This window comes from Chenopodium album, chromosome 8 (assembly GCF_948465745.1).
Source record: "Chenopodium album chromosome 8, dcCheAlbu1.1, whole genome shotgun sequence".
In the NCBI taxonomy this organism is placed as follows: domain Eukaryota; kingdom Viridiplantae; phylum Streptophyta; class Magnoliopsida; order Caryophyllales; family Amaranthaceae; genus Chenopodium; species Chenopodium album.
In genome coordinates this window covers 11,778,225-11,850,313 of record NC_137841.1, presented here as the reverse complement: position 1 = coordinate 11,850,313, position 72,089 = coordinate 11,778,225, and the positions used below count along the sequence as shown (strand labels likewise).

Here is a 72,089-nt window from a genome sequence, read left to right as displayed (position 1 = left end):
GTCTTATCCACGCATTAAATTTTCCCCATTTGGCGAGAATAAGTCGATTCCAAGATCCAAAGAAACAAAGAGTGACTAAGCATGCTTTGGCTTGTCTTAGCACTCAATCTCCCAAGGTAAGCAACGCTTTGCTAATGACTCTAAGCCACTCTTGGTTAAATAAATCGTCACATCTAATGCTCTCTCAATAATTTATCCACTTTGCCACAACATGTTAGGACTCCATCACTCATATCATTTAGTACAACCAAAACTAACTTGCATACCCGGTATGCCTTATGAGCCTAGGGAGTAGTAATGATGCCTCGCTTTGGCCTAAGTGTTGTTTTGGAATGACAATTTTACTCAATATTTAGGGACCTAAGGTTTCTATGTTGGTTGATTTAAGTGAACTTAATTAATCATCACAACATTTGAAATCCTTAAACATGCATCTAACATATAATTCATATATAAATAATCATGAATATGTAAAGCAAAAGCATTTGATGCATATTGGCAACTAGAATGACCCCTTGAATTCTTCAATTCTTCAAAAGGTCTTCTTTTGCAACTTCATGGCTTTGTCTTCCAAGAACTTTCATCTCCAAGACTTGACCATAATTATACAACACTAGTATCTACGACTAGGATTAATTTAAACATTAAGGTACAAAAATACTCTACGATACGTAGACCGTATTTAGATTTACAAAAAATACATCACGGCATACAGTCCGTATTTTCTATCCTAATCGGGTCCCACTAGTTCCCATTTTTATAAAACCTGTGAGAGAATATACATTTCATTCATCCATTCACTATATGTGAATGGACCATGCATTTTACAACAATAAACAAGTAATAATGCACTAAACACGCGCGCACACTAGTAATTAATATAGGTGGTTAATCTGATTAACACGCCTAATAAAAAATAATCAAAGTTGTTTAACCGATTATGTAATTGACGTAATAAATAATTGAAGCTCCGACTAAATTCCGCATCCATTTTAATTAATCCAATTAATTAAGCAGGTAGAACCCAATGTTTGTCAAAATAAATTTTTCCAATGCCGCTCAAAACCGAGGCCCAGCCTCAAAAAATATTTTTAATTAAAGTAAACAAAATTAAATAAAATAAATAAAACGGCAAACAAGAAAGCACAAAGGCAATCGCACTCAAGTGGTGCATGCCATATGAAATCCAAAGTCATCTAGTAACTCGGACAATGCGGCTTGGTGCATGTGCCTCGACCACGCTCCGTAGCACTAGCTAGGCTTACACCTAGTAGTGTTGCTACAAGTTGCCTGGTGCGAGGCACACGCATTAAGGCTGCTTGCCTCATCGCACCAAGCACCAAACCACACACCAAATGCTCGTGCACCACTACCGCACCATAGCCATACCATAACAGCTATGTGCTGCGCTACGTGCACACACACACGCGCGCGCACTCACACACGCACGCACACAGCTATGTGCTGCTGCTGTGCACGCACACACGCACGCACACAACCATGTGCTGCAGTTGTGCATGCACACACACACATGTGCTGCTGTCGTGGCTAGGTGCAATAGCCAAACACATGGCTGCAAAGACGTACGGGCAGCATCCTTGGTAGCCACATGCGGGGTGCTATGCAGCCCGACTAGCCAAGTGACGTTCTTGCCTCGTTTTGCGTGCCATAGCCTCGGGATTTCAATCCTAATTTAGCGTGACATATTATTAATTCTAAATTAATTTTAGAACTAATTCAATGAGCAAAATTAAAAATTTAAACAAGTCTAACTTAAATAAAATTTATCAAGGTGCATTCAACCAAAATAATTCCCAAGAACCATTTTTTAATTAAATTGGTTTTATTTGGTGCAACAAAATACATAAGGCAATTTCTCATTATTAGTTTAATCAATTTAAATTAATCTTGATATTTTGACAAAGTAAGCGGGAGTTGAAAAAATATTATAATGTTCAAATGAAAAACTCCAACTACTAACATTTGTGAATCCTTTAAAAATCATATCTTCCAATATGAAGATAAACAAATTTCTATCACAAAGTTTTAAACTTTATGTTTCTAATTAACCAAAAATGATTAAAACAACAAAGTTTAACATAAAATTCATAGAATTTAGTAGCTTTTAAAGTTTCAATCACTTAACACAATTAAAGATTGAATCTTTAGTGCTTTTGAAGCCTCAAAAACAAAATTTTCACACTTAATGCAATCAATTTGCAATTATGTGAAAATAAAATCAAGGTTTCAAACACAAATTACCACCAAATAATCATGCCTAAAGAGGTTTTAAATTGTATATAAAATATGTATTGAACCAATTACATAACCACCATAAATATGCAATTAATTTTCAATGTTAGAAAAACTTAAAATTTTTTGAAAAAACAAAAAATCCCTAAAAAAAACGCATTTTTGGTCATTTTTTGGCTAAAAACTAAGCCCTGAAAGGGTAAAAGGGTAAAACCATTTCCATAACGCCTTTTCCACCCATAATTCACTATTTTTGGGTCAAAATCTGGGTTCGGGAGCTGAAGTCAGCTCTAACACGAGGTTAAAATGGATAATACGAGCTAGTAATCTAATTAGCAACTTAAAACAGGAAAAATTAAGCCATAAAAATACCTTGAAAAATATGATAATTAAAAATAAATGAGCGGGCCTCCAATAGCGTTGTTGGGGTTTGGTGAGTCTCACTCACCGCGGAAAAAACCCGAGCCAAGGATCACGCTCGTAATAAATAATATCACTAATGCATAAATAAACACAAAAGAGCAAAATAGAAAATTTACCTTTGTCGAGTGCTTCGCCCCATCAATTGGGCTCTTAATTGAGAAGCTTAGCCCCAAAAATACGAGAACCTCCGACGGAGATCCACCCGCAAAAACAACAACCAAGGTCTGACAAAAACCCGAGTATTATGTGAGTTTAAGAGTTTTGCTAATGCAATGCTCTATTGATCTCCTACTCAAGAAAAGAATTCTCAAGCCATGCTTTGGCTATTTTTAAGGAAGGATAGCTTGTGAATTCCACTCATCTTTCAATGTGGGACTTTTTCACAAAAAGATCCCACCTGGAAAGATTTATGAATTCAACCCTAAGTTAAATAAACCAAGGAACAAGTAACAAGTGTCACATGGATAGGTGAGGACCACTTTCTCACTTGTTCCCCAAGGCATTTCACATGCATTGTGAACTAACCATGTGTCACCCAACCTTGAGCCACAAGTTGCTTCGGTTGGGCCATTTTCTTTTGGCCCGTGTCCATGACCCGTCACTCGGTCCACAACCCCTTTCCATACGTGCCGCCACCATGGCGCGCTGCCACGTGGCATGCTGCCAATGTGGATGATGAGTGTCATTTATGGTACTAATAGGGTATTCTTTTAGGATGATTTCATCCCTTTTCAATGTTTTCTTATCTTAGTTTTGGTCCTTTTTCCTTTAGTTCCTCTATTTCCTTCTTTCTTTGTGTTTTTCGTGTTTTCTTCGTGTTTTCCTTTTATTTGGCCTTTTTTTCCCTTTTATTCCTTTCCTTTGTTTGCTCTTGTAGGTACCTAGGAGTTGTCTTTGCAAAGGGGTCAAGATGAGATATGTTGACTAAGCAAAGAGGAAGCAATCTACTCAGAGAGGGCTTAGAGAGGGCTTAGAGAGGGCATGGAGGCATGGAGAGGCCGTGGACAGGGCATCAGCCTTTGTCAGGTTGCTGCGGGCGGTGGTTCTGAAGGCCACGGGCACGGGATGTGTTGCATCAAATTAGCCAAAATCGACCAGGAACTCTCCGCGGTCTGGCCGCGGGCTCCCCGTGTGCGCTTGTAGACTAGACAGAGCGCTCCAGATTAGAGAGACCGCGGGCCTCTGATTACTCTTTGGGAGCAGGGGATTCGTCGTGCCCTTGCCGCGGTCGCGGTGGCTTTTTTCGCGGGCGCAGGTGTTTCCTAGACAGCCTGCGGAGTTTGTTATGGGTTCCGTACCCATTTCCCCGTGGGCGCGGGATTTCTTTGAGAGGGCACGCGGATCTTGTTTTCCTTCTTTGCTTATAAATACACTTGTAATTCCTTTTTAAAAATTAACTTTTAGATAATTTTCATTAGCTTAGTTTTAGAGAGAGAAGTTTGTAGACACCTAAAAATGTCTCCCCAAAACCAAACCCGATGATAAATAACCTTTCACCGCCACTATTGGTCGGGTTTAGTATTTAATCTCGAGAGTGCTTAAAAAATCATATTTTATTAAATTCATAATTTTGAAAGGTCTATGGATCAGTCTTGATGTTTGGTAAAAGTATAGTTTTAATTCTAGCCCAAGCTTATTAATTAATTTTAAGCCCAAACCTTTTTTTATTTTATTATTTATTTTTGGCCCACACATTTTATTTTATTATTTTAGCCCGAAAAATAAAAGTCAGAAAAAAGCCCGAAATAATCAATCGGCACTTAAAAAGCCAAAAGAAATTAGGGTTAAAAATGAATTTAGACGGAAAAATGGACTGGAACTGACCGTGTCACGGTACAGCTTGACCGTGTCATGGGAACTCTTCCCGTCTGACGGTGGGACTTCCCGTGACACGGGAGGTCTGCCGTGACACGGGAAGTTCCGTGTCCTTTCCGCGTAAACCCTTAACGCGTTTTCCGTTCCGTTTTCTGAAAATTTCCCGCGTCACTCCAAAACTGACCGTGTCACGGGAACTTGTACCGTTTGATGGTACAGTCTAACCGTGTCACGGTACAGTCTGACCGTGTCACGGGATACTTTTTTAGGGTTTTTATCATTTTAGGGTTCCGTGTGCTCCCTCAGCACATTTCCCTATAAATACCCCCTCATTTCTGATGTACGGGGCAACAAGAATTCGATTATTCTTATTTTTCTCTCTTCTATGCTCTTAACCTAAACACTAGCCTACCCTTTTCACTTAAAAATTCCTTCTTCAAGCACTCAAAGGAGTCCATATTTTACTCGAGGTTCTGTCCTTAAACCAAGGCGTGAAAGGTAGAATCGTTTGAGGGTTTGGCCCCAAAATCAACCTTATTTTATTTAATTTAATTTAATTATTTTTTTATTATTTCCTTGAAGTTACTAACTCATTTATTATTTTGTAGCTGCAAACAAACAGATTCAAAGTAAGGATCATGCTCTTTTTATTATTGTTATTTTTTCTAATGATTTTTATGTTGTTAGAATTATGATTAAATTGGTTTTTATATTAATATTGATTCTATTATTTATTTTGATCACTATATTGCAAGTTTAAAGGGAATATGTAATTGAAAATCATGCCTAATAAGATAATTTGGACAACCGGTTTAGGATCCCTTTTAATCTTATTATTAGTTGAAGTGATCACCAAATTTTAAGAATTATGTGTGCATTAATTTTGAACCAATACGGGCGAATGTGACTCCATGACTCACTTGGTACCATCATCCCCGATCCTCCTTTCGTGGTTCCGAACCATATGGAGTTAGTAATCTCATGGATTATGAATGGGGTGTAACCTTCATGGGTCAATCGTTGTTGCCTATCGTGGTTGCCTTTTTATGATCCGTGAACGGTTTACAAGTTCCTTAAAAACTTGTTGGCGGCTCCCTACTTTCCTTGTCCCTAATCGTATTATGTCAATTCCCACTTCCTATGAGTGCCAAGCATATTCACAACATGCTTTCTACGTAGGCGCACTTCGAGCGACGCCTACAGTTTAGCGACTCCACTGGGGAGGATTCTTAATTATTTATCGATTTGAGTGATCGGTATTTAATTAAGATGAGTGGATGAGACTTGAAAGATTCTTGAAAAAATATTCCTGTGATTAATTTGGCATTTTTGCATCTGCATAGACGTTTTAACGTCGCATTCAGGTCTGTCCCGTAGGAAAAATTGGATAACTTGGTTGCGCGCAAAAGCAAACAGGGCACCAGTCAGATTTTCTAACTGCCGTGTCACGGCAGTCCTAAAATCAGTCCGGTGACCTATTTTCTTTTCCCACAGTCAACTTCCTTCGATTTTTCTGAAAAAACGTATGTGTTCTACATGCGTCTTAGCCCCGGGGAATTTAAGCTCTATCTACCCAAAAACGCTCATGGCAATAAGGGTTCATCCTAGTCATTAAATTCACCCAAACAATGGAGTCGAGTTCGATTTCATCACGAACTCGCGGAGCCGCCCGTTGACATACACCCTCAAGGGAGGCTGCCTTGCTAACGCGTCCAAACTCTTAACCATGGTACCCTTTTGACACCCAATACTTGACCAATAGTTGAACATACATCTTGACTTTAGGTTGCGAACTTTTTTACATCATCGTGCCTAAATGCTATGTGTTTGTTCGGTGCTAACCCTAATGTGTTTGCTCTTTTTGTTTGACCCATGACCGAGGGTTTTTATTCTCACATAGTAATTAGTACGGACTTAAAATCGATTAAAATCTGAAAAAAAAAATCACAAAACTAACCTGGAACTACGCACCGTGTCACGGTGAACAGTGCCGTGACACGATAAAGGCTACCGTCTGACGGTAGGCTTAACCGTGTCACGTCAGTCTGCACCGTGACACGGTGCCCAGGAAAGTGTCCCGTCAGTCTTTTTTCTCGATTTTTGTGTCCAGTATTGAGTCGTGTTTAGTTATACGGTCAAAACACGCGTCTATAACCTCACTTAATCACTCACATGTCGTGTTTACACACTTTTTTGCTTTAAGTCGTGCACCACTTTTTTGACAGTATTTTAGGGAAGTCTTGTTTTTGTGTCTTTTTTTTAAGTAAGTCGGATGGTATCCTCCCTTTAAAAATAAACAAGCAACGTTTCAAAACTTTTTTTGTTTGTTTTTTTTTTTTTTTTTTGCCGTGACACGGGAATTTATCTCGTCTGACGGGAGAAGTGTCCCGTGCCACGTCACCCCCTTTGAAAAAAAAAAATTTTTTTTTTTTTGCCGTGACACGGGAATTTATCCCGTCTGACAGGAGAAGTGTCCCGTGCCACGTCACCCCCTATAAAAAAAAATAAAATAAAAAATTTGCCGTGACACGGGAATTTATCCTGTCTGACGGGAGAAGTGTCCCGTGCCACGTCACCCCCTTTGAAAAAATTTTTTTTTTTTTTTTTTTTGCCGTGACACGGGAATTTATCCCGTCTGACGGGAGAAGTGTCCCGTGCCACGTCACCCCCTATAAATAAAAAATAAAAATAAAAAAAAAAATTGCCGTGACACGGGAATTTATCCCGTTTGACGGGAGAAGTGTCCCGTGCCACGTCACCCCCTATAAAAAAATAAAAAAAATAAAAAAAAATTTGTCGTGACACGGGAATTTATCCCGCCTGACGGGAGAAGTGTCCCGTGCCACGTCACCCCCTTTGAAAAAAAAAATAAAAAAAATAAAAAATTTTTGCCGTGACGTGGGAATTTATCCCATCTGACGGGAGAAGTGTCCCGTGCCACGTCACCCCCTATAAAAAAAAAAGCGTCAGTTTAGTCTTCCGTGTTAATTTGGTCCTCCCGTCAGTCATTTTGGTTATTGTTCACATGTCTAGCCATACGATCATACCACGAGTCTTATAACATCACTTGATCACTCACGAGTCAAGTATAGTCCACACACTTTCTTTATGTTCCGACTCGAGTCGTGCACCAGGTCGTTTATGATCGTATATTAGGTTCATGCACCCTTTTTTCGTCATAATAAAAAAAATGAGTGGAGTTTTCTCACCTGTTTTCAAATGTCTATTTTTTCCTTCCTTTCCTATCTTGAGCATTGAGTCAAACAATTAAGTGAATTGTTTTATTTCACAGTACTTGTTCAAGGAACAGAGATAGATCAATACGGTTCGAGCCATTACCGCAACAATCTCTCAGATCTAATTGGCGTTCAAAGAGAACTTTGTCATCTCCGTTACTCATCACCTTTCAATGGCCACTAAAGAAGACATTGAGAACATCAACAAATCCATTGAGGCACTGTCTTCCATGATGCAAACCCTTACCACTAGGGTCACTACCATGGAACAAAACAAGGTCACTGTTTCCACCCTTGACAAACTGAAGGAACAAATGAGTAAGATTTCTGAGGATTTCACTTATGTGGAACGGCCTCCCACTCCTTTGAATGTGAAGGACAGACTCCCTGAAAAGTTCTCCACTTCTGATATTCCAAAGTTCAAGCCTACTGACAATCCAATATTCCATTTGAAGGCGTTCTCTGCAACCATGGCTCTTAAGGGATTGGACGTAACACTCTTCCCTACGGTGTTCCCTCTCTCCTTAGAACATGCTTGCCAACAATGGTTCTATTCCCTAGATGCCAAGCGTACTGCGACTTGGCAAGATGTCACCGAAAATTTCATGAATCGTTACAAGTGTAACATTCAAACTAAAACTTCTGAACGTGAACTCTCCATTCTCAAACAGAAAGAGAATGAAGGCTTCACTGCTTACCTGAACAGGTGGAGGGAAACAGCTTCACTCTTGGTAGATCCCCCCAAAGAAAGAGAGATGGTTCGCCTCTTTATTCAAAATCTGACTCATAAATATAGGGAACATCTCAAATTTCTTCCACTGAACACTTTCGAAGCTGTATACGACATCGGCATCAATATCGAGGATGAGCTAATAAAGACTGCTGGTAGTAACAATAATAACACTTGGAAAAACAAGAAGAACGACCATCCTTCTTCTTCGTCTTCTAAGCACGAAAATACTACCAACAATATAAGCCAAGTTGATCTCAATGAAGTGTTAGACCTTGATACTTCATTGCCCAAGAAGAAAAGAACTTACACTCATTTAGGAATGACTTATGATGCGGTCTTTGATCGCCTTTACGGTCAAGGCTTGATCACGCCTATTGGACCATTTCCAGAGCCAAAACCTGAAGAAAGGAGCGCCAAATGGAATCCCAATGCCTATTGCAAGTACCATCAAGGAAGGGGCCACACTACAGAGCAATGTTGGAATTTGAAGGACGTCATTCAAGACTTGATGGATGCAAACAAACTTCCTGTCCCTCCAGGCGGCAAGAAGTAATAAATACAAGGCACGCAGATCCTTTGTGCAAGATTTCATGATTTCTTTCTTTATCATTCTTCTCCATTCCCCCATTCATGTCTAGCATAGGTTTTCCACTTTGAATTTTTTTTATATGTTTCATGTGTTTCGTTCACCTTTTCCATTTATAAAATGAGCAATTTTCCTTTACATCTCGATCATAGAATTTTTCATTCATTCATTCTCAATAAAAAAAAAAAAAAAAAAAAAAATTGCCGAACTAAACACAAGGTACACCAATGATTTGAGGCACCTTTGCAACCCTGTCATTCCCCATTAACCACTCAATCACATATCCAGTTCTTCATCAACCACTTTGAGCCTCGTCTAACGTTTGGCCTTCATTTCTTCAACCCACATTCACTCAACCCTGGGATTTGAAGATGTGTAATTGTATAACATTCAAAAAAGCAAGTAAAAAAAAAAGTAGCAAAGCAAAAATAAAACAATGTCTAAAGGCAAGTGTTCCAATGTCTTTGATATGAACACGTCTCAAATTGCGTCTCTCATCGAGTGCTCGGTACCGTGCCTGAGAAACATGAATGCTAAGTGAGTGATGGACCGCATGATCTGAGATTTCCTACATTGATTCAAAAGAATTAAAAAAAAAAAAAAAAGTTCAAAGCAAAAAAAATGTGTTGAAAATAAACTTGCAAAATTCAAAATTTTCAAATTCACAACTACACATCTTGGGGGCTTCTCTCGGGTCTTGAGCCTTTTACCCCTTTCTCCCTTAAACCATCAACTTAACCACATTACAACCCTTGAAAGACCTATTTGAGGTGTACATACACTTGTGCAAAGTTCGGTTAGAGCTACGTTGGCCTGATTCCTAACGGATACGTAGGCAACCTCACATCGAGGTGCGGCCACATTCATATTCATATCCATGCATGATCGAGTCAAAGAATATCCTATGCTTATCCCTACCCATTTAGAGCTAGACTTGGGGGCTTGAACCCAAATCACATTAGCTTACCCAGCCTGAAGAGTCACCATCTTTAACTCTTCTCACATCTCTTTCCATCGTTGTAACCCTTGCAGCCAGCCTTAGTATCACATTCACACACTTCACTCACACATCCATATCCATATCAATTATCCTTCCCTTTAAGAGCCCTTTATCATGAAATCTTGTTTCAACAATGTCCATGTTTCATCATATTTAAAGACAACATTCAGTAGAAGAAACATTGTATTCTTGCTTAGCTTCCTGAGCAATGTTCATTGTTTCGCATAATGTGCTAAGAAACATTTATATATCAATGATTTTTAATCATACAAAGCATATCGTGCTTAGATCCTTGACCTAAGCAACGTTCATTATGCAATAATCACTATACGTGCTTAGCTTCCAACCTAAGTGACGTTCATAATCGCTTCTTTACACCATATATGATGCTTAGCTCCATGACTTAAGTTCATTCATCTATCGTGTCACATGATGTACTTGTCCTTAGCCTCCTGGCCTAAGAACATGCATCATGCATACATTATTTTCAAGACAAACAATACGAATCATTTCGTCTTGAGCATATCATGCTTAGCTCCTTGACATAAGCAACGTTCATTATGCAATAATCACTATACGTGCTTAGCTTCCAGACCTAAGTGACGTTCATAATCGCTTCTTTACACCATATATGATGCTTAGCTCCATGACTTAAGTTCATTCATCTATCGTGTCACATGATGTAATTGTCCTTAGCCTCCTGGCCTAAGAACATGCATCATGCATACATTATTTTCAGGACAAACAATTCAATCCATACGAATCATTTCGTCTTGCTCAAGGAGGAAGTTCAAAACTTCTTTCATTTTTCATTATTTTATTTTGGGGAAGTTCAAAAACTTTTTCCAAGTTTTCATCGAAGGAAGTTCGAAAATAAAAGTTCAGTTTTCACATCTTTCTTTTTCGAGAGAAAGTCAGTACCCTCCACTCATGACAAAAATTGACGGAAAATTTTTGCTTTTGCATCTTCGTTTGCTTGTGTCTACATACACACATACACACACACACACACTCACAAGTCATATACATGTCATGTCACATCAAGTCAAACTTGGTCAAGTTAGTGGTCAAGTCAATCACAGTGTATACGAGTCCATTGGCAAATTTATTTTTGCAGGTCTTATCTACAGCCCACGTCCGGGGACAAACGGACCATTTACAGCCCACGTCCGGGGACAAGCGGACCATCTACAGCCCACGTCCGGGGACAAGCGGACCACCATCATTTCATGACACAAGGTTCTCGATACACAGAGACTTGCAATCTCATCATCTTTCGACTTTCCTCAAGCATGGAAAGTATTATCCGGTGGATTTTTCTTCAAGTATAGAAAACCGCCAAATCGGCTTTCCTCAAGCATGGAAGGCATTATCGGTGGAATTCTTCAAGCATAGAATGACACCATATTCATCAGTCGGCTTTCCTCAGGCTTGGAAAGCGTTATCGGTGGATTTTTCTTCAAGTATAGAAAACCGCCAAGTCGGCTTTCCTCAGGTATGGAAAGCATCATCAGTGGATTTTTCTTCAAGTATAGAAAACCACAAAATTCCTTTCTCGGCTTTCCTCAAGTATGGAAGGCATTATCGGTGGAATTCTTCAAGCATAGAATGACACCAAATTCGTTCGTCGACTTTCCTCAGGCATGGAAAGTATTATCCGGTAGCTTTCTTCAGGCTTAGAAAGCTACCAAACTCTTTAGTCGGCTTTCCTCAAGCATGGAAAGCGTTTCAACCAATGTCACTCGGTAGATTCCTTCAAGCATAGGAAAATACCAAACTCGTTTGTCACCGACACACTGGTGCCAGATATGTATTCTATCCCTTTACTCTTTTATCTGTGGAATTAACATTTTTCTGCAGGTATCGGCGTATACAGAATGATTTAGGGTCGCAGAACGTCTTAAATCATTCTCCGTCCCTATCGACTACTTTGACTATCGTTTTCGAAATTGACGTTTCTACAAACTCAGTCAAAGTGGGGGCTTCTGTAGACACCAAAAAATGTCTCCCCAAAACCAAACCCGATGATAAATAACCTTTCACCGCCACTATTGGTCGGGTTTAGTATTTTATCTCGAGAGTGCTTAAAAAATCATATTTTATTAAATTCATATTTTTGAAAGGTCTATGGATCAGTCTCGATGTTTGGTAAAAGCATAGTTTTAATTCTAGCCAAAGCTTATTAATTAATTTTAAGCCCAAACCTTTTTTTATTTTATTATTTTATTATTTATTTTTGGCCCAAACATTTTATTTCATTTTATTTTATTATTTTTTTATTTTAGCCCGAATAATAAAAGTCAGAAAAAAGCCCGAAATAATCAATCGGCACTTAAAAAGGCGAAAGAAATTAGGGTTAAAAATGAATTTAGACGGAAAAATGGACTGGAACTGACCGTGTCACGGTACAGCTTGACCGTGTCACGGGAACTCTTCCCGTCTAACGGTGGGACTTCCCGTGACACGGGAGGTCTGCCGTGCCACGAGAAGTTCCGTGTCCTTTCCGTGTAAACCCTTAACGCGTTTTCCGTTCCGTTTTCTGAAAATTTCCCGCGTCACTCCAAAACTGACCGTGTCACGGGAACTTGTACCGTTTGATGGTACAGTCTAACCGTGTCACGGTATACTTTTTTAGGGTTTTTATCATTTTAGGGTTCCATGTGCTCCCTCAGCACATTTCCCTATAAATACCCCCTCATTTCTGATGTACGGGGCAACCAGAATTCGATTATTCTTATTTTTCTCTCTTCTATGCTCTTAACCTAAACACTAGCCTACCCTTTTCACTTCAAAATTCCTTCTTCAAGCACTCAAAGGAGTCCATATTTTACTCGAGGTCCTGTCCTTAAACCAAGGCGTGAAAGGTAGAATCGTTTGAGGGTTTGGCCCCAAAATCAACCTTATTTTATTTAATTTAATTTAATTATTTTTTTATTATTTCCTTGAAGTTACTAACTCGTTTATTATTTTGTAGCTGCAAACAAACAGATTCAAAGTAAGGATCATGCTCTTTTTATTATTGTTATTTTTTCTAATGATTTTTATGTTTTTAGAATTATGATTAAATTGGTTTTTATATTAATATTGATTCTATTATTTATTTTGATCACCATATTGCATGTTTAAAGGGAATATGTAATTGAAAATCACGCCTAATAAGATAATTTGGACAACCGGTTTAGGATCCCTTTTAATCTTATTATTAATTGAAGTGATCACCAAATTTTTAGAATTATGTGTGCATTAATTTTGAACCAATTTAGTTAAATAATAGTTTGGAGCGAATTGAATTATTGTTTGTATGCCTTTGAGATCAAAAGAATGCTTTTCAATATAAGAATCGAGTAGAGGCCAATACGGGCGAATGTGACTCCATGACTCACTTCGTACCATCATCCCCGATCCTCCTTTCGTGGTTCCGAACCATATGGACTTAGTAATCTCATGGATTATGAATGGGGTGTAACCTTCATGGGTCAATCGTTGTTGCCTATCGTTGTCCCTTATCGTGGTTGCCTTTTTATGATCCGTGAACGGTTTACAAGTTCCTTAAAAACTTATTGGTGGCTCCCTACTTTCCTTGTCCCTAATCGTATTATGTCAATTCCCACTTCCTATGAGTGCCAAGCATATTCACAACATGCTTTCTACGTAGGCGCACTTCGAGCGACGCCTACAAAGTTAGAGAGAAGTTCTTTGATTTTGATTTGTATTTCAACATTGGTTCAATTGTGCTTAGATTTCTTCATCTTCAATCATTAATATTAGTGAGAATCTCTTCTTTTAGTTCATCTCTTTACTTGTTTGTTTTAGATTCATGTTTGATTGTTTGATTTCCTTGGATTTGAATTTGATATTGTAGTTGATATTGTTTTCTCTTTATGTTAATTTAGAATGATGATCAATGCAATTTCTAGTGATTTGTTATTGAGTTACACCATGATTAGTGAGTAGATTAGTTGCTAGGGAGATGGGGAAGCATGCTTGATTGATAATTTGTGCTAGTTGATGATCATTGATTGATTGAATTGTTGCAATTAAATTGGTTGACATAGTTTTGCATGTGATTAATTAGATTAGGAGTGATCAACCTATAATATTAATCTAGATTGCATTGCAATTCTTAATGACATGAACCATCAATTTGAGAATTGTTTTAATTGATTGATTTTGATTGTGATTCTCCTTGATTATCTATTCATAGTGACCCCTAGCTTGGCCTCTAGGAGATAGCTCTTGAATTCTTTTGATTGCTACTATTGTTTGTCCTTTGCAATGCTTGAATAAATTGAATGAACTATCAATTAGCATGATTATTGAACTTGCATGTGGAACCTATATCCCTAGTGTTTAGTTTCTTGAATTACTTGATTAATCTAGATTTTTTACTATAGTACCAACCATTTTCTCACTATAATCTTCGAAGTAGTTTGACTTAGGCTATAGTTAATACCGACTCACTATTTTGGGTTTGACCCTTAACTTGCCTTATACTCGTATTAGGTTTGTTTAGGTTCTATAAATTGTATTTGATCTAGGGATAGACAATTGACGACACGTTTATTCCTCTATCAAAATGGTGTCGTTGCCGGGGAGTGATATTGGTGCTTAGCTTTAGTTGTTGAGTCTATTTCACTTTAATTGAAAAAATACAAAAAGATTTTGTTTCTTTAGGCTACATTTGTAGCCGTGTTACTAATATTTTCATTGAGTTTAGCATGCATAGAGCTCATGATCGATCCGTCGTGCCTTTTGACCCGGAAATCGAAAGGACTCTCTCAAGGAGAAGAATTTCTAGTCGATCCTTGGAGTTTAGTTCCTCAAGAAAAGAAGGATTTAAAGAAGAACTAAGCATGGTAGAACAACCAAGAGTTGCATTGAAAGAATTGGGAATTCTCGGTGCGTACAAGTTTGAGAGTGGAATTGCTCCACCTACAACACCGGCGAATGATTTCGAAATTAGGCCGGCTATAATCACCTTGATCGAGAGGAGACAATATAGCGGAGCTAAGAATGATAGTCCGTTGAACCATCTCAAGGAGTTCGAAAAATATTGCAATACTATCAAAGTAAACGGAGTTTCTCAAGAGTTCATCCGGCTAAAGTTGTTTCCCTTTTCTCTCATAGGCCGGGCCTTGGAGTTGTTAGACAAGGAGGTAAAGCCAAACTCCCTAAGAACATGGATAAAGTCACCAAGGAATTCTTGTCCCGATTTTACCCACAAAAGAAAACGGAGGAGGTAAAGCTTTGATTCAAGGGTGCAAAGACCTAATGAAAGCGTTTATGAAGCATGGGAGAGGTATAAAGAGTACGAAAGGGAGTGTCCCCACCACTGAATTCCAACCTATCAAGTCATTCAAATTTTCTATGGTGGCCTATGTCCTCAAGACAAATCATGCCTTGATGGGGGAGCCGGAGGTCCCATTATGAATAGGACGGAGGAAGAAGTGGTGTACATTATTGAGGATGTGGTGAAGTACTATAGAGATTGGCAAGATAGTGAAAGGGACTTAACTAGCAAGAGTGACTCTTCGGTGTACTCTATAGACCATCTAAATGCGATCAACAACCTATCTTCACAAATGACAAACTTGGGAAAAGAAATGACCGCAATCAAGGCCAAATTGGAAAGCTCTTCTTCTTTTCAAGCTTCGAATCTCCCCCCCCCCCCCCAATTTAAGGGGAGAAGTACTCTTTCTAACTCTCAACCCCCTCCCTCCTCAAATAATATGCCTAGTAGTTGCTTGTTTTTTTATGCATGTGGATCTTATGATCATAACTCTTGTAATTTCCTCCATGCTTCTCCGGAATGTGGTGATGATTTTGATAACAATGAGAGTGAGCATGTGAACTATGTGTCAAATAATAATGTGCTAAAGTTTGATGATCAAAGGGGTCCATGAAATAGGAATTACCAAAACCAAGGTAATTTTGACAACTATAACCAAGGTGGTGGTTATAGGAACCAAGGTTCTCGTGGTAACTATAACAATCAAGGTTATAGTAGTCAAAATCAATACCAAAATTATGGTAATCAAAACCAAAGTTATGGAAATCAGATCATAACCAAGGTAGTGGAAACTATAATCAAGGTTATGGTCAAAATCAAAATAGGGGTAATTAGAACAATCAAGGTAGGGGCAATTTTCAAAATAATTCTCAAAGGGGCCCCCCCACCCGGATTTGTTCCAAAGACTCAAGGTGAAAATTCATATTCACAACCTTCTTCTTCTAGGACTAATTTGGAGGAAATAATTGAAAATCAAAACAAGTCGTTGAACACATAGATGGTTGTTAGTGACAAGAAATTCAATGTGATGATGACCCATAACAAAATGCTCGAAAATCAAATTTTTTAACTTGCTATTGCTTTGAAATACCAAGCAAGACCTTCTTCTTTACCTTCCCAAGGCCTAGATCCCAAGAAACCCGTGAATGTTATTGTTACAAGGAGTGGTAAGGTTCTTGAGGAGAGATTGCCTAGGAAGAGCGAAGACGAGGAGGTCCCCAAGGAAGCTTTGGTTGAGAATGAGGGAGATAGAGAATCTTTAGATGAGGTTGTGGTTGAGACACCTAGAGAGGTGAGTGTGGAGAAAGAGATTGTGAAACCCAAGCTCCCTTATCCCAAAAAATTCACGAGACACAAATTGGATGAGCAATTTGGAAGATTTATTGATATGCTCAAACAACTTCACCTTTCTCTACCTTTCACCGATATGATCAACCAAATGCCTAAATATGCCAAATTCCTCAAAGACATTTTGAGTGGGAAAAGGACTTGTGACGTTGTGGAGACTATCAACTTGACCAAGAATTGTAGTGCGATCATTATGAACAAAATGCCACCCAAGTTGAAAGACCCCGGACACTTCTCTATCCCTTGTGCTATTAACAAGATGCAAATTGATAATGCCCTATGTGACTTTGGAGCTAGTGTAATCCTAATGCCATTACCTTGCAACTAAAATATAGGTCGATCAAGTTTCCTAAAGGTAAAGTGGAAGATGTTCCATTGAGGGTTGGAAAGTTTGTGATCCCGGTGGATTTTGTTGTACTTGAAATGGATGAAGATGCTACCATTCCTATCATTCTAGGTAGACCCCTTCTTGCTACCTCAGGTACTATGATAGATGTCAAGAGTGCAAAGATTTCGCTTAAGGTAGGAGATGAGGTCATAGAATTCGATTTGAATGAAAGCATGAAATATCCATATTCTTCTCTAGAAAATTGCATGATGATTGACACTCTTGATCATGTTGTGTCTTCCATGCACGAGCACTTGCTCACCTCTAACAATGCTCTTGAGAATGTTTTTTTGAACAAAGATAAGTTAGGTGCATCATGCAAGGAGATGACATTGTATGAGGAATTGCTTAATGAAAGTGTTTTGGGTGTTTTTGTCCCTCGGGAGAGTTACGTCACGAAGATTGATCCGGCTTGAGCTGCACCTGCAAAATAACGGAGACTCCGGGTGGTTCGAGATCCGCCTCCGACGGTCAAGTTAGTGACTTTAAAAGGAATAAAGAGTACGGAAATTTAGGTGGGTATCTGCTCGGATTCCAAGCTTAGGTGTTTCTCTGATGTAAGAGAATGCAGGTATCTTAAATGGTAAAACGTGCCCTCAAAACGGGGGACATCTCCCTATTTATAGGGTCTTTGGGAATTGTGCCCCTGATTAGGTTACTGAACCCTAATCATTGGTGGGCTGCGCCGTTTTGCGGCATTCTCGGGATTTGGGCCTGAAGGCCGCCTTTTCCCTTGATTTATGGAATGACACGTGTCGAGCAGGGATTGGTCCATTTTAGACCAATCTGGGGCTGACACGTGTCACCTTCTGATTGGGCCACGTGGCAGGGTAAAATTACCCTAAACATTTGCCCCTCACAGATGTGACGTGGCACGCCACGTGGCATCTGTGACACATGTCACGCTCCGGTTGGTGGTAATTTTACCGTTACAGAGTAACCGTTCACCTTCCGGGTAAATTATGGAAATGCCCCCAAATTACCCTCTATATATAGCCGTTTTACCCTCATAATTTTGTATGTTTACAAAAATTTCCTAGAGATAAAAACTTTGAGAGAGCAGAAGTCACTTGTTTGAGTCAGACGTGAGCAAGAAAGTTTGTTCTTCAGCAATACAGCCGGTCCCGCCTACATTCAGATACCAAATCGAAAGGTACCGTCTCTGTCTCTCTCAGCTCTTTCCTTTTTTCACCGCTTGTACATATTTCTTGCAATAAATGGATGCATCACCAACACACACGGCACAGCCTAGGTTAGAGTCCAGCCAGTCACCAGGGTCGGCTGAGTCTAGGACTGGGAGTGCCGGCTCGGGGTGTTGGGACCACCCTTTGCCATGGATTCCGACCAGTTATGTGTCTGTGCAGGACACCATGGCTCGGACAATGCAGACGGCCACGGACTCGAATTACAAGAGAGAAGGCTCGGGCGGCCAAACGCCTGAGGGAGAAACGTCTGGTCAGGGGAACCAGACGGCTCTGGAGAGATCCCCTCCGCGCGCCCCTTCAACCCCTGCAGACTCTTTTTTAGAAGACTGTGACCAAGGCGGCGACGAGGCCGCCTCTGCACCCATGGACCAAAGCGAGGGGGAGACGGAGAGTGACAGCTCCGCCTCTACCTCCGAAAGCAGCGATGACTTGCCCCCTCTTCCGGATAGCGAGGAGGAAGAAAGGAAAAAGTGGAGTGAGAAGGACGATCCCTTCAGTATCCACGTCTCCTCCAAGGACCGAATCTAGATGGGGGAGAACTTAGAGAACTTTAAGAAAATGCACCCGCTAGGAGACGGGTATAAGATCCGGGTGCCGCCTGAGCTGGGCACCATCGCCTGGGGGGGTGATCAAGAGAACGCCAACAGCTATTTTGGCTGTTATGAGGCGGCGTTCAAAGCCGGCCTTCGCTTCCCCCTTCACCAGGCGGTGAAGGCAATTTTGAGAGGCTACGGCCTTGGGGTCTGGCAACTTACCCCCAACTCCTGGACCAACATTCTGGGGTATGTTGCCGCCTGCGAGTTCCAAGGGCTTAACCCCGGATAGGAGGCTTTTGCAAGCATGCATTACCTCAGCAGAAGCCCAGGCGGCTGGAGAGCGTGGTATACTCTAACCACACAGCCGCAATACATGATGACCTTGGATAAGGTCTCAAAGTTCGATGGCTGGAAGCACAGGTTCTACCTGATGTCAGCCCCAACCAGACGGGAAAATTATGAATTCCGTCTGTACAATAAAAAGCCTGACTTGTTGAGCAGGAAGTGCGCTCTTCCCCGGATCCCAGAGGAAGACTTTGACAAAATAATCGAGGCAGACTTTTTCGGCCTCACGGACGCAACTCTATCAACTAGGGAAACAATAAAAGTCCCTAAGAATTGGATTCCCAAGAGCGCCTGGTTCAGGGATGAATGTTTCCTAGCCGCCTGCGGGCTAGGGCACATGTTTAATAAACGTATGCGGCTGAGTTCACACCGTCTGTAGTATTTTTCTATCGAAATTGATTTATGATTTTGACCAATTTCTTTCTTTTTGCAGAAGAAGCACTAAACATGTTGCAGTCGGAGAAAACTCCCAAGCGGTCTTCTGCGACTATCCGCAAAGATCTTGCGGAGAAAGCTGCGACCGAGCTCAGGGCCAAGGTATTGAGCGCCTGACCCTTTCTTAAGTTTATTTTATAAACTGTCTTGCCCGGATACTAACCTTGACTTGTTTATTATCACAAGGGGGAGAAGTTGGGAAATCGTTTGAGAAGAACCTCAAACGGGCTAGAGAGGAGGCCCCAGCCGTTCTTAACAAGATAAAAAAGTCCGCCTCTGCGTCAACTCCTGGCGCCTCAGCCGGGGCTAAGACGATGCGGATATCGGGGCGACTCGAGAAGGTGGGCGGCAGCGTGTGCCTTGATCTTGTCAACCCCTTATTAGGAGCCGCGGGGTTCACCACGCCTGCAAGCGTTTCCCGCTTGGCCGGCTCTGAAGGTAAGAACCCTTTTGAATCCTCGCTTGAGCTGGGGTGGCCTTTACGGGTGAAATCCCAATCCCAACAGACGTCATCCTCAGACGGTCGGCAACAAATAGGTGCTGCCTTAGTTTCGCACTCATCACGTATTGATTGTGGTGCAGATCAATCTCCGCGCTGGCCGGACGTTCAAAAGCATGCCAAGGCCATGCTGGAGGCCGTCCGGAAGAGGGATAAGGACAATATCCCTGGGATAGAGACGTTCAACCTTGAACGCATTCTATCCCTTCTGGCTGAGGTAAGAAACTTGTCAATTCTATTTTTATTTTTTCCAAGTGTCTTATCCCGCCTATAATTCTTATACCGCCTACTTTTTTGCAGGCCATGCTGCGGGTGGACGGGCTCAAACGTCCTTATTCCCGCAAACGGGAAGAGGTAAAAAGGGCCAAGAAGTCCGCCATAAACGCTGATAATATTGCTTTCCACTCGACTATCGTAAATGAACTTGAAACTAAAGCAATAATTATGACACAGGCGTCTAAAATCCAGCAGCTGGAGCTAGATCTGAAGGCGGCCGACCAGCGGGCAACGGATGCTGAGACGGCCAAGAAGGGGGCGGAGGAAGCCCAGAAGAAGGCAGACGAGAACGCCAAACAGGCTGATGAGGCGCTCAAGAAGGCCCAGGCGGACCTTGGCAAACTGAAGACCAAGGTTGAGAGGCTTGAGAAGGATGCTGCTCAAGCTCAGAAAAACTTTGCAGCAACCCTGGAGGCGGAGCAAAACCGCCTTGTTGCTGAGAGTGATGCTGACAACGACGCCCGTATGAAGATTGCTTGGGCTGCCTTGTACCCAGACGCTGATTATAGCATCTGGGCAATGGCGCACAGCTATGCCGAGTACGTGGTGTACTTGAGAGAGCAAGGCGAGCAAGAGCCTGCCTCCTTTGAAGCCTGGCTCAGCAACAATGAGCCGACCGCGCCTGAGCTTCCTGGTCCCGGTGAAGCACACCAAATTCCCTCAGATGATTAGGAGAAGGGGGAGAACCAGGAGGCTCCGTCTGTAGGCCAGAAGTGACCCCTCAGCGGCAGTATGCCAGTCTTTGCTTTTTTAATTTTCTTTTTATTCAGCGGCTGTATGCCAAAACTTGCTTTTTCCGGCCTGCGTGCCGAGTATTTGTGTTTTTACCGGCTATGGAGCCGGGTGTTAATTAACAATTTCTTTCTCCCGGACGGGGTCCGGTTAACATTTGATCCATTACAACCGTTTGGTTGGATGGACTTTTATGAATTGCACCGACTAAGTCGGTTTTGATCATTTTGCATTTGAATTTTTATTTTTTGCAAATTTTAATTTTTGCCTAACTTATCAAAAGCATGCGGCGATTTCTTGCCCAACTAGTCAGTAGTCCGGCTGTCCTTGCCCCTGGACGGCTGTGTGATTGATTTCAATTGGAGCTGGTTGATTGACTTGAAAACGTCTGATGCTGCAAAGAGCATGATATGTTTGTAAGTCAATCAATCACAGTAGTGATTTCCCCAAACCAAGTGCACAGCCGTACATCAACAGGCGTTTCGGTCACTACACAGACGGCGTATGTCCGTCTTGGTAGAGATTTCATAGCCATTGAACTCTTGCCCTAATTGGGGTGAGGTGCAATTTTTGGAATAAATAACCTAAGTGAGAACTTCAGCCGGTGACCGACTGATGCCTATGGGCATCCGGTATCTAGGAACTTATTCGTTCTTCGTAGGTTATTTTGGTCAGACGGCTATGAGTTGACCAATTTGGTCGTTCAATTTTTGCCGTCTGCATGGATACGTAGAACCGACAAATAGTCTGTTCTCTGCAACGATTGCACCCGGAGGGGTGTCGCCGGACGCCTTTGTCCATATTGGGACAGGCGATTTTATAGAATGAGCAACCATCCGGCCATTTTAGCCTCTGGTCTTGTTTGAGACCGGTTGTGTAGCCACTAAACGTTTTTGTGCTTAGTTTCTTAATCAGTGTTGAATTTACACCAAGTATCGAACTTAGTTTTTTAGTCAAACGGATCAGTCTGGGTATTACCCAAACTGATAATCAGGCCGTTTAATAAACAAAGTATCAAACCTAAACAAACAAAGGGATCCGAGTATTACCCAGGCGGTCCAACAAATGTAACCTTTACTAAGTGTCAAACCTAGTCGGGTAAAGGAGAACCCGCCTGGGTATTACCCGGGTGGAGAATCAAAAAATAACAACTTGCAAACAAAGTTTGATTTGATTAGTTCATTTGTTTACAAAATTTTACATTTTCAGAAGTAGTACTTTTTCAGATTGTCTACATTCCAAGTTCTAGGCAGGCGCCTGCCGTCTGGGGTTTCTAGGCGGTAGGTGCCGTCCCTTATTTCTTCATAGATCCGGTAGGGGCCTTCCCAATTTGGTGTTAGCTTTCCCAACTCATTGGCCCTACCGGTTGCCTCCATTTTTCGTAACACTAAGTCGTCAACTTTCAAAGGACGCTTGTGTACTTTTTTGTTGTAGGCTCTAGTCATTCTCAGACGGTAAATCTCATGACGCAAAGCGACATTTTCCCGGCGTTCTGGGAGCGAATCCAATGCCAGACGCATTGCTTCCCAGTTTGCCTCTTCATCATACAGCATGATTCTGAGAGTCGGCTCGTAATGTTCGATGGGCAAGACGGCTTCAGCACCGTAAACCATGAGAAATGGGGTTTCACCGGTTGCCCCTTTCGCTGTTGTCCGGATGGCCCATAGGACATGGATTAATTCTTCTGCCCATAAGCCACCGGCTCTTTCTATTTTCTTTTTAATGCCGTCTGAGATGAGTTTGTTGAAAGCTTCAACTTGGCCGTTTTCTTGGGGCCGGCCAACAGATGCAAAATAGCTTGAGATCCCCTGATCTCCCAACCAAGTTTTTAGCTGAGGCGTCTCAAACTGAGGACCATCATCAAACACCATAGACATGGGTACCCCGTACCGGGTGATAACATTCTTCCAGATGAAGGAAATTACGTCTAAGGTCTTGATGTTTTTAACCGCCTCAGCCTCAACCCACTTGGTGAAATAATCCACAGCCACTAAGATATAACGCTTTCCGCCTGGAGCAGGCGTGTAAGGACCTAGAATGTCCATGCCCCATTTTGCAAACAGGATTGGGCTGTGGATGGCCGTCAGATCAGTAGCTGGACGATGGATAAGTTTTCCAAACTTTTGGCACTTGTCATATTTTTTCACCAATTCCTTGGCGTCTGCCTCAAGAGTGGGCAAAAAGTAATGTCGCCTGGCTCTGACGGCTAGGGACCTGCCGCCTATGTGAGAGGCGCAGAATCCCGAGTGCAAGTCTTCGAGAACTTCCCTCCCCTTTTCTGGGGTGACACACTTCAACAGGGGTTTAAGAAACCCCGCCTTGAAGAGTTCTCCATTTCTGAACTCGAAGCTCGCAGCTCGCTTCTTCAGGGCGGCTGCCTCCTGTGGCGAATCAGGAAGGGTGCCGCCTAAAAGATAAGCCCGGATGCCATCCATCCAGGTAGAGCTTCGGTCCAGGACTCTAATGGGATCTTCATAGATGCTTCTCTTTTCCAGGACTTCCCAAAAGACAGACAGAGGCGTGTCATGGCAGGCGGAAGATGCCAGTTTTGACAATGCATCCGCCTGATTGTTTTCAGACCTAGGCACTTGATTTAGTCGGAATTCCTCAAGTGCCTCGGCCTCTTCTTTGACTGCCTTAAGATATTTGATCATAGCCGGATGGGTAGCCTCATAACTTCCCTCGTACTGGCTAACAACCAATTGAGAATCAGAGTAGGCGTCAATTTTCATGGCCCCTGCCGCCTTACACATGCGTATGCCGGCTAGCAGGGCTTCATATTCCGCCTCATTGTTAGAGGCCTGAAACTTGAAGCGTAGTGCATATTCAAATTTGTCTCCTTCAGGAGACTCATAAATTACGCCTGCACCACAGCCGTTCTTTGTAGAGCTCCCGTCTACGTACACTTTCCAAACCTGGTCAAGGTTATCCGGAGCCACCGGACGGGTCATTTCAACAATGAAGTCGGCAAACGCCTAACCTTTCACTGCCTTTCTTGGTTCGTAAGTGATTTCAAGGCTCTGCATTTCAATAGCCCATTTCAACATTCTCCCGGATGAGTCCAAGGTAGACATTGGCCGCTTGAGTGGCTGATCCGTGTAGATCACCACCGGATGTGCCAAAAATTAAGGCTTCAATTTTTTGAATGCCATATACAAAGCAAGGCCAAATTTTTCAACCATGGGGTACCGGAGTTCAGCATTTTTAAGAACATGGCTAATGAAGTAAACCGGGAGCTGCACGCCGTCTCGCTCAGCAAGGAGAACGGCACTGAGGGCGGCCAGACAACCGGTGAGTCTCTGAATTTCCTTGACCGAACGGGGTGACTTCATGTCAATCACCGCCTGTATCTTTTCAGGGTTAGCCTCTATCCCCCTTTGATCAATCAGGAATCCGAGAAACTTCCCAGACTCAACACCAAAGACGCATTTCTTAGGATTTAACATAACCTTATGCCGCCTGAGTGTGGTGAAGGTTTCTCGGAGATCAGCAAGGTGATCCGCCTGTATCTTGGATTTGACTATCATATCATCAATGTACGCCTCCACATTCCTCCCAATCTGATTAATGAAGACCGTATTAATCATCCGTTGGAAAGTGGCAGGCGCATTTTTCAAGCCAAACGGCATCACAGTATAACAGAATAACCCCTGATCAGTGACGAAAGCCGTCTTCTCTTGATCTTTCTTCCACAGGGGTATCTGATGGAAGTCGGAATAGGCATCCATATAACTCATCAAGGCGTGACCGGCTGTAGAGTCGACCAGACTGTCGATCTTTGGAAGCGGATAACTGTCCTTTGGACACGCCTTGTTGAGGTCTGTGTAATCAACACACATGCGCCAGGTCCCATTCGGTTTCTTAACAAGGACCACATTGGCCACCCAGTCGGAGAAATTGCAAGGCCGAATGAACCTGGCGTCTAGCAGCTTTTTGACTTCGGCAGCTGCCGCCTGACTTCTTTCCTTGCCGTGATTTCTTTTCTTTTGCCGGATGGGCTTCTTTTTGGGGTCCACGGCGAGTTTGTGGACAGCAAGATCCGGGCTGACGCCTGGAATCTCCTCCACTTCAAAGGCAAAAATGTCTTTGAATTCCTTTAGCAGAAGGTGCAAGCTTGCACCCAAGGTAGCATGAGCTACCTTCCCAACCTTAACAGTACGTTCTGGACGGCTGTCATCCAGAACGAGATCAATGCGTTCGCCAGCCGGTTGGGGACGGAGCTCATCTGACCGTTCATCGGTTAGTGATTGCTATTTTTTCTCTTTCTTCACCTCCACCAGCAGAGGTGCCTTTCTTTTCTTCCCGGCTGCTGGTGGCGTGGGAGCTGGATCGGCATCCTTGACATTGTCAAGGTCTATTGGTTCTTGACCGCCTGGGGCCACGGTATCTCGGACGGCTGAGAGATAGCACTCTCGGGCCGTCTTCTGATCCCCATTCAAGGAACCAACGGAGCCATCATCCCTCTCATACTTGATGAGCATGAGGGACGGGATGATTACTGCCTTGGCTACGTTGAGGGTTGGCCTGCCAAGGATGATGTTGTAGGCGGTCAACTCTTCAACGACCAAGAATCTGACAACAATATGTCGTCCCTGGCCTTTCTCTCCCAGCCGGATGGGTAAGTCGATTCTCCCGGCTGAGTAGACCATCCCACCCCCAAAACCAACCAAGGGGTGGGTGACCGGATGCATGCTGCTGACATTGTATTTCAGCTTTTGCAGGCACCGGAGGCTGATGATGTCTGATGAGCTTCCGGTGTCAATAAGGATCCGTCCAACCAGCTGGTTGGCAACCTTACATTTAATGACCACTGGGTCATCATGCGGGCGGCGGACGCTGCCCCTGTCCTTCTCAGTGATCAAGACGTCTGGGAAGGAGGAGCTGGCTTCCGCCTGCTCATCATCATCTTTGTCTATCTTTTGAAGATGGCTCTTGGTACCCCGGATGGTAGGGCCACCACATGAGAACCCGCCTGCTATAGTGTAGACCGGCTCCTTGTCGGTATCCGAACTACTATCAGGCTGGGGGGTAGTCTTGGAGGACTGACCCTTGTTTTTCTTTGTTGCCCCGGCTGGGGACTTAGAAATGTAGGACTTTAGCAGCCCTTTGTCAGCCAGACGGTCCAACGCCCGCTGAAGACTAAAGCAATCGTTGGTGTCATGGCCAACTTCCTCATGGAACTGACAAAATTTATTTTTGTTCAGTGACTGGACAGAACTCTTCATAGGGTTCGGCTTCTCAATGGACAGCCGGTCCTTTACCTCCATGAGGATGGAGTTGAAGTCTTTGTTAAACTCGTACTTGGGGACGTACGGTTTAAACTCTTTCTTTTTCTTCTAGGACGGCTGGTCAGAGTCAGTAACCGCCCAGACTTCTTTTCTTTTCTTGCTCTTTTCTTTGTTTTTGGCCGACTGAGCTGACCGGCTGTCTTTCTGTTTGTCGGACTTCTTAGAGTTCGACTGGCTACCAGGCGAGCAGAGGTCGGTAGCTTGAATGTAGCTTTCCGCCTCCCTCAGGGCCGCCTGTAGGGTGAAAGCCCCTTTTCTGACGAGGTCGAACTTAAAAGTCGACCCGTCTCTCAGACCCTTGAAAAAGTCTGTAAAAGCTACCTCGTCAGACATTCCCTGAATCTGAATTCTTATCAGATTGAACCGCCTGACATATGAGCGCAGCCCTTCTCTCTCTCCCTGCTTAACAGTGCTCAAATCAAGGCTTGTTTTCTTAGCAGGGATGTTCATTGAGAAGTTGGAAGCAAACAGGAAGGCAAGCTTCCTGAAGCTGTCTATGGACCCGGCTAGCAGGTTGCCAAACCATTGTTGGGCAATGCCCTTCAATGTAGCCGGGAAGCATCGACACCAAGTGGCATCATCCAACCCCTGCAGATACATGAGGTTGGTGTAAGCCATGAGGTGGTCTTCCGGATTGGTGGTATCATCATAGGTACCAATCAACACATTCTTAACCTTGGCCGGCTGAGCCGCCTCGGTTATCTCCCGAGTGAACGCAGAAGGTTGTTCACCCAGGCGCTGCAGACGAAGCTGCCAGTCCAATGGCTGGACATTTGGATAGGCCGCCTAACCCCCAAAGAAGGTCGGCTGCATGAAGTGAGGAGGATACTGCCTGTAAGCCTGAGTAGGCACATACGGGACAGCTCCAATCATATGAGGGCCAGAATGGATGGTATTACCGCCTGTCTGACTCTAATGCAAGGAGGGTGCACTCCCTGCAGAAATGTTGTTGAAGTTGTCTGGAAAATTCGACGTTGAAGCCGACTCAGATAGCGATTGATTTCTCTTCCGGTTGATGATCTCCCGGGCATCATGAGTTGATTTTTTACTTCTCACCGGCTGTTGGGTCCGGCGAGTGTTATTTGTGTTCCTCCCAGGAAGGAGAATTTTTGACCATTCAATGGTCCCGGCTGCCTTCTCCTTTGGATGAGGAGTGGGCTGCCGGTTTCTGACTGACTTCCCCTTCTCTGGAGGAGTCTTCTTAGCTGACTGACCTTTACTTGGGCCAGCCTGGCTTTTGGTGATCAGCTCTGTAATTTCACCCTTGAAACTCGTCATGAACCTCATGAGTTCGTCTCGGGTGACAGGGGCTGATCCAGCTGCCGTTTGGGTTGCCCCTTCCGGCTGCCCAGTGGGTCTGCTCGGACCCTCCTGGGAGGCACCCCGCTCCAGAGTCTCTCTGGGCCGGATGCGCTTGCCTCTGAGAGAGCCGTCTTCGGCTGTGGAGGTTTCGACCTGAGGATCCTCATCCTCCTCATGGTATGTAAAGACTTCCGGGTCTTCGCCCAGACGGTTAGATGGTGGTACAGACTCTTGAACCATCTTCGAGGTACTCTCCCCACAGACGGCGCCAAATGTTTTGGGTGTTTTTGTCCCTCGGGAGAGTTACGTCACGAAGACTTATCCGGCTTGAGCTGCACCTGCAAAATAACGGAGACTCCGGGTGGTTGGAGCTCCGCCTCCGACGGTCAAGTTAGTGACTTGAAAAGGAATAAAGAGTACGGAAATTTAGGTGGGTATCTTCTCGGATTCCAAGCTCAGGTGTTTCTCTGATGTAAGAGAATGCAGGTATCTTAAATGGTAAAACGTTCCCTCAAAATGAGGGACATCTCCCTATTTATAGGGTCTTTGGGAATTGTGCCCCTAATTAGGTCACTGAACCCTAATCATTGGTGGGCTGCACCGTTTTGCGGCATTCTCGGGATTTGGGCCTGAAGGCCGCCTTTTCCCTTGATTTCTGGAATGACACGTGTCGAGCAGGGATTGGTCCATTTTAGACCAATCTGGGGCTGACACATGTCACCTTCTGATTGGGCCACGTGGCAGGGTAAAATTACCCTAATTAGAAAGCATGGAGGAAGTGGATGAACAAATGTGCTTGAAGATCTCAAACCATGAAGCTTTGCAAGTGGCCGCAACAAAAGAAGGTAAATGTGTGACTAGGGTAAATGTGTGACTATGGTAGAGCTCAAACCTCTACCATAACACCTTAGGTATGAATTCTTAGGCCCAAATTCCACTTTCCCCGAAATTATTAGTGCATCCTTGAGTCAAATCCAAGCTCAAGCGTTATGTTGTGTCTTGAGAAAGCACTAAGGTACTTTGGGCTATACTATTAAAGATCTTAAGGGTATAAGCCCTGCTTTGTGTACACCACATAACGCTTGAGGAAGGCACCATTCCTTCTATTGAACGACAAAGAAAACTACATCCTCAAATGGGAGAGGAGGTGAAAAAAGAGATTACCAAGCTTTTGGATGCGGGAATCATATTCCCCATATCAAGCTCTAGTTGGATCTGTCTCGTTCATGTCGTTCCTAAGAAGGGGGGTATGACCGTAATCAAGAATGAGAGAGGTGAGCTCATTCCAACTAGAACGGTCACCGATTGGAGGATGTGTATAGACTATAGACGTCTAAATACATCCACCAAGAAGGATCACTTTCCCCTTTCATTCATTGATCAAATGCTAGAGAGACTAACAAGGCACAAGTTCTATTGCTTTCTTGATGGCTATTCGGGATTTTTCCAAATCCCAATCCACCTTGATGATCAAGAGAATACAACATTTACATGCCCCTATGGGACCTTTGCTTATTGGAGAATGCCTTTTGGCCTTTGTAAATCCCCTGCAACTTTCCAAAGGTGCATGATGAGCATTTTTGGAGACATGTTGGAGGAAGAAATGGAGATGTTTATGGATGATTTCTCCGTAGGTGGGGTTTCATTTGAAGAGTGCCTTGTGAATCTTGAGAAATGTTTGTCAAGGTGTGTGAAGGTTAATCTTGTCTTGAATTGGGAGAAGTGCCACTTCATGGTGGAGGAAGGAATAGTGCTTGCACACAAAATCTCTCATAAAGGAATAGAGGTGGATAAGGCTTAAATCGGGGCTATTGAGAAGCTTCCACCTCCGGTGAATGTCAAGGGAGTGAGATCATTTTTGGGACATGCGGGCTTCTATGGAAGATTCATCAAGGATTTCTCACTCATTTCCAAGCCCCTTAATGATCTTCTTCAAAAAGATGTTGAGTTTATGTTTGATGGTAAATGCTTGGAGGCATTTAATAGTTTGAAGAAGGCCCTAATCTCTACCCCCATCGTTCAAGCCCCAAGATGGGATCTACCCTTTGAATTGATGTGTGATGCTAGTGATTGGGCAATTGGAGGTGTTTTGGGACAACGTATGGACAAGAAGCTTCATGTGATTTACTATATGTACAAGACGCTAAATGGGGCCCAAAAGAATTACACAACAACAGAAAAAGAATTCTTGGCCATTGTTCACTCTTTTGAGAAATTCCGGTATTGTTTGTTGGGTTCTAAGACCATTGTCTTCACGGATCATGCGACTCTCAAGTATCTCTTTGCCAAGAAGGAGTCCAAGCCAAGGTTGATTCGTTGGGTGCTTGAACTACAAACTTTTAAAATAGAGATTAGGGATAAGAAGGGTGCGGAAAATGTTATGGCGGACCATCTTTCTCGCCTTGAGGGTGATCAAATTCATGATGATGGCTCACCAATTGAAGATAGAATGCTTGATGATGTCTTTTATTCCATTAAGGTAAAGGAGCTCCGATGGTATGCCGATTTGGTGGATTTTCTAGCATGTGCGGAGTTTCCACCTTCTTTCTCCAAGAACCAACGAAAGAAACTCAAGAGGGAGGCAAGGCATTACTTGTGGGATGATCCCATCATGTATAAACGAGGGGTTGATGGCTTGCTTAGGCGTTGTGTTCCGAATGAAGAGGTGCCTAGTGTTCTAAAGTTGTGCTATTCGGATCCTATTGGTGGCCATATGGGTGTTTGCAAAACCGCTACTACGTTTCTTCAATGTGGTTTTTGGTGGCCACATCTCTTCAAGGATTCATGGGGCGTTGTCAAGTCATGTGACCGATGTCAAAGAGTTGGGAATATCTCCAAGCGGAATGAGATGCCTCAAAAACCTATTCTTGAGTTGGAGGTGTTCGATGTATGGGGGATTAACTTCATGGGACCATTCCCATCTTCATATGGGAATCAATTCATACTTGTTGCTGTGGACTATGTTTCTAAGTGGGTTGAGGCCATTGCTTCCCCAACAAATGACCACAAAGTAGTGTTGAAGTTGTTCAAAAAAATCATCTTCCTAAAGTTTGGTGTGCCTAAGGCTGTGATAAGCTACAACGATTCTTATTTTGTTCACAATGCCTTCTAAAAGATGTTGAGGAAACATGGGGTTCACCAACTCTTCGACCTTCCATATCATCCTCAAACGAGCGGCCAAGTCGAGGTCTCCAATCGTCAAATAAAGCTTATTCTTGAGAAGACGGTTGCAAGGAACTGAAATGATTGGTCGGACAAGTTGGATGATGCTCTTTGGGCCTATAAAACGGCTTTCAAGACACCTATTGGAACCACTCCATATCGCCTTGTCTATGGCAAAGCATGCCATCTCCCGGTGGAGCTTGAACACCGTGCTTTGTGGGAAATCAAGAAGATAAACTTTGATTTAGAAAGTGGGGGGGGGGGGAAGAAAAGGTGGTTGGATCTTCATAAGCTAGAGGGGCTTAGACTTGATGCTTACGATTATCATAGCACCTACAAAGCTCGTTCCAAGGAAGCTCATGATAAGCTTATTGAGAAGAAAGAGTTTTGTGTTGGTGATACAGTCCTCCTCTACAATTCAAGAATGAAGTTGTTTTCCGGAAAGCTTATGTCAAGATGGAGTGGCCCTTTTTTTGGTGAAAGATGTTTTTGCTAATGGTGTCGTGGAGATTTCTCCCTTAGATTCCTCATCTTCTTTTAAGGTTAATGGTCATTGGCTCAAGAGATATTTTGATGGAGTGTTCGTTAGTCTTATTCACAAAATGATTCTTTTCAAGCCACCTTGAGTGGGGTGGTAAACGTCGAGCTAACGACGTTAAACAAAAGCGCTTACGGGAGGCAATCCAGATTCTCACCTGTATTCTCTTTTCTTTCCTATCTTTTATTTTTCTTTGTTGATTTTTTCTTTTACCTTTCCTTGTGTTTTTGGTTTGTTTTGTATGTTGCCTTCATTCATGAACTATGGACTTAATGTGTTTGATGAGGATGGCAAAAGGAGAATTTGGAGTGCAGGGGAGAGGGCACCCCGCGGGCTTGGAGAGGCCTCGGGTGCCCTTGCTTTAAAAGAGGGGAAATCCGATTAGGAACTTCCCGCGGTCTCCCCGCGGGCGCGGGTGTCTTAGAGAGGCCGCGGCTTATTTTGTCAAAAAAATGGTCAGGAACTTTCCGAGGTTGCCCCGCGGTCTCCCCGCAGGCGCAGCAGCTTTGGAGAGGGCGCGGCCCCAGTTAAAGGTAAAATAGAGTAATTTTTCCAGTATGGTTCCGCGGTTGCTCCGCAGTCTCTTCGCGGGCGCGGGCGATTCTCTGCGGGCGCGGGGAAGTCAAGAGAGGGCGCGGCTTGCTGGGTTACAAGAGGGCCAGTTTGCTCCTCTCTCTCTCCTCTCTTATTTTTCAATTCCCCCTTATTTTTACCTTTTCTCTCTCTTCCTCCTCTCAAACCCTAACCCCCAAATCATCATTCTCACACAAATTCACACAATCCTTCCTTGCTTTCACTTAAATTTCCATCATACTCAATTTTCATCAAGATTAGTCTCTTTTCTCATAGTTGTTTCGGGAAATTCGAGTCTTTTGAGCTTTGTTTGAGTCTTCAATCTTAATATAATTTTAACCTTTGTTTTATTTTTGTCAACTTCAATTGATTATTATACCTTGGTTTTGGTTTGCCTTGATTAAGCATGACTATGATGTTTATTGTTGTTTGTATGGTGGTTTTGGAATTGTTTTGAGTGATTTATGCTTATTTTTAAGATGGATTGTTAATGTTGTTGGTTGTTGTTTGGATTTTTGGTTGTTTTTTTTTTCTTTTAACAGGTACTTTGTAGTTTGTGGTTGTTTTGGGTTGTATTGTGAAGGTGGTTTGAAAAATTGGTGGTAGTGTTGGTGTTAATTTTGGATGATTGTGTAGTTTCTTGTGTTGGTTGAACTTGTGACTATGGATTTGTTAAGGAAGGTTAAGAGTAGCAAGAAACGTTCTAACCAATCCCCCGGCCAATCCTCCCAAGGCCAATCCTCTCATGGACAACCTTCAAACACCGAACCTCCTCACAACCAAACTGCTCAAGATGATACCCCCACCTCCTCCTTTACCTCCTCTCAAATTTCCCAATCGGTCTAAACATGTCCCAATCTATAACAAAATGAAATCTCGGAAGTTTAGACCTACCCGCAACTATCTTCCCGATGATATGGTCACATTAGGAGTTGATGCTGATCTTGACATCCTACTCTGTAACCTTTGTTTGAATGAGTTTGTAAAGTCATCTCCGAGAACCTATTTGGAACCGTGCATTGAGTTTTTCTCTACTTTTGAGTATAATAGGGCGGGGGATACCGACTATATCATCTCTTTCCAACTATTCAATGCCAAGCATACCATGAACCTTGTTGAATTCAAAAAAGCCCTTGGCTTCAATCCCAATGCCGACATCTATGAGCCCTTGGTTTCCCTTCTCAAGTCCGATTACAATGAGGTTGCATGGTGGAGAAAAATTGCTCAAAAGAAGGTGTTTGACTCTAAAAATTCGCTTGCTAGTGAGATCATTCACCCAGCTCTTAGAATTCTTTATCAGGTTCTTGTCTATGCCGTGTTTAATAAGCAAGATCTTGGGAAGCTTTCAAAGGAGGAGATCTTAGTTCTTTGGATGGCTACATGGCCGGATTTGGGGCTGAGGTTGAATTTTGGGTACATTTTTATGGATTGTTGCAAGGAAATCATTAATGGGAAGAAAACGGGTTAGATACATTGTGGAGGTATGGTTACTAGATTGGTGTATTATTTCAAGCAAGAACGTTTCTTGAAGTCTTGCACTCCGGTTGGAGGGAGTGAAGAGATGTATCTAGATTTGAAGCAACTTAACACTTTGCGATTCATTACTAGAACTAAGCGAGACGGTGTTTATTCTTGTCTAGTGCGTAATGTGCACCATTGTTTACTTTAACCCAGCCGCCACCTCAATTACTCGAGATGCTAGGATTGTTTGGAGGATTCCTATGGACAATGGGAGAGTTTAGGATGATATGGAGGAGGATGATGATGATGTGAATAATGGTGACGGTGATGATGATGATGGAGAAGGTAGAGAAGGAGAGGGAGAAGAAGAAGAAGAGCAAGAACAACAACAACAACAATTTCAACATGAACAACAACAACAACAACTGCAGCAAAGAAGAAGAAGAAGATAACAACATCAACAATATGACTACTAAGGAGATGCCTATCTCCGTGAGATGGGGGCTATGCAAGAGCATATGGAGCGCATGCAATTGAGAATGCAAGGTATGTATTCCAACCATCAAACCTTGTCTTTTCAAACTAGCGCCCTATATGACGCTAGTGTGCGTAGGGGGGAGGTCACTCCTCCGGTGAACTACCCATATGTGCCGCCCTAATAAGGGCCTGTGCCATCTTGGGGTGGTGACAACCTCCCCACGTACTCCTATTTGCCCAGGGTTACATACCCCAATGAGCCAAGGCGTGACTTCGTAGATGAGTCTGGTCATTATGACTACCGGGTTTCGGGGGGGGGAGTGATTAACGGGGTGACCATGACTATAACTATGTTCACCCCACTCACCCCGACCTCTGTATGCAGCCGAGCCATTTGACCAATTGTCCACATCCCAACTTGACCTTTTCAAGGGTCGTTAAGGGTTCCCTCCCGGTTTTACCGGAGGTTGGGATGTGGGCGATGGTGGTGCCGGCCCTAGTGGCAAATAGTTCCCCCCTTGGTTGTTTGATTCCCTTTTTTTTCTTTCCCTTTTAGCTTTGCATGTTTTTGAGCATCACGGTCGATGCCCTTATTTTGTGAGGGGGGGGGGGAATCAAAAAGGATGTTTTAGGGTAGGTTTTGGGGGAGGCACCTTGGACTCATGGGGATGTGTTTGAAAAGGCTTTGGTGGATTTTTATTGCTTCTCTCTTGGTAGTCTAGTTTCTATGATGTTTGTTTTGTTGTCTTGATTTTGATGATGATGTTTTGAGGGTTCTTTTGATCATGATGATGATGATGGTTTCTTTAGGTTGTTGTACATAGTTTTCAAGTAAGCTTTCTTTTATTTGCTTTTGTTTGGAAGTTACTAACAATTTCATTTTGTATATAGTGCTTTTCTTTTTCTCACCTTGCTCGTAGCTTATGCTTTGGTCTTCGAAGCTTCTTAAAGGAGGTCGTTCTTTCCCCTTGGTTATTGTAGTATAGCTTGGATGCTTGGTGAGACCTTTATTGTTTTGTCTTTTTACTTTTATTCATTTACTTTTCTTGGTTGCTTATATTAGGATTAGTTTTAGGGGAGTTGAACGGTTCGAGGATGTATGATTATAACACCTAGCGTGTTTGGGGTGTTTGGCGATGTGGCCATTTGACCGCTTGTATGTCGATTGGGAAACACGTGTTAAGATTGCATCTTTGTCCTTTTCTTTGTTCTCCTACTTTTCCTTTATCTTTGCTTTCCAAATTTTATTCTCTTTTCTTTTCTTTTCTCTTTGTTCTTGGTTTTGTACATAGCTTTTTGAGGCTTTATTTTTCACTCTTTCTATTTTGACTTGGACTTGTAAACAATGGACTCTTGCTTTTGAATAATAATCTTACTAGGTGGTCATGGTATGCACGGTTTGAGAATACGTTTGGTTGATTATAGGATAAAGCATGCTAAGATAGTTGTCTAGAACTAGGGGGATCATGAAGCCGATATCTACTTGTTTGTGGCTTGTTCGGTAGTTGCTCCCTATCTTCGATTTGATAACCTTAGTGAGTTTTTGCTACAACCATGTGAGATTCATACTTTTTCAAGCTTTCAACATATTCTTGTATGAGCGGCGTGGATCCTTGACTTTCGCAAACCTAATCTAGAATCTTAACGTATGATTCCTAAGACCGAGACCATACCACCAAGAGAGGACAAAGGCATCTTTTCGGGCAGGTATTTTTTTTTTCTTTTTACTAGGATAGTGTCATTCTTTTAAATTTTGGTTTGTGAGATACATTTGCCTACTTGCTAGCCCTTTGAGCCGTTTTTTCCCTTCTTTTCAAGCCACATCTTTAGTTCTTGAGCCTTTTGTTTCATTTTCATTTTCATATTTTTTTTTGGTTTTTGTGAAGCAATGGTCATTGTTGTTGGAGATTGTGGTCTATAAGTTTGGAACTTGGTTCAAGTTTATGAGCAAGTTTGTGTTGTATATACATTGTGAATAATGGCAAATGTCTAGTAAAAAGCCGTCTGAATTCAAAAAGGCAAGGAAAAAATAAATGCAGATTTGAAAATAAAAGCCGTCCAAAGTTAAAAGAGGCGAGGACATGCACTACTAAAGAAAGAAAACAAAAGAGACACAAAAAAAAAATAAAAAAAAATAAAAAAAAGTGAAAAATGCAAGAATGCAACAATATTTTTGTGTGAGTACTCTTCCTTTTTGAGCATTGAGGATAATGCTGCATTTAAGCTTGGGGGGGAAGCGTTCTAACGCTTTTTGTGTATATGTTTGTGATCTTAGCTTTGAATAAGCTTGGGGGTGTTGGTATTTTTGTTTGGTGATTGCTTGGTTATTGTAGACACCCAAATGTGTCTCCCTAAAACCAAACCTTGTGATGAGTACCTTTCATGTCATTTGATTATCGAACAAAGTGAAAGTGCGAAAAGTCTAGTGATGAGGATGTTTTTATTAAAATATCTCTTCTTTCTGTTTTTTAAAATATTTCTTTTCTTACCTTATTTATGAAAAACGTGCATTTCAGTTTAGTTTGGTCCATTATAAGGGTCCAATAATGGTGTAGTTGGATGGGGTTTGAAAAGACCTTTCAAACGATATATTATAAGCCCAATTCCGATGAATTATGAGGAAATTATGGCCAAAATACTAAACTGGGCTTGGTTTGGTTTTTATATGCGGCCCAATGATGTAGAGGAGGGCCTATTATTAATTATCATTCCTAAAGCTATTAGGATTTATTATAGTCTTCTAGAATTCTGTAGAAGGTTATCTTAAATCCTAATGGAGTTAGGATTGATAATTATGTTTCAAAGAGTTTGAAATTGAATAAAACTACTCCTTTTTAGAATCCTTGTTTTGTACGAAGTGGAATATATTGAGATTTTATTTTCGTGCCTCATAATCTTTATCCAAATTTTATATGGTTGGATAGATCTTGAAATTATATTCCCAAATATATATTATAATATTAATTCTAAGTTATAACGAAAAAGATATAAATGAGATACAAAACTCTATACAAAACTGACACCCTTCCACTATTTCATCCATATCTTTATATCTGAAAAAGATTTTAATCTGATTAAAATTGGGTTGGAAATTAGACTTTAATATCTTTCTAACGATATATTATATGCCTTATTTGGACTTCCAGATCAAAAGATATGATAAAAAACAAAAAAACGCGTGAAACTGATTATTAGCGCCTGACGACAAGCATTATTGCCTGCGCTAAGGCTTGCCGCCTGTCGCTAACCTTCAGCGTCTGGTGCTAATCGTGTTTTATTCTCTTTGAAACTCTGGTTCATTTTTTTTATCATATCCGGCTGATTTTCTCTATAATAGCCTCTTAAAATTCTGTTTTCAATCATCAATTCTCATCAATTCTTATTCTTTCTAATCAATTCTTCTCATCAACTCTCATCATGAAATTTCTTGATTCTCTCTCTCCCTCTTTCTAAACCAACCCTTTTACAATCACAATTCCTCATACATTAGCACTAGACACACCTAGCCAAGTTCAAAGTTGCCTTCGCCCTAGACGTGAAAGGTTTTAATTTCTGAGGGTTTGGTCCCAAATCTCTATTTCAATTATTTAATTTAATTGTTTTGTTTATTATTTTCCTTGAAGTTACTAACGCGTGTATTTTCTTAATAGAAAAAGATACGAGGCATCCAAGTAAGTGCTTTAATTGATTTATTGATATTATGATATAGAAATCATGTCTAGGTTTTTATTATGATTCCTAGTGTCATGTTAGGGTGTTTTGATCTTCATAGTATCATGTTTAGGGTGACAACAATAAGTTCCTAGTATGATATTTAGGGTGATTTGCTTATATCAATTATGATTCCTGCAATGCTTCCTACTTTTCTTCCTAATATTCATGTTAGTATCATGTTAGGGTTAAATATTTGATCTTTGATGTTTAGTGACATGCTAGGGTTTGTTATTAATCTTGTTAGTATCATGTCAAGGATCTTGCTATTAATATGCTTTAACATGATTATTTTTATTATTATGGTTATAATTATTATTTTGATGATTATTATTATGTTGCTTGATATATATTATTGTTATTGCTTGATCACGCCTTTTATGCATGTTTAAAGGGAATTGGTACTTGTAATCACGCTTAATAAGATAATTAATAATCTTGTTTAGGGTTAATATGAATATAATTCAAGTGATCGCCAATAATAGCTTATTTGTGCATTAATATTCAACCAACATAGATAAACAGGTTTAGGGTTAAACCTATTGATTGCATGTTAGTCAGAAAGCGCACATGAATACGATCAGAATAAAGTAGAGGCCTATTATTAAAGCAGATTCAATCTCTTTTAGGTTGGATTTGTACCTTCATCCCCAAACTACCAGTCATGGTTCCAGACCTATTGGAGTTGACGATCTCCTGGATCGTTAAGGGGTGTAACCTTCACCTTTGTTAACGGTTTACAAGTTCCTAAAACTTGTTGGCGACTCTTTTGCTCCATCTTCTTTCCCTTTGGACGCCACCATGATTAAGTGTATGATCATAGTGGGGTTCAAGTTTTGGATAATGCTTGAAATATTCCCTACAGTTATGGTGTAAAGAAATGCGCAAGCTTTGCTTCACAATTTAGGTTAACCACCAAATTTTAAATTTAGCCTACCTTAACCCTTTTTTCCTTACGTTACAACCTTTGGGAAGACCTTTTGACCTAGGGGTTGAGTCATTCATCAGTGGAGGCAATCATGGGTTATAGCCTAAGGAAAGGGGATGCGATGTCAAGATGTCGAGTAGCCCAAAATTTAATCTTTTTCTGGTTCCTTCACGGAATCTATGAGATGCTCACTAAGGGGAGATATGAGATTAGTAGGGGGAACGCGGTAAAATCGTTTGGGTTGAAAGTGGAGTGTGACAACTAGTTCTTATTCTTAGCATATTTATGTTTCAATCAACCTTAGGAATCTTATAACGTGCATACCATGATTAACTTTACAAAGGTTGTTATTCATTTGAATTATAGTCACTTTGTAAAGTCCACTTCACAAAGATTTTTGATTAATTGTTTTTCAAACTTTGCTCTTTATTCTTGTATTTTGCCTCGTTTATGCTTCTTTTGTTTTGCTTAATAAGAGTTATAGGTTATCTCTAGGAAACCTTTACGAGAGCATCACTCGTCCTCTAGGGCGATCTAGGGGTTTAAATGGCTTGTCTTTTGTTTCTAAAATTAACCGTGATTCCTAAGAAAGTGAGTTAGTGTATATTCTAACCTCCTTCTTTTTTATTTTTATTTTGAATAAGCCCTTCATTTTCCTTTTTAGCCTTTGTTTTGCTCGGGATGAGAAAAAGTCTAGCTTGGGGGAATTTGATGAGTGTCATTTATGGCACTCATAGGAAAATCTTTTAGGATGATTTCATCCCTTTTTCATGCTTTCTTATCTTATTTTTGTTACTTTTTCCTTTAGTTCCTCTCTTTCCTTCTTTCATTGTATTTTTCGTGGCCCTTTTTCCCTTTTATTCCTTTCCTTTGTTTTCTCTTGTAGGTAACTAGGAGTTGTCTTTGCAAAGGGATCAAGATGAGCTATATTGACTAAGCAAGGAGGAAGCAATCTGCTCAGAGAGGGCTCAGAGAGGCCTTGGAGAAGGCATCAGCCTTTGCTAGGTTGCCGCAGGCGCGGAACCTGAAGGCGCAGGCGCGGGATGTGTTTTATCAAATTAGCTAAAATCGACAAGGAACTCTCCACGGTCTGGCCGCAAGCTCCCCGCAGGCGCGGGTACACTGGAGAGAGCGCTCCAGATTAGAGAGACCGCGGGCCTCTGATTACTCTTTGGGAGCACGGGATTCGCCGCACCCTTGCCGTGGGCGCGGTGGCTTTTTCCGCGGGCGCGGGTGTTGCCTAGGTAGCCCGCGGAGTTAGTTATGGGTTTCGTACTCATTTCCCCGCGGGCTCAAGATTCCTTAGAGAGGGCGCGGGGATCTTGTTTCCCTTCTTTTCTTATAAAAACACTTATAATTCCTTTTTGAAAACTAACTTTTAGATAATTTTCATTAGCTTAGTTTTAGAGAGAGAGGTTCTTTGATTAGGATACATTGGTTAAATTGTGCTTGGATTTCTTCATCTGCAATCATTAATATTAGTGAGAATCTCTTCTTTTAGTTCATCTCTTTACTTGTTTGTTTTAGATTCATGTTTGATTGTTTGATTTCCTTGGATTTGAATTTGATATTGTAGTTGATATTGTTTTCTCTTGATTTTGATTTAGAATGATGATCAACGCAATTTCTAGTGATTTGTTCTTGAGTTACACCATGATTAGTGAGTAGATTACTTGCTAGGAAGAAGGGGAAGCATGCTTGATTGATAATTTGTGCTAGTTGATGATCATTGATTGATTGAATTGTTGCAATTAAATTGGTTGACATAGTTTTCATGTGATTAATTAGATTAGGAGTGATCAACCTATAAGATTAATCTAGATTGCATTGCAATCTTAATGACATGAACCATCAATTTGAGAATTGTTTTAATTGATTGATTTTGATTGTGATTCTCCTTGATTAGCCATTCATAATGACCCCTATCTTGGCCTCTAGGAGATAGCCCTTGAATTCTTTTGATTGCTACTAGTGTTTGTCCTTTTCAATGCTTGAATCAATTGAATGAACTATCAATTAGCATGATTATTGAACTTGCATGTGGAACCTATATCCCTAGTGTTTAGTTTCTTGGATTACTTGATTAATCTAGTTTTGTTACTATAGTACCAACCATTTTGTCACTACAATCTTCAAAGTAGTTTGACTTAGGCTATAGTTAATACCGACTCACTCCTTTGGGTTTGACCCTCAACTTGCCTTATACTTGTATTAGGTTGGTTTAGGTTGTATAAATTTTATTTGATCTAAGGATAGACAATTGACGACACGTTTATTCCTTTATCAAAATGGCGTCGTTGCCGGGGAGTGATTTGGTGCTTAGCTTTAGTTGTTGAGTCTATTTCACTTTAATTGAAAAAATACAAAAAGATTTTATTTCTTTAGGCTACATTTGTAGCCGTGTTACTAATATTTTCATTGAGTTTAGCATGCATAGAGCTCGTGATCGATCCGTTGTGCCTTTTGACCCGGAAATCGAAAGGACTCTCTCAGGGAGAAGAATTACTAGTCGATCTTTGGAGTTTAGTTCCTCAAGCAAAGAAGGATTTGAAAAAGAACTAAGCATGGGAGAACAACCAAGAGTTTCTTTGAAAGAATTGGGAATTCCCGGTAGGTACAAGTTTGAGAGTGGAATTGCTCCACCTACAACACCGGCGAATGATTTCAAAATTAGGCCTGCTATGATCAACTAGATCCAGAGGTGAGATCGAGCTAAGAATGAGAGTCCGTTGAACCATCTCAAGTAGTTCGAAAAGTATTGCAATACTATCAAAGTAAACGGAGTTTCTCAAGAGTTCATCCAACTAAACTTGTTTCCCTTTTCTCTCATAGGCTAAAGTTCGAAAAGTATTGCAATTACTTGATTAATCTAGCTTTGTTACTATAGTACCAATCATTTTCTCACTACAATCTTCAAAGTAGCTTGACTAAGGCTATAGTTAATACCAACTCACTCCTTTGGGTTCGACCCTCAACTTGCCTTATACTCGTATTAGGTTAGTTTAGGTTGTATAAATTGTATTTGATCTAGGGATAGACAATTGACGACACATTTATTCCTCTATCAGTGGCACGCTGCCACTTGGTGGCTGCCAACGTGGCGGTTACCACTTGGCAGCTGCCATGTGCGCTGCCATTCGTGCTTCCACATGGCATTCTGCCAACGTGGCACGCTGCCACTTGGTGGCTGCCAACATGGCGGTTACCACTTGACGGCTGTAAACGTGGCTGCCACACGTGCTGCCACATGGCGTTTTTCCATGTGTGTTGCCACGTGGTACGCTCCTATTGGGCACACTTTCCTAGGATTTCGCGTGGCTAGGTTTTTACTTGTTACTTAAAGCATTTTCCTGTCTCGCCAAATCTTAAATTTTGGCTCGACATTTGAGATTCTCCGACGCTCAATTTCGACGCTCCAAGCTCAAATTTCCGAAGTCTAAATATTTAATACTCGGGCGACTCATTAATTTCTTTCGAATTAATTCGTCGAGACGGTTAATTAATTGCTTGGGTGTGACCCAAAGGGTTCAGTCAAGATTAAGCTGTAATATTAATTATTCATTAATATTACTGATCGGAAGCGACCTCCACCTAGGCCTTCCGATCACTTGACCTTACTGAATATATTAGCTTTCTAATAATTCTGAACCCACTATTAGAATAATACACTTGTTCGAAGGACACCATTCCTTTCACTTGAATGTAGCTTTCCGCCTCCCTCAAGGCCGCCTACAGGGCAAATGCCCCTTTTTTATCAAGGTCGAACTTAAAAGTCAACCCGTCTCTCATCCCCTTAAAGAAGTTTGTGAAAGTTACCTCCTCAAACAGTCCCTGAATCTAAATTCTGGTCAGATTGAACCGCCTTATGTAGGAGCGTAACCTTCTCTCTCTCCCTGCTTAAGGGTGCTCAAGTCAAGACTTGTTTTCTTCGCAAGGATTTTCATTGAGAAGTTTGAAGCAAACAAAAAGGCAAGATTGTTGAAGCTATCAATAGCGCCGGCTGGCAAGTTGCCAAACCATTGTTGGGCAATTCCCTTCAATGTAGCCGGGAAGCATCGACACCAAGTGGCATCGTTCAACCCCTGTAAATACATGAGGTTGGTGTATGCCATAAGGTGATCTTCCCGGTTGGAGGTACCATCATAAGTACCTACCAACACGTTTTTAACCTTGGCAGACTATGCCGCCTCGTTTATTTCCCTGGTGAACCCAGAAGGTTGTTCACTAAAGAGGAGCAGACGAAACTGATGAGTGTCATTTATGGCACTCATTTGGTTCTTTTTAGGATGAATTTCATGTTATTCTATAGCTCTTTTACTTAGCTTTTCCTTGATTTTACTCTTTATTTCTTTTAGTTTGCATTGGTTAGATTTCTTTCTTTATGCATTTCTTGGTTTATTTTGTTATTTTCTCTTTTATTTGCTTGTTTTCCTTTATTTTTCAAGTTAAGGTCGTTATTTAAGTTTCTTGAGGCCTCTTCCCAAGTTCGACATTGATTAGGATCTCGAGTGTTCTCCATTTGAAGCTCAAGCATGGAGAAGTGCAAGTTACTAAAGTCCTTGAGCTGTGCATTCAAGCCGTGGGGGCATGATTTCTAGTCTTGAACCCACAAATATGGAGTTTAGAAACTGCAAGGTCCCATGTTTATCAAGAGCATTAAGTGGAACGCACGAGGAGCATCGGAATGAGAGGGAATAAGGCTCCCCTACACCCCGGCGCGGGCGCGCGTGACTGTGGCGTGGCCGCGCGGCCTTGTGGCGCGGGCGCGCCTCCCTCGGGCGCAGGCGCGCCTGTCTAGGTCCCTGTTTAGTACCCAGATTTGCGCGGCCGCGCTCTCTCTTTTAGTTGGCCGCGCCTGTATGGGTTTATTTGGGGACGATCTACCTAACTTCTCTTAGTTAGTTTTACTATATATAGATTTTCTTTCTATTTTTAGAGAGAGGATGTTTAGAGAAGATTTTAGAGAATTAATTCAGAAATTAGAATTAGAATTTTCTAGATTGTAGAGAGAGAAGTTCTTGATTGTTGATTGATGATTGAAGATTGTGAATTCAAGCATTTCCTCCATTGAATTGAAGCAAGTTTGTAAGGATTTCTTTTACTTTAATGCAATTTTTAGCTGATCATTTCAATGGCTTTGTTGATTGTTCTAGTTTGAATTGAATTTGTGTTTGAATTAGTTCTATTGATATGATGATGATGAAATTGTTGATTAGCTTAGTTTTGATCTTAATTTCAATGGATTGTGAGTAGTTTTCTTGCTAGGGGAATGGTGAAGCATGTATTAGTGATGGATTGATGCTAATTGGGGGAAATTGATGGAGTTGAGGTTGTGATTAAATGGGTTGATTGATTAAGTGCATGTGTAAGATTAATTGAAGAGTAGCTAACTTTGATTTGTTACACTAGAATGCATTATAAGCTTGCATTGATACGGAAAATTGATTTGTGGCTTGCTTTTGTCAATTGAGTAGGTTTACAAGGTTCCTAGTTAGAGTCTCTCGTAGTTGGCGCTCGCTTGACCTCTAGGAGATTAGCCTACCTTACTCTCTTGATTGCTTAGTTGATTTTCCCTCGCAACAATTGACTTAGTTATCTCCAATCCCAATTAGCTATGTCCATTCCGAGTACATGCGGATCCTAACCCTAGTGATTATTAAAGTTGATTTAATTTCGATAGTTTGATTGTTTTGAATACACACACCTCACTTTATTGCTTCGAAATAGCTTAGCTTTTACTTTAGAATTCATTTTCCATTCCTAGTGGTTCAACCCTCAACTTACTCTATGCTTTGTGTAGGGGTGTGTTGAGAGATTATAAATTTTGTTTTGACCAAGGGTAGATTAGTTTTCAACGACCTAGTCTCGCCCTAGATAAAAAATGGTGCCGTTGCTGGGGAATGACGTAGATGATTGCTATTGTTGTTGAGTCCATTTCACCTTAATCTCAAAAATACAAAAAGATTTTTCTCTTTAGGCTACATTTATAGTCGTGCTATTGATATTTGCTTTGATTTTTTGTATGTGTAGGATAAGAGGAAGGATTTTAGTGTCATTTGATACGGAAATCAAGAGAACAATAACAAGGATAAGGGTTGCTAATCGTTCTTTGAGTCCAAGCTTTCCAAGAGAAGAAATTCACCAACAAAGAGAAGAAGAAGATCAAGTAAGCATGGGAGATAATCCAAGAGTTGCTTTGAAGGAGTTGGGAACTCCCGGTGCATATAGGTTTGAAAGTGGGATTACATTGCCAATAACACCAGCAAATGACTTTGAAATAAGACCGACCATGATAAATTTGATTGAAAGGAGACAATTTAGTGGGGCTAAGATTGAGAGTCCGCTAAACCATCTCAAAGAGTTTGAGAAGTATTGCAACACTATTAAAGTGAATGGTGTTTCTCAAGAGTTTATTCGGCTCAAGTTGTTCCCCTTCTCTCTCATAGGTCGAGCTTTGGAATGGTTAGACAAGGAGGTCAAGCCAAATTCTCTTATAACACGGGATGAAGTTACCAAGGAATTTTTGTATAGGTTCTACCCCTAAAAGAAAACAGTGGAGGCAAGGGTTTTGATCCAAAGTTTCAAGCAAAAACCTAGTGAGAGCTTGTATGAAGATTGGGAAAGGTATAAGGAGTATCAAAGAGAATGTCCCCATCATGGCATCCCAACCTATCAAATCATTCAAATTTTCTATGGAGGGTTGAGTCCTCAAGGCAAATCGTGTCTTGATGCGGGAGCCGGAGGCCCTATCATGAACAAAACCGAAGAAGAGGTTGTGGACATTATAGAAGATGTGGTGCTCCATTACACGGATTGGCAAGAAGGAGATAGAGAGTGTTCGAGCAAGAATGGATCAACGGTTTATTCAGTTGATCAACTTAAAGCCATCAACAATTTATCCTCTCAAATTGCAAGTTTGGGGAAGGAGATGACAAAAATCAAGGCCAATATTGAGAGTGCAACTTCCAATCCACAAGGTCATCCCTCCCACATTAAAGGGAGAGGTACATTTTCTAACTCTACTCCTCCTTCTACTTCTAACAATTTTCTCAATGCATGTTTGTTTTGTGATAATTGTGGGTCTTTTTACCATGATCCTTCTACTTGTTCAAATGGGTTTGAAAATCTTGATGATGGTGAGAATAGTGAATGTGAACATGTGAATTTTGTCTCAAACAATAACAATGGTCAAAGGTTTGATGGACCAAGAAACTTTGGAAATAAAAATTCTCACCAACAAGGTGGATTTGATAACTATAATAATGATAATTATAGGAACCAAGGAAACCAAAATTTCCGAGGCAACTATAATAACCAAGGTTATGGTAATAAAAACCAAGGCCAGGGTTATGGAAATCAAAGCCAATCTCAAGGCTTTAGTGGCCAAAACCAAAATTTTGGCAACAATCAAAATCGAGGCAATTGGAACAATCCAAATAGGGGGAATTTTCAAAACAACCAAAGGGGACCCCCACCCGGATTTTGTCCAAAATCTCAAGGTGTTGGTGAAAATTCCTATTTTCAATCGTCCAAGTCCAATTTGGAGGAGATTATTGAAAATCAAACAAAAATCTTGAACACCTATATGGTGGTGAGTGATAAGAAATTTAATGAGATCATGACATATAACAAAATTCTTGAGACACAAATTACCCAACTAGCAAATACTTTGAAAGATTGTGCTAGTCCTTCTTCATTGCCTTCTCAAGGAGTTGATTCTAAGAAACCCGTTTATTCCATCACCACAAGGAGTGGAAGATTTCTTTAAAAGAGAGTTTCTAGGGATTATGAGGAGGACAAGAAGAAGAGTGTTTCAAGTGAGAAAAAAGAGTAAGATGTGTCAAGAGATGTGAGCAAAATAGAGAGCCATGAGAAAAAGAAGAGTGATGAGAGAAAGCAAGAAGAAGTGAGAAAACCCGACCTTCCATATCCCCAAAAGTTTATGAGGAACAAACTAGATGAACAATTTAGGAGATTTCTTGAAATGTTGAAGGAGGTCCATCTTTCTATCCCTCTTACCGAAGCCATGACACAAATGCCTAGATATTCCAAGTTCCTTAAGGATATCTTGAATGGTAAGAGAAATTGTAATGAGATAGATTCGGTGGAGCTTGGTGAGTGGTGTAGTGCTTTGATTCCCAATGACCTCCCTAAAAAAAATGAAAGATCCAGGTAATTTCTCCAAGAGTAATATGTTTGAGAATGCTTTATGTGATTTGGGTGCTAGTGTGAGCATAATGCCCTTTTCGATCTTCAAGAAGCTAAAGCTAGGAGAACTTCTTCCTACCAACATGACTTTGCAATTGGCCGATAGGTCCATCAAGTTTCCAAAGGGAAGAGTTGAGGATGTTCCCCTTAAGATAGGTGGTTTTACAATTCCCGTTGTTTTCATTGTGCTTGAAATAGAAGAAGATTACCACATTCCTATTATCTTAGGGAGACCGTTCTTAGCTACTTCGGGAGCTTTGATTGATGTTAAGGGAGGTCGTATTACCTTGAGAGTTGGTAACAAGAAAGAAAGCTTTGAGCTAAAACCAATGCATGACTCCTTATCCCTTGTGAAAGGAATCAAGAGTGATGATTCCCTTCGTTCTTTTGATAATGTGTATGTGATTGATTCTTCATCTAACAAAGTTCATGATATTTTTGATGATGTGCTTGTAAATTTTGATTGCATGAAAGTTAGTGAAGATAAGAAGGAGCTTCCAAAGGCTATGAACGAAGAAGAGATTGACATTCCTCATTGGTTTGAGATCTACCCTCGAGAGGAAGAGGAGGATTCCATGGAGGTAGATGGTGTGAAACCGTCTACAAAAAGAAACAAAATCAAGAAGAAAGCAAGAGCTTCGTGGAAGAAGAGAATGAGATTGAAGATGAGAAATGAAAATATTATTTTTGATGTTCAAGCAAGTGAAGTCTTGTCAAGCAACAACGAGAGGTTGCTTAAAAATGAAGGAGAAGTTGTTCTATCCGCTACATTGGATAAGGTGGTGTTCTTGGACCCTCCGTGATTTGAAGGAAGGGTCGAGCTTAGGACCTTAAGCAAGCGCTTTCCGGGAGGCAACCTGGAGATTTCTAACCTTTTCTTTTGATTTCTATTTTTCTTAATTTTCTTTCTTTTAATTTCGTTTCTTTTCTTTCACTTGTTTTGGATTTATAAGTTGAATTCTTGGAGTTAGATTACATCAAATGGGAACAAGCTATGGAATGGTTTTTTGCGGTTTTTGATGTGTTTATATTCAATTTTATTGAAATTTTGAGGTAAAAGGGGTAAGAATTGTTAGAAAGGTAAGTTCGGAAATTTGTGCTTAAGTTTGAAGAAATTGGAACTTGGTGAGTTCATCGTGGTGCTACCATTATTTGGGGTGTTGAACCCGCATTTTTTACATTTAGAAACTGATCATTATGATGGGGTCAAAAATTCCGGAATGATAGTTATCGATGTACCCACACATGAACGCACCAAAAAGAAGGCATAAGGAGCAGCAGTTGGCGCGGGCGCGCGCGACACTGGCGTGGGCGCGCAACCAGGTCGCGCGACCGTGCACCCCCCCTCCTAGCCGTGCCTTTTTCTTTCTTCTTTCTTCTTTCTTTTCCCTCATTTTCCCTTCACCCTCATTTCTCACGCACATAAACACCTTCACCCTCATCCGCTGGCACCATACCCTACTGACATTTATCAAATCTTCACTCAAATTCCACCAAATTTCCATTATAATTAATCAAATCCTCTTTTAATTCTTCCATTTTTTACAAATTCATACTACATTTCGCCCATAACAACCGCCATTCTCTCTCCTCCATTGTTGAAGCTAATTTGGGTATTTTCGTGCGGTTGGAAATTGGTGGCTTAAGATTGCTCTAACTTTCTTCTTGTATGGTATAATCATCTACTCTTATTCTTAATTGCTTTATTATACCATATAATTGCATGTTTTAGTTAGTTCATGGGTATGAATAGTAGTAGTATGTATTTTGGTGATTTTGATGTTTAAAATTGGATTTTTGTTGGTTATTTGTGATGTATGATGGTCAATTATCGCTTACATTGTGTTGTTTGTTGTTTGTGTAGCTTGATTGATCGTTTTTGTTGAAAATTGTTGTGGTCGGATTTTTTGTAGTGGTGCTACATTAATAATGTTGAGCCTTGGTTCTTCATTTCTTTGTGCTTGGTATATGGTTTGAATGCATTTGGTGGCTTGAATTGGTGGTAGTTGTGTGCATTTGGGATTGCTCAACTATGGTAGTGACTTGTTGCTTATCGGTTTTGGTGGAGTTTGTTTTAGGAATTCAAGATTGTTGGTTGTTTCTTATGGTGATTGTGTGTATTGAGTTGCTACCTTTGAAAATTCATCATGTCTAAACACATCAAAAGCCTCTTCAAGAAACGAAAAACCAATGAAGAACCCGCTCCTTCTCCCTCTACCTCACAACAACGTCAACCTACCCCTATCCCCAAACAAAGAATTACCAGCCCAATCCAAAAAGTTAGATACTCCAAGCTCAAAGCAAACCGTTCCCTCAAGCCTTCCCGCCACTACTTTCAAGCGGACATGATTAAGTTGGGAATTGATGAGGATTTGAGGGAATTGCTCAACAACCTTCGCATGGGATCTTTTGTGAGCCCGAGCTTCCGTACATATGTTCAACCAACTTTGGAGTTCTTGGCCACGATTGATCTTGTGGTGGTCGAGGGTGGTATCTACCGTGTCCGATTTCAACTCTTCAACATTCATTTTGATCAATCTTTGGAAGAGTTTAATGCGGCCCTAGACTTCGATCCAAATTCAGATATTTTGGATCCCAAGCTCTTCTTCGACAATGAATATGATCAGAATTTGTGGTGGGATCGGACGATATTTCTGGTTGTGGTGACTTTGTGACCCGGTATGCCAAGATTAATAAGGTATATCAGCCATGTCTCCGGGTTCTCCATAGGCTATTGGGATATTCGGTGTTCCCGAAGCAGGAATTGGGATAGATGAGCCAATTAGAACTTCGGATTTAATGGGTGGCTACTTGTGCGGATTACTGGGGTCGCCTAAACTTGGGGTACACTTTTGCCAGTTATTGCCAAGGGTTGCAAGATAGGGATTTCGGCGAGATCCCTTGTGGGAGCATGGTCACTAGGCTAGTTACCAACCTTGAGCTAGGGCATTACTTGCCATCTTGCACTCCGGTGGGGGATGTTGAGTCTCTCTACCTCGACGTCAAGCAATTGTAAAAAATCTATTTCTTAGCAAAGAATGATGAAGACGAGGTGTTTGATTGGCTAAGGGACAATGAGCATTGGTGCTATCTCCCTAACCCTTCCTTGACTTCTCTCCACCGAGAGAATGTAGCAAACATTTGGCATGTCCCCATGAGTCACCGCCTTCCCTACTATGATGATGATGAGGAGATGGGTGAAGAAGAAGAAGAAGAAGAAGAAGAAGAAGAAGAAGAAGAAGAGCCGCAACAACAACAACAACAACAACAACAAGAGCAACATCATCAATATGCTAGCTCCAACTTGGATGCCCTTAGTGCTCAAATGAAGGGCATGCAAATCCGGTTGGAGGGCATGTATGATCAAGATTTTGAGGCCCTCTATACTCAAATGAGAGGGATTTCGGAGATGCAACAAGGAATGTTTCTCCAACAACAACATTTGTATGATGCGGGTGTTAACCGGGGAGAAATCACTCCCTCGGTTAACTACCCTTAATTTCCACCCCAATATGGTCCTATACCATCTTTTGGGGGTGATGGGGTACCCACGTACCCAAATTGGCAAGGACCCCCGAGGTCCAACACCGAGACTCGCTCATTCCCCGATGAGCATGGTAACTACGATTATTGTGTTCCCGGTGGGAGCGACTATAGGGGTGATCCTAACTACTCCTATGTACACCCCGATCACCCACTACCGCTCGCCTTGCCCGAGCAATTCACTCCCCTTGCCCCTTGGCAACATTATAACTTTAGGGGACATTATGGTTGGCCACCTGGTTACACCGGGGGATGAGATCCTCATGATCCCCCATCTGGGTTTTCCTATGATGGGGATAACAATGATGGCTCTGGGCCGAGTGGTAGTGGTAGCTAGTTCCCTCATTTTTGTGCCATATGCCTCAATCCCTTGTCTTATGTGTGCTTGCTTTGTATTGTTGGGATGTTGAGATATATCTTTGTTTAACTTGGGGGAACTTTTCTTTTTCTTAGGGGTTTTGTCTCGGTTTGTTGTTGAAACTCACCTTGTTTCTCTTGTCTCTTTGCATGATGATCTCTTTCTTGATTCTACTTTGATGATGTTTACTCATTCTTGATCTTGTTGTTGTTGTGATGATGATGTGTGATTTTCTCCTTAGAATCCAAACCCCTAATATCCAAATCCCATGAATCCAAACCCCTTGAATCCAAATTTTGTAGTTTAGTATATTGATGATTAGTTAGATGTTTAATTGGTTCTTTAGTTCTTATTTTCTTATTTTTGCTTTCTTGATAGTTTAGTTTTGCTTATTTTTGCTTTTTAGTATCTTTCCTTTTCTATTCTTTTCTTTTCTTTTGTTTTGAAGTTACTAACCGTTTTCTTTGTCCATAGTTCTTTTTCCATTTTTGTTCTCATATGGCTTTGATGATGATGCTTTGTTTCTTGGAGCTTCATAAGTTTGTCGATTCTTCACCTTACTATTTTAGCATTGCTCGGAAGCCGCTGAGATCTTTCTTATTTCTCTTTATTCTCTTTTATTTTCTTGGATGCATAGTTTTGGATTAGTTTTAGGAAAAGTTTAATGGTTCGAGGATGGATGCTTTTAACACCTAGAGTGTTTGGGATCATTGGTAAGGTTGTCATTTGATCACTTGTTTGTCGATTGGGAATTACATGCTTTACTTGCATATTTGTTCCATTCTTTATTTTCCTTCTTTTCTTTTCTCTTTTCTTTTTTTTTATTTTTCTTTCTTTTTGTTTTTTTATTTTGGTATATTTTGAGGCTTTATTTGTCACCTTTTTGTTTTTTTTTTTTTTTTTTTTTTGAATTGGACTATATACAACCGATTTTTGCTTTTGAATGAATATCTTCATAAATGGTATGGGTATGCACGGGTTGAGAATATGTTTGGCTGACTCTAGGATAGGTGTATGCTAAGGTAGCATGTTCTAGAACTAGGAGGATCATGAAACCGGATTCTACTTGTTTGTGGCATGTAGGTAGTTGCTTCCTATGGTCGATTTGTCACCTATAATGAGTTTTTGCTACATCCATGTGAGGTTCTTCATTTTTCAAGCCTTCTACATATCTTGCATGAGTGGCATGGATCCTTGACTATTGCGGACCTAATCTTGAATCTTGACTCATAATTCTCAAACACTAGACCAAACCATCTAGGGAGGACAAATGCATCTTTTCGGGGTGGTAATTTTTATTTTTCTAGGTTCAATTTTCTTCTTTATTTTAGTTCTTTGGTTTTACATTTTCCCTCTTGCTACCATTTGAGCCTTTTCCCTTCTTTTCAAGCCACATCTTTAGAATTTTGTGCCTTTTGTTTCTTTTTGTTCCATTTTTTGTTTTTATGAAGCAAATGGTCATGTTTGTGGAATTTTTGGTTTATAAGTATGGACATTGGTTCCTTTTGTAAGCAAGCTTGTGTTTTGTGAATATTTTGTGAATAATGGTAAATGATTGATAGAAAAATCCGTCCTAAGTGTAAAAAAGGCAAGGACTTAATAAATGCAAATTTGTAAAAGCCGTCCTAAGTTAAAGAGGCATGGACATTTGCTTTGAACGTTTGAAAATAAATAGAAAAATAAAAAAGAGGTGAAAATGAAAATATTTAAAAATATTTTGATGTGATACTTTTCCGCTTTTCAAGCATTGAGGACAATACTTCCTTTAAGCTTGGGGGAGAAGCGTTTACGCTTTTTGTAAATATGATTGTGATTATGGCTTTAAATAATCTTGGGGGAGTTAGTTTGTTTTTGTTTGGTGACTACTTGATTTTGATTCCAAGAAAGGGCCCGTTGTTTGCTTCACTATTAGGGATACCACCAAAGTTTAAAATTCTATCCTACCCTAAACCCTTTTTGCCCTTACGTTACAACCAATGGGAAAGACCTTTCGACCTAGAGGTTGAGTCAAATTTCAAGGGAGGGCATTATGAGTTAAAGCCTAAAGAGAGGGGATGCATAGTCAAGACATCGTGTAGGCCAAAAGTGTTTATTTTCCGGCTACTTCGAGGAGCTATTGAGATGCTCATTAGAGGGAGATTTGAGACTATAGGGAGAACGCGGTAAAATCGAACGGGATGAAGGTGAATTGTGATAACTAGTTCTCTATGATTAGCATACTCTATGTTTCAATCAACCTCGGATATCTTGAAACGTGAATACCCCTATTGCTTAAGAAAGATGTTTATTCATTTGAAATGTGGTCATTTTGTAAAGTCCAATTAGTAAATGTTTCAATTTTTTTTTCTTTCTTTTACTTTTCTTTTTGTGGTTTTCCTCATGTATGTTGGTGGAGAGTTATAGGTTAATCTCTTAGGAAACCTTTACGAGACCTCACTCGTCCTCATAGGCGACTTTGGGGTTTAAAGGGCTTGTTGTAGCTAAAATCAACCGTGATTCCTACGAAAGTGAGTCTTAGTGTATATTCCCGTCTTATGCCTTTCTTTTTCTTTTTGAATAAGTTTTTCATCCTTATTCTTTCTTGCTTTGTTTTCCTCATGTATCTCTGATGAGGAAAATTCTGTTGATCCCTCATCTTTGATCAAACCAGTCGAAGAAACTCATGCCCTAAGAGAAGAAGAAGAAAATTCTTCAATGCCATGAGTGAACCTGATCGAGGGTTAGATAGGTCGTTAAACTACTACCCTAATCAAATTAATAATTTATATTCCTAAACTACCCTAATACAAGTATAGGGGTATGTAAAGGGCCGAACCACTAAGGAAGCTCACTCGTCCAACATCAATATCACTAATGCAAGAGTAAAAAGGAGAATGTTTTTGTCGGTTTTTGGATAAAAATCACTAAAACTACAAACAAGCTGTAGACACCCATTTGTGTCTCCCCAAAACCAAACCCAGTGATGAGTACCTTTCACGTCGAATCATGATCGAATGAAACGAAAGTGTGGAAAGGTCTAGTGTTGCGGAAAGTTTTATTTCTTTTCCTTTCTCTTCTCTCTGTTTTTGAAAACTTTATTTTAAGAAAACAGACAATCCAGTTTGGTTGGTCCATGATAAGGGTCCAATAGTGGTGTAGTTGGATAGGGCTTGCAAAGACCTTTCCAACGATATATTATAAGCCCAATTCCGATGAATATTGAGGAAGTTATGGCCAATTTACTAAACTGGGCCCGGTTTGAGTTTTAAGTACGGCCCAATGATCTAGGGGAGGGCCTAATATGATTTATCATTCCTAATGTAATTAGGAATGGTTTTGGTCTTCTAGAACATTCTAGAAGGTCTCGTCATTCTTAATTCAATTAGGATTCTTTAGAGTTTTAATTAGATCAAATAGCATTTTCGACTGAAATTATATTATTTTATCTTCCAGTACGGTAAAATTATCATAGTTTCGAAAACGTGTTAAAAGCCGGTTTGGCGTCCAACCCCAGGCCTTGGCGCCTGGAACTAGGATTGGCGCCAGACGCCAGCCATTGGCGCCTGGCGCTAGCCACTGGTCCTGGCGCCAATGAGCCAGGGCTGGCGCCAAGTTGTTTCTGTGATCTTCAGACTCTGTTTTGATAAATTATCTTTTTTGGCCGATTTTCTTTATAAATATCGTATCAAAAACTCCGTTTTCATTCATCTACAATCAACAATCACCAATTATCTCCAATCGCCGATTATCAATTTTCTTCAATCTACAATTAATAATCATCAACATTCTCCAATTCTCTTTATTCATCATCTTTCTTTTATCAATTCTCAATTCTTAATCTTTCGGCATTCTTTCTTTCTCGCTTTTTCATACAAAATTCCGCATTCACAAGATCTTGAAGCACCTAGCCATATTCGAAGTTGCCTTCGCCTTAGACGTGAAAGGTTTTAATTTCTGAGGGTTTGGTCCCAAATCTCTCTTTCAATTATTTAATTTGATTGTTTTGATTACTATTTTCCTTGAAGTTACTAACGTGTGTATTTTGTAATTAGAAAGAGGTACGAGGCATCCAAGTAAGTACTTTAATTGATTTACGATGTAGATATCATGTTTATATTGTTATTATGATATTCTTAGTATCATGTCTAGGTTAATTTTAATATCAAATATGATTGCTATGATGCTTCCTATGTTCTTCCTAATATTAATTCATGCTAGTATCATGTTAGGGCTAAAGATTTGATTTTTATTGCTTAGTGACATGCTAGGGTTCGTTATTAATCTTGTTAGTATCATGCCTAGGATCTTGCTATGCTTTAACATGATTATGATTATTATATTTATGATTGATATTATTTATGATTATTAATGATGTTGATTATTTATTATGTTGCTTGATATATATTATATATTGTTATTGCTTGATCACCTTTTATGTATGTTTAAAGGGAATTGGTATTTGCAATCACGCTTAATAAGATAATTAATAATCTTGTTAGGTTAATTGTGATTATAATTCAAGTGATCGCCAATAATAGATTTATTTGTGCATTAATGTTCAACCAACATAGATTAAACAGGTTTAGGGTTAATCACTTAATCCTATTGATTGTATGTTAATCAGAAAGCGCACATGAATACGAGCAGAATAAAGTAGAGGCCTATTATTAGGGCAGGTTCAATCTCTTTTAGGTTGGATTTGTACCATCATCCCCGAACCCTTATTTGGTTCATGACCTTATGGAGTTGACGATCTCTTGGATCGTTAAGGGGTGTAACCTTCACCTCGTGAACGGTTTACAGGTTCCTTAAAAACTTGTTGGCGACTCTTTTGCTCTATCTTCTTCCCTTTTGGACGCCACCGTACTTTAGTGTATGATCACAGTGGGGTTCAAGCTAGTGGGATTTTAAAGGCTTGAAACTATTCCCTACAGCTTTTGGCGACTCCACTGGGGAGGATTTCTATTTTAATTCCTGAATTTGTTTCGGTAATGATTTAGAATGAGTGGATGAGACTCGAAAAGTTCTAAGTATTTCATGTGCGTAATTTTGATTAACATTATTGTCATGTGCATAAAAAGGTTCTTATTGGAAAGACCATCCGTAATGAGTCAAAAACATAGGATTTTACACGTAGGGAATTTGAGAAATGTCTTTCACAACTAGGACTGAAATAACACCGCGCGAAACTGGATGATTTTATTGAGCATAGAAAGCTGCTGAGGCATGTGGGAAGTAGCGTCAGGGGCCAGAGCTTGGCGCCATACTTTTTGCCGTAGCGCCAGACGCCAGTATTGGCGCCAGGCGCTACAGTTAAAAGTTGGCGCCAGTCTCTGTTTGCTGGCGCCAATTTCCCCCAATACCGAGCCAGAAATATGCGTTCTAATTTCGATCGGTTTTTCGTATTGTTTGCTCGATCCTGCTTCCTGATTGAATTTTTTCTCACTTTTCTGAAACCCATATGTGTTCTACATATGGACATAACCCTCTGGGAATTCATGCCCTATCTACCCGATTGAACGCTCCTGGCAACAAAGGGTACATCTGAGATGTTGAATTCACCAAACCATGGAAGCGAGTTTTTTCTAAAAACTTGCGGTGTTCTATCCACACGCGTTAACCCTTCACGGTTAGGCTTCTACGCGGTGCATCTGAACAATTAACCATGGACCCTGTTTGACTAAACCATATCCCGAACTTTAGAGAACTAGAGCCATGGTTAGGTTGCGAACTCATTGCATCATATTGTGCCTACTTGACTAATTGTGCATTATTTGTTGTGCATATATTTTATATGCTCCTCCTAACCGTTTGTTGATTTGTGTCGAGATTATAATTAATGACTTAAAGAACTTTGCCTAATTAATTAATTAATTGATTTGAGTCAATAAAGTTTTTTCTTCTTTTAATCGGAATCGACCTAGTACGACTTTAGGCATACCCAAGTTGACTAATAATATCGAAAACAGTCCCAGACCGAGGCTCCAATGTTGGTGCCAAAATTTGGGCTGTAGCGCCACTGTATGGTGCGTAGCGCCAGACATTTACTAAAAAGTCTGGCGCCAACCACCATATTGTGACGCTAGTCCTGTCGCTTGGCCGACAGTTCGGATTATTCGTCGAGTCATCACCTAATGTCTAATTATTCAGTTTCCTGTTTAATTCGGTTAATTCTGCTTAATTGAGTCAATATCCGAGTTTAGGCACTAAGTCCCATGGTTTTACACAAGAGTCCAAACATGTCACTTACACTCAATACACACACTATTACACATGTCTTGACCATGATTAAGGGAGTCTTATGTGCACGCGTTGTTTTTCGTCATTTTTTTAGGAGGGGTAAGTCGGATATTAATCCTCCAATAAATAATAGTACTTAAGTTCCCTAAACACATGTACATTATTACTCCCTAAAAATATACATACCTTTTCCTTTTCTACCTTTTCTTTTTTCTTCTATTTTAATAAAAGCCATAAAGTCAAACTGATTCGAGTCAAGTAATTAAAACGCAAATTGGCTTAATCTACAGCGCGTGGTCAAGAAAGGAAGGACGATTAATCAAAGATAACCTCTTCGTACAAGTCCAACTTTTCGACAAACCTATAGCCCGCAAGAGGAAAGCAAGAGTTATAATGGCAACTCAGGAAGAAGTTAACGATCTCAAGAACCAATTGGTTACTGTAACTGTGACACTAAAGCTTCTCGCACTTAAGATCGAGGATCCCGCGAAGCAACAACAGATGGACCTCATGCAAGAAAGCCTAAGCAAGTTGTCCAGTGACTACAAGTTTCAAGAACTCACATCCCAAGGGGTCTCGCTGGATAAGGATCTTCTTCCGCAGAAGTTCAGTGCCAACGACATCCCAAAGTTTAGGGCAATCGACAATCCCTACTTCCATCTAAGGGCATTTGAAACAATAATGAGTATCAAGGGTATCGATAAGAAAATTTTCCCTTCTCTGTTCTCGCTATCTCTCGAGACCGTTTGCCAACAATGGTTCTTTTCTCTTGAAAAAGAAAAGACCTCTACCTGGGAATCCATAGCAAACGCTTTCGTTGATAGGTACAAGTGCAACGTTCAAGTCGAAACTGACCATAGAGAACTTGAAATTCTCAAGCAGAAGGAGAATGAAGGCTTCACATCTTTCTTTAACAAGTGGAGAGAAACCTCAGCTAAAATGATTGAGGTACCAAGTGAAAAAGAGTCCGTGAGATTGTTCATTAAAAATCTCCAAGAAAAATATTCAAAACATCTTAAATATCAAAATAACCTTCATACCTTTAAGGCTGTTTATGATATTGGGATTAATATTGAAGATGACTTAGCTAAATCAAAAGCTGCCAACAATAACTCCAACAGTGGCTGGAAAGGAAAGAAGAACGACAATCCTTCTTCTTCCAAAACCGCCCACTCAAATAATGTTAGCACCATTAATCTAGGAGAAGTCCTTGCCATGAACAACCAAGGACAAAAGAAACTGTTTAGGAGAAACTTCACTCCTATTGGCATGAGTTATGACACCACATTTGATCGGCTAAATGCAAAAGGTCTTATAACTCCCATTGGACCATTTGGAGATCCACCAGTCGAGAAAAGGTCGCCTAATTGGAACCCCAATGCACATTTCAAGTATCATCAAGGTAGGGGCCATTCTACCGAAAGCTGTTGGAAACTTAAGGAAGCTATCCAAGACTTGATTGACAGTAATAAACTGTCGTTGCCTCCTGCCAGTAAGAAACCGAGTATTGATAATGCACCTCTAGCTCACACATTGGCTATTTCCGATGAAGAAAGCGAAGTCGACCCCTCATCTCTCATTAAGCCTGTCAGAGTGACCAAAGAAGAAGAAGAAGAGATCTTTTACGATGTCGAGGATAATCCTCCAGAACTAGCAAATGAGGCAGAGATACGAATACTCACACTATATCTGAGGGAGACATCACAACTGTTACATGAAACTCTCAAAATTCTGAATGAACTTCGCAAGGAATATGATCAAGAACCTAAGAGAGAATCCACGCCAGTAAAAACGACTTATGAGGCAAAATACTTTCCCTTACAAGTCACCGAAAGACCCAAGAAGAGCAATAAAATTTATACTCCAATTGGGATCCCGTATGCACAAATGTTTAAAATGCTCTCCGAGAGTGGCAAGGTCAAACCTCTCGAACCAAGACCATTTGAATCATTAAAAAGAACAGATAGATATTACTGTCAATACCATCAGTCAGGAGGACACACCATAGAAAACTGCTTCAAATTCAAGGATTTGGTGCAGAAAATGATTGATAGAAAGGAATTAGTCCAAGTTCAACAAGAAGAGGATATAAATGTTAATGGAGTATGGGATAGTGATGAAGAAGATGTCTATCTAAAAGACATATTAGAACCTTCACCTTCCATATCATACACCACAGACGATATTTGGGCTGAAGAAGATACATCAATAGACGTCCTCACAAGATCCGGGAGAATACAACCTCCTATTTCAACGCAACCCATGCCTACCGCACAACAAGTTCCCATACCTGTCATTGAGGATAATGACATTGTTAAACAATTCAAGAAGACAAAAGTCGAGATGAATGTATGGAAGCTTCTAGCAACATCTCGAGAACATAGGTTGGCTGTGATGAATGCCTTGGATAAAATTGGGATCGATTCTGACACCACTCCTGAGGGACTAGTTAACTTCCTCACGAGTGATCTCCCTAGTCCAATTAATCTAATCACCTTCTCTGATAAAGATTTACCCCCGGAAGGTGACAAGCACTACAAAGCGTTAAACCTCACAGTAGTCTGTAAAAGAATGAATGTTCCCATGACACTGGTAGACAATGGATCGGCTATTAACGTCTGTCCACTTAGGACTGCGAGGATGCTCGGCATAAAGAATGAGGATTTAACTCCGTCTACACAAGGAATAAGAGCTTACGATAATACTCGACGTCAAGCTCTTGGCAAAATAACCCTAAATGTGACGGCAGGAGCAATAGAACATGCTACTACTTTTCAAGTGGTAGACATCAAAGCCTCATTCAATCTGTTGTTAGGACGCCCTTGGCTCCATGATCTAAAGGCCGTCCCTTCATCTCTCCACCAACAAGTGAAAGTTATAGTTGGAGGAATCCCCATCACTATTGATGCTTCACCAATGAGGATCAAGTCAATAGAGAATCCAATCATCAACGTGGAGCACGATGAAGATGATGAAGACCTATGGGGCTTTAACGAAGAAGTCTCCTTAATCCAAGAGGATGAAAAGACATCTCTTTGCCACGACCCCCATTCCAACATGATTATCAACACTATGCTGAAAAAACAAGGACACTTCCCTGGGATGACTTTAGGAAAGAAGAAAGGGATAGAAAAATCAATAGAGTCACCTGGCCTCCCTAAACTAGATACTTTCGGACTTGGTTTTGAACCGACTCGGAAAGATCTCAAGCGAGCCCATGACAAATTAAAAGCACGTAGGGACGCTCGCATTCAAAAGAAAGCAATTCCCATGGATCAGTACCCTCTTACGCTTAATGGTCAGTTTATAAAGGAAGGAGAGGACTATCCATGCTATGAATTTCCCGAACCATTTGTTGTAAATGGCATACGACAACCAGGATTCGAGATTTTCTTGGATTGCTATTTCACTGATGAAATCCCAATTCCCGTCCATAAGGAGAAAGCACCTCCATGTTTTGACTTTAACGTCATGGGATTAATGTTTGGGCAAGAAAAGAATGAATCAGTTTATGAGGAAGACAACTCCTCACTCATTCAAACGGTCCTACAAAGTGAAAACTTCGATCCCTCGAAGCTAATTACTCCAGCTGAAGGATTACTGCAAGGGTGGCGCAAGACCATCAAGGTGATTACTCCGAGTGGGAGGAAGATATCAATCACGACAGGACAAGGGCCAATGTTTGAAGAATCGTCAGGGTCAGAGTCAGAGTCTGAGTCAGAGTCTTTCCCTTTAGAATCTTCTAAGTCTTTAGTTATAACGCCTTCCCTTCCTGTTTCTTCTCCTAGGATAGTTAGTGATCCAGTCCCTGAGGACATATCACTCTTTGATGTAATGATCTCAGAGTATAATAATATCGCTCATTCTCCTTACTTCTCGTGTTCTTCCCTAACTCAAGATGACGAATATTGCTTATCTAACGATGAAAAAGATAAAGAATTTATTAAAGCAATGGAAACACTTGAAAAGAAAACACCAGTAATTGAAGAGACTGAAACAGTTGACATCTCAAATGATTCAACTCATAAAAGAGAAGTTAAAATCGGACTAACATTGAATAAACAAGAAAGAACCGATTTAATTAATTTGCTTAAAGAATTTATCGATGTATTTGCTTGGTCATATGAAGATATGCCAGGCATTAATAGAGAAATAGCCCAACACAATATACCATTAATTCCAGGAATGAAACCTGTAAAACAAAAACTACGTCGAATGAAACCCGACGTAGCACTAAAAATAAAAGAAGAAGTTCAAAAACAAATAACTGCAGGTTTCATCAAGGTATCCAAATACCCCGAATGGGTCGCTAACGTCGTCCCAGTACCAAAGAAATATGGAAGGGTAAGGATGTGTGTCGACTATCGAGATCTAAATAAGGCAAGTCCAAAGGACGACTTCCCTTTGCCACACATCGATATTCTGGTAGACAACACAGCAAATCACGCGCTCCTCTCATTCATGGATGGATACGCAGGGTACAATCAGATTCTCATGGCGGAAGAAGACATGGAGAAAACAACTTTTATCACACCATGGGGCACTTACTGTTACATGGTAATGCCATTTGGGTTGAAAAACGCAGGTGCTACTTACCAACGTGCAGCAACTGCCTTGCTCCATGACATGATGCACAAAGAAGTTGAGGTATATGTAGACGACATGATTGTAAAATCAAAAGACCGTCCAGGCCATCAAGTAGCCTTAAGGAAATTTTTCGAAAGGTTAAGAAAATATAATATGAGGTTAAATCCCTCAAAATGCGCTTTTGGAGTAACCTCGGGCAAGCTCTTGGGATACGTCATAAGCTCTAGAGGAATAGAGATAGATCCAACCAAGATTAAAGCAATCATGTCAATGCCACCGCCCAAGACCGAGAAACAGATTCGAGGATTCATTGGCCGGTTACAATACATAAGTAGGTTCATATCAAAATTAACAACGATATGTGAACCAATCTTCAAAAAGCTCAAGAAGAATGTACCAGTAATATGGGATGAAGAGTGTCAAAAATCCTTTTACCGGATCAAAGCCTATCTCGCAAATCCTCCCGTATTAGCGCCAGCACTTCCCGGAATACCTCTTATGTTATATTTGACGGTTACCAAAGAGACAATGGGAGCCATGCTAGCACAAGAGGTAGAAAACAAAGAGAATGCAATCTATTACTTAAGTAAGAAGATGCTCGAATACGAAACACGCTATACACCACTCGAGAAATTGTGCCTCGCTTTGGTGTGGGCCACAACTAAGTTGAGACATTACATGTTAGTGCATACCGTTTTCGTGGTATCTCGATTGGATCCACTCAAATACTTGTTCGAGAAATCAACACTCAATGGACGTATTCAAGATGGATAGTCAACTTAGCCCAGTTCGATGTACGGTTTATGCCACAAAAAGCTATTAAAGGATCTGTGGTGTCAGACTTTCTGGCAGACTTTCCAATAGAAGACTCGACACCAATACAGGACAGTGAATTTCCAGATGAAGATTTGATGGTCACTGAAGATGATACTTGGACCTTGTACTTTGACGGAGCCTCAAACCAAAAGGGATGTGGTGTCGGAGTGCTACTAGTATCACCTAAAGAAGAACACGTCCCAATCTCAATAAAGCTTGATTTCGACGTTACCAACAATGCTGCTGAATATGAAGCATGTGTGGAAGGCCTTGAAACAGCCCTGGCATTGGGAGTAAAGAAGTTAAGGATATTCGGAGATTCCTCTCTAATCATCAATCAAATATCTAAAAGGTGGAAAGTTAGGAGCGAAAGCCTAGCTCCTTACCAAACTTATCTGGAAACTCTTACCGATCAGTTAGAGAAGGTAGAATACACATACCTACCAAGAGAAGAAAATCAATTTGCTGATGCCTTGGCAAGACTAGCCTCAATGGTTAGGATTCCCACGGATATCGAGCAAATGCCTCTAACTATCGAAAAAAGGCACAAACCAGCATATATACAGGCTATAGAAGACGACGACCCAGTCCAAGACGAAGATGAAGAACGAGAAGAAGAACCATGGTACACAGACATCCTCAACTATGTCACCAATGGAGAATACCCTCCTCATGCTGACAAAAGAGCAAAACGAGCCTTGAGACTTTTGGCTTCTCAATATGTACTCATAGACAACGAGCTACATAAAAGGGTACCTAAAGGTCGAGCTCTCCTATACGTAGGGAAGGTGGATGCACAAAGAATAATGAGAATGATCCACGAAGGAATCTGTGGAACTCATATAAATGGCAAAATGTTAGTCCAGAAAATAATGCGAGAGGGGTATTATTGGACTACCATGAATATGGATTTCCATCAATATGTAAAAAGATGCCCTAAGTGTCAAATTTATGCCAATTTACAGCACGTTCCTCCATCTTTGCTTTACACCTATACATCACCATGGCCATTCTCTACATGGGAAATTGACATAATTGGAAAGATCGTTCCTCCAGGGACGGGAGGCCATGAATTTATTCTAGTAGCGATTGATTACTTTACGAGGTGGGTTGAAGCACAATCATATGCTAAACTCACCGCAAAACATGTAGCACTTTTTATCGAGAGAAATATCATTTGTCGATATGGAGTCCCACATGAAATGATAAGTGACAATGGAACTCACTTTCAAGCCGAATGTGAAGAATTGCTACATAAATATGGTATCCAACATCATCATTCGTCCCCTTATAGACCTCAAGCAAACGGAGCAATCGAGGCAGCTAATAAAAATTTAAAGACTATCATCGAGAAAATGACAGAAAATTACAAGGATTGGCCTGACAAGCTTCACTTTGCATTGTGGGGTTATCGCACGTCAATCCGTACGTCAACAGGAAATAAACCATTTTCTTTGGTTTATGGAATGGATGTCGTACAACCTGTCGAACTAGAAATGCCATCTCTACGTATTGCGCTAGAAAGTAAACTCGATGAAGTCGAATGGACTAGGGCACGATACGAAGAGTTGATCCTACTCGACGAGAAACGACTAGAAGCTCTACATCACACTCAGTGTTATCAAACTCGTATGGCTAGACATTTTAATAAGAAGGTCAAGACAAGAAACATCAAAATAGGAGATTTGGTATTAAAAGCACTAAGGAAAAATGTTTTAGATCCAAGGGGAAAGTTTAGACCTAATTGGTCTGGCCCCTACATTGTCAAAACAATCCTGTGAGGTGGTGCAGCAAAATTAACTGACATGGATGGCAATGAATTCTCAAACATGACCAATCTTGACCAACTTAAAAAATACTACCCATAATTACTTGAGTAGGACACCCAAGAGAGCTACGTTCGGCCTGATTCCTTAGGAAAGGATACGTAGGCAACCCATTACGGGTGCGGCCACTTTCTTTTTCGACATCTCCGCATTCCAGAACCTACAAAAAATCAACAAAAGTCGGAAAAGCAACTGGCGTCGCAGAACAGAGCCTGGCGCCAGCGAAAGGCCATTAGCGCCAGACGACAGTATTGGCGCCTGGCGCCAGACCTCAATATCCGGCGCCAATTCGAAATTATTGACGCCAATTCAGTAATAAAATCTGGGCGAATTTCGGTGTTTTTCGGAAAATTTTCGGCTTTCGTACTCGAATAATTTCTGGAAAATCAATTTTTTCGGTTTTTCATTGCTTTAATAAAACAAATTTAAAGTAACAATTTAATTGAAAGCTGAAATTTCATTAATGAAATAAAACTGCATTGTTAATGGAATTTAAATAAAGCTGAAATAAATTAACTTTAAATAAAAACTAAGAATCTAATAAATCGAAAGCTAAGCAATATTCTAATCTTTCTTCTCCTTCTTTGCTCTTTTCCAATTCTTTTCTGTCTCCTCCTCTCCATCCATTACTTTGGCTGGTAGGCATCCTTTAGAGGACCTACATTCAATCTTAGAATGGATTGTTTCCCCTTCCGCTAGTACCCCATGCTTCTTTTCCACCCAAACCTTTTTGTCTGCAGTGGTAGCTTTCCTCTTCCCCTTGTCTTTAGTAGAATTCTTCTTCTTAGGCATTATAGGTGTCTTGAACTCAATTCTTGCACCTAAGCGTTTCTTGGCCGGTGTCACCCTGTCACCTAGACGATTCTTCACATCAGTCCTACCCTGATCAATTGAAGACTTCTTCAGCAACCACTTCTTTACATCATTAGGCAAAGAAGGGGGAACCTTTTGGGTAATAAATTCCCATAAAGGTCTAGCGCTCCAGTACGTGTCAAATTTATCTACTTCTTGAGATATGGGATACTCATAGGGAGGACGAAGATCCCCGGAAGGAATATTTTGAAGCAAGCCATATTGTCTCTTTACTCTGCAGGGATAATAATATGTCATGAGAGACAAGCTTGGAAGACGGCAGAAAGATTGCTTGTTAACACCAACCATCCTTTTTATTTTCCACCATGGGATGACCCACTTGATAGCAAAGTCACGTGATTCAAAGACTTTCTTCCACCCATGGCGCCCAATTTTAGGGATGCGTTTCTTTCTTCTTACAAAGCAAGTGGGCGTGTAACTTTCAATGTCGTCCGGAGGGCTAATTAATCCTAATCTTTCCATTAGCCACATCTAAAAAAAAAAAAAAAAAGAGTTAGGAATGCAAATATGTTAATGTTACAATACAAAAATATGTTTTTAATTTCTGTAATTAAAAATATTATTTTTCTACCTGTAATAAAATTGGAGAACCGCGAAGAGGTGCTTTTGGGTCCCTTTTCAATTCATCTAGACCAATCATAGTCTCTCTAACTATTAAAGGCATCGGATTTCTCCCTGATTCAATTTGTTCTAGCACAGTGGTTATAATTGATCGACCCTCGTTAATTTTACCACTACTAAGACAATATTGATTAAGCATGCAGAATAAGAACGCCCTTCTTCTATATATGTGAAGAGATTCAGAAAGCGGTTTATCAAAGTAATAGCGTGCGAATTCCTTTAAGTTCACCACGTTGCCATTCACTATCCTTGATAAATCCCTTTCCTTCAAATTAAAGAAGCGCTCAAAATCCTTATAGTAATATGCATCTACTCTAGGGATCACCACCAGGTCTATTGCAGGGAAGCCTAAAATAGCACCAAATTCCTCTGGCAAAGGGCTAATTTCATCATACCCTATTCTAAAACAATGTGTGTCAATATTCCAATATTCTAAAGCGGTATGAATGAAGTCTATGTCTAGATCTACCCCTTTAATGCCATATATTCCCCCCAAGTGAAATAAATCCAATTCTTTTCTTTCTCTAGCATTGAGAGATCGACACCACTCATGAGAATATTGGGTGAAGGTTTTAGTGGCTAAAGACATGATTACTATTGTTTCTAAAGAGAAGAATAATTTTTTCGCTGGAATTATGTGAATAATCGACTGAGCAGGGGGCTATTTATACACAAATTGCGAGGAATTTCAACCTGACTGGAATACATAGTCAGCGTCAATTGGCGTCACATACCTGAAATTGGCGTCACCCATCTGCTCTTGGCGCCACACGCTAGCAATAGCGCCTGGCGCCACGCGCCACAGGCTGACGCCAGCTGGCGCCAAGTCAGCAGGACAGCCGCGTGTGCTCAGTTTGCGTTTTGATATTAAATTGGAGTCGGTTAATGACTTTATGGCCCCGTTTTAATTTCTTCTAAATACCTTTCTATCCTTTTCCTAATTAATTAAATATAGCAATTATGTTTAGTTAATTGTTTTTTTTTTTTTTTTTGGATCTTTTATTAAAATTCATACACATCAGCCTTTCTCTCCGTTTTATTTTTCCTTTTTATTTTTTCTTTTTGGGGGAGAGAGTCGGATAATACCCTCCATCAATAATAAAAATGACGGAATTTTTTCGCAAAATTGTTATCACATTTGCACACACTAACATACACTAACATAATAATAATACATAATAGTAGATTTACAGAACAAAGTGTCTAAATAACAAGTCAAAGGCAAAGTTCTATAAAAAGTCAAAATAAAATGCATATACAGAAATAAACTACGGCGCCGGAGGACGTAGGCCCATCATGCCATAAAACTGCGCTGTTCGAGGAGTCACCTCTCCACCAGCTCCAGCCCCAGCACCAGTTCCAGTCTCCGTAGGAGGAGGGAAACTCAAAACAGGACCGCTCCAGTCAAGGCCAACCTGAGGCTGAGATCGCGGAAGCTGCTGCGATGATGAGCCAACCTCGTACATCCCACCACCTCTGAAAGCTGAGGTAGCCTCTCCTAACGGCGCAGCCGGAACCTCCTCAGAAGAAGACCCTGAGCCCTCAGCAACGTCGGCTCGAGCAGCCTCAGAACGGCCACCTCTACCTCCTGACGAAGTGCGACGACGTCTCGAGCTAGACCTCGCCGGCTCTCTTCTCCCCTCAGGCCTCGTACGGGTGTGAGAAGCAATTGGTTGACCCTGCAAAAAAGAAATAAAACAGAAACAAGGTGAAAACTGAAGCATAAGTGCAGAAACAATAAGTAAAGAAAAGTTACCTCTCGGACGGCGTCGTCTCGACGACAGGTAGCTGCGTTCCTCATCCGGACGAGTTGGCTCCGGAAGGCATCAATGCATCGTGCCATAGCCGAAACCACCTCGCGTGAGAACTGTCAAGGAAAGTTAAGTCAGTAAAAATGCATGATAACTGAATACAAGATTCTGGATTAGAGCTAGACTTACTCTGGTCTGATGACGAGGAATCGACCGCTCCACGAAGCGCTCGCCCTCAAGAGCCGGAGGAATCATCTCCTCGATCGGCCCGTACATCCCCTGGTAATGGATGGACATACGGGGTGGCGCAAACTCAGTGGGACCATCCTGATATAACAGAAAAAGAAATCAGTAAGGTATTACTTGGGGGTTACTCAATGCAAAATAAAAGCCAAGAATCTTACCCTCACATCCTCGGCCGGCACGGGGGCTGGAGCTAACAAAGGAAGTAGCTCCTCAGCATAACTCCGCCCAAGGATCAGATGGGATCGCCAAAGAGAACCAGGCTCCTCAGCCATGCTCGACAACTCTCTCTCGTCGAACATGTGGCGTGGTGGAGGAGCAGGAACGACAAAGACATCGGAAGAGTGCTGTCTAGCAACTCTCTCTCCTAAATACGCAACTGCTCCGTAGGTCCCCAGAAAATAACGGCGCTCAGCAGAGTACTGTGCGGCTAATCCAGGGACTGTCCAACCACCCCATGGCCGGTATGCTACCTCAGGTCCCTATAAAAATACCAATCGGGTAAGAACATGTGTGAAACATCGCAGAAGAGCAAGATAAGCACCAAGAATCATACCGAGATGATCCGACTCCGGACACGTGCAGTAGACAGGTCCACATGGTGGCCGCCCCAAGAGGCGCTCACCGTATACCCCCTCGGCGATGATCTCGCCGGCGCAATGGAAGGAAAGTATTCATAGAACCAGATCTACAAAAGGCTAAAGCATGAGTAAATGCTAATTAAACATATAGGGCTAAATGTTATAGGCAATAATGTTTACCTCTACAACTTTCCAGAAAGCGGACAAAGCGACATTCGTCCTAAGAGACCGATGGCGACACGAGTCCCTCAGTGCGCGAACGAAGTCAGTATAGGCCAAGCTGGCCCAGTCATAAGTCCCGATCCGCCGGAGATCGCGAACAGCAGGGAGATAGTAAAGCAATGCCCTACTACCCCTATCAGGGGAGAATGTCCCTGACAATAACATCAGCACGAAGATGCGCACCCGCTGCTCTCGGGTGGTTGCATCGTCATCAAGAGCCGCTGCCAGCGTCGAGCGGCGAATCCCTCTAGCACTAAACTGAGTCGTCTCGACCTCAGCTCGGGCCCAAACAGCAATCGGCCCCAGTAGTTCCTCGACCTCTGGAGCAAAGACGTCGATACTGCCGTCGAATGGCAGCGGCACAGAAGAGAACTCTAGTCCTGTGATGAGACTGAAGTCTGTAGGAGTGACCATCATCTCACCCCATGGAAAATGAAATGTGTTGGTGGTGTCCCAAAAGAACTCCACCAAAGCGCGTACTACGTGGTGACCCCCGCTGGAGGCGACCATAGCCTCGGAGGTCTCAAACAGGGCAACCAACCCGCAAGACTCCAATAGGAGTCTCGTCTCTCGATCTCTGGCGATATGCATCCTATACAAATCACCGAGACCATCGCAGCCAGAGCCGTGATGTCGTGTCCTTCCTGGCTCGGTTCCCCGTCTCACCCTCTCAGAAAAGTGGTGGATAGGGGCGAAAAACAATGTCTGCTCATCCCACTCTGGGAACTGACCAAGCGAAGTGGATGGTGTAGTGTCATCCTCCATGGGCTCATGCTCCCGTCTAGTGTTTCGGGACCGTGAACCGGAGCCTCGTTGTCTAGCCATGCTACATTGTGCAGAATCATCATAAATCAAGGTTCTATAGTATCTAAAGGTTTGCCTAGCCGCATGATACTATGTTCGCAAAAATAGAGTACGTAGTACTAAAACAGAGCACAAATTCGAATTGAGCATGACAAGCATTTTTCAAGTAATCAAACAATTTCTTGCAACACTATAGTGATTATTGAACAAGAATTGCTAGCAAAAAAACATCAAGGACGAGCCACATTGTTCTTCACGACCTTAGGAGGTCCAACAATGGCGGATTGCTCATTTCTTCGCCAAATTGAGTCAAACAAGTCTCAAATTACTCCCAAGGCAATATACAAACATAAACAAGCAATTTCATGGCATAAAACTTGATAAATAGAGCAAATTGAGCATTATAAGTTTTGAATTTTCATGAAATTCGTGAATGAACATACCAATAATTCATAAAAACCGGTGTGAGTTGGAAGGAAACTTACATAGATCGAGAATATGGATGAAAAGAACTTTGATTTGCAACAAATTTGAGCGAATTCGGTTGAGAAATGAATGAGCAACGATCAATTGAAGTTTAGGCTTCTTTCGAGCAGCGTTCGCAACAAACCAGAGCACGAAACGAACTGAAACGGGAATTTAAAGTGATTCCCGTGCTGGCGCCAGTCCCTAGGAATTGGCGTCACATTATGTGCTTGGCGCCAAACGCCAATTTCAGCGCATGGCACTAATGCGAAAAGCTGACGCTGATCGATTTTCAGCGACGCCAAAGCAGCCAACCACCTTCTAGGGTTGTGCTATCCTTCTGCAATATGTTTTGGGTTCCTTGGTACGCCAGTTAGCCCCTCTGAGCAATTTGACATGATTAAATAATCGGCTTGATTACATGAAGTGATCGACCTGATGAAAAGATCGTCTCACTAAGCTTAAAGCGCCTAAGCATTGGTTCATTAACAAAAAGCACCGACATACAGGTTCATTAGCAAAAGGCACCGACATACAGGTTCATTAACGAAAGGGCACCGACATATAGGTTCAAGAGCAAAGAGCGCCGACGTACAGGCATAGCAAAAGCAAAGTTCAGGCGAACTTTTAAAGATCGACGGGCGTGGATCTTCGGTATTTCCCTTTGGGGGATTATCGCATCAAATGAGGACGACTTCAAGAGAAGATGTCTTCGGCATCATTCCCTAGCTTGCGGAAAGTTGTCACAAACAGCTGAAGGTAATTTCGGGCGAAATTGTCTTCGATCATAGTTCCTAAGGCGTGGAACGTGATCATAATGCGGATGAGAATTATTTCAAGAGAAATAATTTTCGATGATATTCCCTTGGACGTGGAATATTATCAAAGCGGAGAGGATCATTTCGGGCGAAGCAATCTTTTAATTTGGAAGCAGTTACAAGGCGTAGCGGTTTTCAAGCGGGATGGCATTCTCTAGCTTGCAGGAGGTCATCAAAACAATCGGTTACTTTCAGAGACGTGTGTTCGACGGTGCAAGATACGCGTTTCTTAACTCTTTTATCTGTTTAACTAACATTGTTTTGCAGGTATTGGCGTTATAAGATTGATTAAGGATCGCAGAACGTTCTGAATCATTCTCCGTCCCTATCGATACTTTGACTTTCGTTTTCGAAACTTGCGTTTCTCCAAACTCAGTCAAAGTGGGGGCTTCTGTAGACACCCATTTGTGTCTCCCCAAAACCAAACCCAGTGATGAGTACCTTTCACGTCGAATCATGATCGAATGAAACGAAAGTGTGGAAAGGTCTAGTGTTGCGGAAAGTTTTATTTCTTTTCCTTTCTCTTCTCTCTGTTTTTGAAAACTTTATTTTAAGAAAACAGACAATCCAGTTTGGTTGGTCCATGATAAGGGTCCAATAGTGGTGTAGTTGGATAGGGCTTGCAAAGACCTTTTCAACGATATATTATAAGCCCAATTCCGATGAATATTGAGGAAGTTATGGCCAATTTACTAAACTGGGCCCGGTTTGAGTTTTAAGTACGGCCTAATGATCTAGGGGAGGGCCTAATATGATTTATCATTCCTAATGTAATTAGGAATGGTTTTGGTCTTCTAGAACATTCTAGAAGGTCTTGTCATTCTTAATTCAATTAGGATTCTTTAAAGTTTTAATTAGATCAAATAGCATTTTCGACTGAAATTATATTATTTTATCTTCCAGTACGGTAAAATTATCATAGTTTCGAAAACGTGTTAAAAGCCGGTTTGGCTTCCAACCCCAGGCCTTGGCGCCTGGAACCAGGATTGGCGCCAGACGCCAGCCATTGGCGCCTGACGCTAGCCACTGGTCCTGGCGCCAATGAGCCAGGGCTGGCGCCAAGTTGTTTCTGTGATCTTCAGACTCTGTTTTGATAAATTATCTTTTTTGGCCGATTTTCTTTATAAATATCGTATCAAAAACTCCGTTTTCATTCATCTACAATCAACAATCACCAATTATCTCCAATCACCGATTATCAATTTTCTTCAATCTACAATTAATAATCATCAACATTCTCCAATTCTCTTTATTCATCATCTTTCTTTTATCAATTCTCAATTCTTAATCTTTTGGCATTCTTTCTTTCTCACTTTTTCATACAAAATTCCGCATTCACAAGATCTTGAAGCACCTAACCATATTCGAAGTTGTCTTCGCCTTAGACGTGAAAGGTTTTAATTTCTGAGGGTTTGGTCCCAAATCTCTCTTTCAATTATTTAATTTGATTGCTTTGATTACTATTTTCCTTGAAGTTACTAACGTGTGTATTTTGTAATTAGAAAGAGGTACGAGGCATCCAAGTAAGTACTTTAATTGATTAATTGATTTACGATGTAGATATCATGTTTATATTGTTATTATGATATTCCTAGTATCATGTCTAGGTTAATTT

At 41.1% G+C, this 72,089-nt stretch overlaps 1 non-coding gene across 1 annotated transcript; it reads right to left on the bottom strand.

The window, feature by feature from the left end:
• Window positions 1–45,096: 45,096 nt before the first annotated feature.
• LOC145556953 (small nucleolar RNA R71) lies at window positions 45,097–45,202 on the bottom strand. Its single transcript, XR_014092042.1, has one exon. It is a non-coding gene; the product is annotated as a small nucleolar RNA R71 (small nucleolar RNA).
• Between the last annotated feature and the right edge of the window lie 26,887 nt (window positions 45,203–72,089).